Below are 71,243 nucleotides of genomic sequence, written 5' to 3'. Positions count from 1 at the left end.
AGGAAAAGTGGCTGGGGCTGTTGCTCAGTGGGAGAGCCCTTAGGGTCACAAAGCTACTGATTCAGTTTCCCAAACACACAAAACAGACAGAAAACCCAGTAAATTAAACAATTGAAATTTCGCTTCAAATTTATTCATGAAACAAAAAAAACAATGATAAAAGAATAAAATATATTTATATAGTTACTAAATGATAGGCATATTTTCTGAGAAACTTGTCAGAAGACTTTGCTATTGTATAAATATCAGAATATAAACTGGGCAGTGGAGGCGCACACCTTTAATCCCAGCACTCGGGGCGGGGGGAGGGGGTAGAGGCAGGAGGATCTCTGAGTTCAAGACTAGCCCGGTCTACAAGAGCTAGTTCCAGGACAGGAACCAAAAAGCTACGGAGAAACCCTGTTTCGAGAAACCAACAAAACAAAACAAACCAGAATATACTTGAAGAAACCTAGAGGCATAGCTTCCTAAACATGTACTGTGTAATGGCATAGCCTTGTGTTTATAACTTGTAATAGCGGGTAACTATAGAGCTTCTTATACTAAATATTGAAGGCAATTGAAACAGAGTGGTAGGTACCTGTCTATCTAAATAAAAAAGGCATAGAAAGGGTGCTGGAGAGATAGCTTGGTAACATGCTTGCTGTGTAAGCATGAAGATCTGAGTTTGGATCACCAACACCTATTTTTTTTTAATTAAAAGAGCTGTGTGTGGTGGCACGTGCTTATAATTCCAACACTAGGGCCAGGGGAGGCGGTGAGACAGGCAGGTCCCTAGGGCTTTCTGGCCATGCAGTCTGTGCTATTTAGTGAGCTGAGGTTCTCTGGTCTCCATGTGTGTGCATGGATATGTGTGTGCGCGTGCACGTGCTGCGTGCAAACGCGCACACACACACACACACACACACACACACCAGAAAAAAATCAGAATCCTGGGTTTTTTCCAGCTCAGGTATAATCAGGATTGAAATACATACCGCATGGCATTGGAATGTTATGGCACATGACAGTACACCTGTATCTTCAGGTACACATAGATAGATACACATAGAGTCGTTTTTATAGGAATAACCTATGATTTGGAATAACAATATATTTGGAACTGATTCGCGGCTATCTGTGCATAGCCTCCATACCCTGTTTACACATTTCTGTGTAGCGTAGGCTTTTTCTCTTATCTGTATTATTGAATGAAATTATTATTGGAAGAAGTTGGGGGCTGCTGTAGTCAGGTGCAATCATCCGTTTCTTACTGTCAGAAAACTTCAGAAGGCAGGAAGTGTTTTTGCTGCCACTCTATTGATTGCTGTGACCCTGGTCTGTGCCCACTCCCCTGCCACTCCTGTTTTGCCCTGTGATTGCCCTCTCTGTCTTCCTTCCTGATTTTCTCTTTATATGTCTTTCCTGTTTCCTCGTGCTATTTCTTCTGCACTGCCTCTGCTATCTCTTAAAAAATGCATTTCATGAATGTCTCCAGACTGAGTGGGCACTAAACAGGAATCGTAGCATCTTTAGGGCTGTGTTTCCGACTTTTCATTTTGGGATCCAGTAAAACTTTGAGTCTCCTTTCAAGTTTGGAGTCAGACTGGAGGTCGTAGAGTCGTGAAAGGCTGGTATTCGGAAAACCAAAACAGTATACATCCTGTCCTGCGTTACAACAGTTTTGGAACAATGAATCCATAAAACTAAAAGGATTTATAGTATTCCTGTGATGCATCCTTTAACAATGCTCTGGAGTATAGGTATTTATTGTTTTTCAGACTGTCCCAACATTAGTCAAAGCCTATAAAATGTATGGCACAAAGGATGAACCCTAGTGCAAGTTATAGTCAATAAGATAGATTTTAGTTCATAATAATGTATTAATATTGTCCCATCAGTGTGGCAAATGTAGATGCTGAAAGTTCAGTCCCAGGACCCTACCCCTTGAATGCAAGAATCTACAATACCCAATCCTTTATATAAAATGGAGAATATACATGCATATGATCTATGCATATGCTTCTGTATATTTTAAACCATCTTTATATTCTTCACAATACCTAAGGTAATAAAGTGCTCCGTGCTTATTGTACATTGTTTGGAATAATTACATGAGAAAAATCTACATACTCCACATGCATGTAATGTCTTATTCTCCATATTTTCCATGCAAATTCGGTTGAATCTGTATATGCAATCCATGGATAGGGAGGGTCAGCTTTACCCGGAAGGAATGGGGAGGACAGTGGCAGTGGCCACAGGGCAGGTATGTGACAGTATCTTCTTGTCCCCTTGATGTTTGCTCACTTGCTTCTTCTTGCCCTCTTCTGTTCCTCTTTATCCTACTGTGGTTATTTGGGGATTGTCTGTTAAAGAACAGGGAGGACGCCTGCATGAAAAGAAGCTTGGATGTACCACAACTGCCTGAACATTGCACGTTATACTTTTCTAGCACTCAGAACTTTACTGCTGTCATGGTCTCTTCCGATTAAAATGCTCGACACTCTGTAAATGTTTTCTGACATGGAATTTGAAAGCAAAATTGCGTCACATTGTGAACTTAGTTTTACCGTCCCTGCCATGTTTCAGACCCTCATACATTTTTCTTTATGTGTCTGTCATTGCTCCTATAAGAGATAATGGCAGCACCCATGTGGATGCGATTGACCTTGTGACTCGTTGATTGCAGTGGAGCTGCCTGTATGCCAGTATGCAACTCGCAAATCCCAACTTCTGACAAGTATGGGTCTGAGTACATCATAGAGCGAGATCAACAAGTGCTTATTCAGTGCTCACTCTAGAACACACGCATAGGTCGCTGTTATTATGGAGACTAGTAAAATCAATCTCTCCGAGCAAGGAATGCTCATTTTAATTGGAGATGCTGTGAGCAGTGCGGCAAAGCTGTGCCAGAAAGAGTATTGAACTGGGCAGGGCAGGGCAGGGCAGGGCAGGGAGTGCCAAGAGTCAGGAATTTGAACCCTACCCAGAGGACCATTTGATTCTCTGAGAAAATAATTCCTCCAGTTTATAAAAAGATAGTTTCGCTGGATCATCTTAAGATATTTGTGGATGTTTCAAAAGGTGTTCCATTTTCTTTTCTCTAAATGAGATATACAAGGTTAAACATCCCTAAATGTCCTGGTTTTGGGATATTTCATATTTCAAATTAAGGATTCTTGAGTGGTGAAGTCTACACAAATATTCCAAAATCTTGGCAAAATCATAACTCTTAAATACCAGTAGTTTTAAGATTTCAAGGAATGGGCTGGGTGTGGTCATGCATGCCTTTTCATCCCAGCACTCAGGCAGAGGTTGGCAAATCTGCCTATGGTCTATATAGTGAGTTCCAGGGCAGCCAAAGCTCCATTGACAAGACCCTACCTCAAAAACATAACAAAACAAAAAACTTTAAAAAAACAAAACAAAAAAACAAAACCAGATTTAAGTGAATGATGTTCAGTCTATGGATATACTTATTGTTTTATGGTACATCTATGTATATCATATAATCATCATGTGGGGTCCTTAGACCCAGAGTACAGATTCTAGAAATTCAGGTTCATGAGCTGACTGAATCAGAGAGCTGGGGATGGGGCCTTGCCACCTGTGTTAGAACAAGGGTAATTCTGCTACCCACCAAAAGTGTGACAGTCTTGAGATAAATGAAGGTGCGAGCACATCTTGGTCTGGCGAATACTGCTTGCTCTTTACAGCATGGCACCTTGATGCCGCATTTTCTGGAACGAAGGGAGTATGTATGTATCTTCACCTGAAGGAAAGTGAAAGGCCTAGAGATGACCTCTGTCAGCCATTTTGTAAAGGAACCTAATCCAACTAACGAGGGTTTCATCCTCCTTGATTAAGGCACCTCAGGACCTTGCCTCTTGATGTTGTCTTGTTACTTACACTTAAAAATGGATTTCAGAGATTATGGAAATATTCATGCTCTTGCACAGGGAAGGTCAGGAGAGCTAATAGAGGAGAGAAAGGGAAGGTCATGAGGGTGTCCTTGACTAGTGTGCAGTGTGAAGCGGTCATCAAGCCCCCTACTACTGGGAAACATAGTCTGGCACATGTGGAACACTAGGAAGGTGTGCTCAGTGGAAAAGGCACTACATATGGGGAAGGGCAGAAAGGCTAGAGGGCTTAACACTGCGGTGGAACCACTTTCCTAAGGGCCTTCATTTCTTCCAGGAGGGAGGAGCCTCTGGGCTCTAATCTAATCCCTTAAAGCAGTGGTTTTCTTTTTTCTCTTCCTTTTTTTCATTCTTTTCCCTCTCTCCCTCCCTCCCTTCTTTCTTTCTTGAGATAGGTCTTTGTGCAACAGTCCAAGATGTCTTGGAACTCGCTTTGTAGACCAGGCTGGCCTCAAACTCAGAGATCCACCTGTCTGCCTCCGGAGTGTTGGGATTAAAGGTGTGTGCCACCACACCTTGAACTCACAGATCTGTCTGTCTCTGCCTCCCAAGTGTTGGGATTAAAGGTGTGTGCCACCACACCTAACTACTCTCTTTTTTATTTTAAGGACTTTATCCTTTTTTCACTCCCAAGCCTATATATATTTTTAAACACACTCTAAACTGTTTAGAGTTTTTTTTTTTTTTGTCTGAATCTATCTTCACTGTATATCTCTCTTTTTCTGACCACATGAATCTTTAATTTGCTAAGCGATATGGCTAGGATTAAAGCTGGGACTTTGACCGCTGGATCCACCCCATTCCTTAGCTTCCTGAGAGTCTAGCCTCGTGGCAGAGGTACTGGCCAGAGCCGTGTTTATTGCCACAACTCTATGGTGTTTCAAGGTCCCTGCCACCACCAAAAAGCATGCTATCAGCTACTCATAAACACCATTTAAGTGTTTGGTGTTGGGGCCTCATAAAAGAGCAGCAAGGTCTTTGCAGCTAAAGCTCAGCCAGGCAGCCTCTCTTAAATGAGATGCACAGAGCAAACTTGAGAAATTGCTGCTATGAAGAAGCCATGCTTAACTCTGTTATTTTGTGTCTAGAATTACTTCCCAAGATCTCTCAGGTTTTCTGTGGATGCAGTTGTCCACACGTTGGGCTGATAAGCAGCTGGAGAAATGGTTCAGTGGTTAAGAACACTGAGTGAACTTAAAGAAACTGAGTTAGATTTCCAGCACCTACATGGGGGTTCACAACCACCTGTAAATCCAATGCCAGGGGCGCTGACATTTTTTGGCCTGGAATTAGGTACACAGGTGGCTCAGAGGCACACATGCAGGCAAAACACCCAGATACATAAAATATTTTGGGGGGTTTTTCAAGGCAGGATTTCTCTTTGTAGCCCTGGCTGTTCTGGAACTTGTTCTGTAGGCCAGGCTGACCTTAAACTCACAGAGATATGCTTACGTCTGCCTCCCAAGTGCTGGAATCACCACCGCCTGGCAAAAAGTAAATTTTAAAATTCTTAAAAGTGTGTTAATGCAATGAAGCTGCAGTTAACAGACAAAACTAGGACTGTGGAAATAATGAGAAAAAGGTCCAAACTTGTTTATGAAGAACAGGCAGGTTTAGTGGTGGTAGACTTTGGTGCAGGAATTGGTCTCTGAATTTGAGGAGGACCAATGCTCCAATGCAGCTGTCCAAATTGTCACTGAGCTCTATCCAGTCCTCTTGTCGTTCATGCTTTTTATTTAGCTTGAGTTTGGGGAGTGGTCTACAGAGAGTTCTATGAAAATAGAAATTATGCTTGCATGAAAAGTTACCCATACTCCTCATGTTAGAGGGGGAAAATGCTGGTTTTTTTTTTTAATATGAAAGAATGCTTGGAGTTATGGGAAAGTTGTAAACTTGGCAATAACTAATTCAAGCCTTTCGGTCAATTAAGTGAATTTTTATTTCAGCATTTGTTTTATTTGGAATCCACTGTAATCGTCATTGAAAGCACACCAATCTTCATATTTTTAAAGCACAGCACAAATATCATTGAACACCAGGGCAAAGGACAAGAACGTCAAGGGCTTACCTTTGACTGGTAGCAAATATTTGTTGCTCCATTTCCCATGCTGGGGTTCGCTGTTTGCTTGTGCTTCTGTAGGCATTTCCCCTAGTGCCTAATAGGTCTGGTCTCCAGTCTATTTTAAATGGTGCTTGGAATTTGTAAATATTATTAATATTTTAACATTTCAGTAAAAAGTGGACAAATCCATTTTCTTCTTCCTTTTGGCCAACGGTCCCTTAAACTTGTGTGGAAGCTGTGGCCGTGGCAAGAGTGCCTTGGAGTGAGGAAGGGCGAGGCGCACTTCTCATTCTTCCACCTTTGCTTTAGAGGAAAGGCACAGCTTCTTAACTGGCTTTAAAACCTACAAATGACCCATTGCTCCAACTGTGGGAAATCTGTGCACGTTTTAGTTTTTGAATGAAATGGAATCTGCTGAAAAATGTGGAATGATTGCAACTTTAAATGTGTAGCCCATACAACAGATACCTTTAAAGAAAAGAACGGATCTTTCCCAAAACCGTCTAGTGACACTTATCTCCAAATAGTGAAGAAGCCTGTGAAAAATAAGTGTAGAAGGATTGAGGAGATGGCTCAGTGGATAAAGTTCTTGCCACACTAGTATGATGGCCCAAGTTCGGATCTCCAGAGCCCATGTAAACACTCTATGTAAGGCTGCCTGCCTGTAGTCCCAGTGCTATGGAGAATGGAGGCAGGAGGATCCTTGGGTCTTGCAGGCTAGCCGCTCTAGCCAGTTGGTGAGCTCGGAGTTCAGTGAGAGACTCTGTCTCAAAGATTTAAAGCAGAGAGTGACTAAGGAAGGCACCAAGTAGTAACTTGCGTGTGCACACTAACAAGTGAGCACACCTTCTCACACCCCCAAACTAAAACACATGCTCAGTTAGATGCCATGCGCAGTAAAACTGAGACTGTACAGAGAAGATTGGCATGGCCATCCATGATGATGGTATGCAAATTTGTGACATGCTCCATATTTCTAAAAGAACTAAATAAGTGTAGAAACCTGTACGTAATTAATGATTTTTCCTGAGCATGAGTATATTATCAGATATACTTTATACCTAACCTTATTTAACAAAACTTAGACTGTGTTACATTTAAATGACTGAAAATATACTTTAAATGACTTATTTAATTAATATTTTACTGAATAGTTATGTTGCAGGTGTTATGCTGAAATTATTAAAATAAGGCATCTATTATCTGAACCATTCATTCTGAGTAAATTGTTGTCGGTTCTTCTAGAGGAAAGGAGCCAGCGGACATTTCAGCTATACTTATTATTGCATTTCATGGTAATGTTGAAAATAAGTTTTGAACGGTGCATATGCTAGTGCTTCAAACTCGCATATTAATACAAGTAGGGGAATAGTAACAAGGCGAATGGGAAGTCTGAGCCGATTGGTTACCGTCACAGATGTTTCTAATTAAGGGAATACTCAGAGTTTATTCCATCCTCGATTTTTTTTTTTAGGTGGAAGAAAGTATCCTGAAGAACATGATTAAGGGGTGGTTGCCATGACAATCACATCCAAAGCCACTGAAAGGAAACAATGAACCCATGGAGATCATCCATTTTGATTGATTCAACTGGTCATTTAAGTGCATTTAAACAGCTGTTGTCTCTGGTTTTTGGTTTTTCACTTAATTCACTCAATTGATTAGCAACTTGGGGATCCTTTCAGCTTGGCTGGAAGTAATGATAGGGTCATTGCTGTCTCTGAGCAGAATACTTTGATTAAACCTGAAGTGTCTTAAATGTCTCAAAGATGAAATGTCTGGCTTATTCCAGAATAACAAAATGGCATTTCTAGTTTGACTTACAAGTTTGTCAGAATAGGGTAAGATTGGCATGATTTATTTGAAAGTATAACTGACCCTAAAGTATTTCAGTTTTAAGGTTACTTTGCTGTCATCAGATGCTCCTAGGGCTTGACTGTCATTCAGTTTTCAGTCTTTGTTTCGCACAATATTGTTGACACGGTCTGCATTATGTCTGTTCAAAGCCATAGTTCTATTCTGCATGTTGAAAACTGCACACCGATAATGCCTACTGTATCTTTATCCTCAGGCTCCCAACTAATGTTAAGTGGAACGAGTGCAGAGAAGAAAGTGAAAATGCAAGTGAAGTTCAAGTCTCGCTGTAATCTTTCTCTTTGTTACTGATGGAGAAACTGAAATATGGAAGATAGCTCCATTGGGCTCAGTGGAACCCCAGTATATGAGCTTTTGCTTCCTCAATCTGAGTCTTTCTCTCTTCTGCCCTCTGGAGGGTGTCAGGGAACATGAGATGCAAGGACTTCTGAAATGGATAGCCAGTGTCCTGGTCTGTTTAATAGAAGGTCTTCGGCATTGTGTAACTGGTAGCCCCTCCCTACGCAGCAAGAAATTGTATAGGTAGCAAGAAGGCATTTGTAAGGCCAAGATCTTAGGAGGGAAGCTACTTGACTCTTTTAAGTGGAGAACCAGATTCTTTTTGAGTAGAACCCCATATAAATTGCATCTGTCTCCAGGAATAATCAGTTCTGGAAGGGTGAGATAAAATAGGATATTGAAACTAGAGTGTGAGGAATTCAAGTTTGAAATTAAAGTTGGGCCGAATCTAAAAGAAGAATATACTTGGTATCAAGTATTTGTGGGAGCATAATAAATTGTTCCCCCAGTTGATAGAATTTTAGCTGCTTGTCTGCTGTATGTAAGAAGTGACGGCTGTGTATCTAATGTTCTGTGAAGAAGAGCTGTGTGTGTGTAATGCTCATTTGATTGTTTGCCTTTGGGAGGCTGCTTACTATTAGGAAGTTCAGAGAGGTTGGGCAGCTAATGGAAGGAAGAGCCAGTGTTTCACCTCAGCATGTCTGAATCTGGCAGCCTGTCTGTAAACAGCTGTGACATGCTGTAGTCTTTAGCAGCTGTATGAAAGGGTGTGGTACCTTCTAGAAACAGCAAGTTTCAAGTGCGGGTGAAGGATGAGATTCTTTTTTTTTTTTTTTTGGTATATGCATGCTATACAACCTAGGTAAAAATAAGAAAGAACGGTTTTTTTGTGCCTGCCATTATGAAATATCAAAGTCCGTTAGCACAAACAAAAATGTAACATGAAATAAATAATGCAATATTTTGTGTAGGTGGGAAGAGGAGTAAAGGGCAGTCCCTGAGTTGTTTTTTGTTTTGTTTCGTTTTTGAGACAGGGTTTCTCTGTGTAACAGCTGTGATTTTCCTGGAACTCAACTTTGTAGACCAGGCTGGTCTCAAACTCACAGAATCTGCCTGCCTCTGTCTCCCGAGTGCTGGGATTAAAGGCGTGCGCCACCACCACCTGACCTGAGTTCACTTCTAAACAACTCTCTTCGAACGTTAGTTCTTTACCACTGAGACAGATTGACCTTGCTTTTGACTTGGCCAACTAAAACCCTGTTCTTTTAAGTTAACAGTGTGTCCATTTGGACTTCATAGTTGTCCTTAACTGTGCCAGTCATCATTAAGATCTCGTAAACAGATAGATCTATAAATGTCTATATTAGCATATAGGACTAAGTGCACCAGCTGTTGTCTGGCACACACAAAAAATGACATCTGTACTTACTGCTTGTTTGATAATCAGCCTGGAAGTGGTTGTGGTAGCATAGGAGGGATTTCAAGCCTGATTGCAATCCCTGCTTTATGTTTGTCCTATTGAAACTTCCTGAGAGCCTGTTCTGGGTGTGGGAACAAAACAGTTGGCAGCCGATTGTGGTGACACATACCTGTGATGCCAACAGTGGGGGAGGTGGAAGCAGGGTGATCCTGAAATTGAGGCTAGTAAGGATTACACAGTGAGGTCCTTTCTCAGATAAACAAAACCCAAACAGGATCCTGCTCAGGGAGAGTTGTCATTTATCAGGTTCCCTTTACAAGTGATAGAAGGTACCAGGGGATGCCTATGGGATGGTGGGGCAGCTGCCTGTATGCCAGGAGGACATTGTGTTGTGCATGTCTATCATGGGTAGAGCAGCCGGGGGACACCTGTTTCCTAGGATCAGGGCACCATTCTCATTGGGAAGAGCCTGCTATCTAGCCTGCATCCTAATCCTGTTGTTGGTGGGAGATAACTTCAGTGGTCACAGGGTACTTCATCTCCATGACAACACCTAAATATTCCTCTGGTGACTTGTGCTCTATACTCTGGCTGGATCAGAGCCCTCCTGTGGCAAAATATTCTAAAGATGTTAAAAGAGAAAGGAAAAAAGTCTCAACTAATAAATGTATTCTAAACGACTGAATCATTTGTTTTGATTACCCGGGTGATTGCCAAATGTTCATTTAAAACTGAAATAGGCCATGAGCTCACCCCCCTAACAATGCTGAGAGTTTGAGCTAATACAGCTTGATAATGAGGGAGCTGGATCGACTGCCAGGGCTAACGTTATATGATAAACAGACATTTGGAGAAATATGCAGACCATCTTGGCTGTTTCCCGGTGACTCTTCGGGTTAGAAATACAAAGGAGAATGTGTTGCCATGCGTCTTCTCAAAGGAAGATGATTTTTTCTTTATTTCTGACTTTTCTTCTAAAAAGTAATTTTGTTAATTTTTTTTTTCCAATTTAGGCAACCAGTAGCTGTGTCCAGCCCTTCCGGAACACATCCTGTGTGAGGTAAGAGCTACTAATTGCTACAGATTCTTATGCTGATCTCTAATTTTCCAGTTTGTGTAATTATACAAAGAGCTTTGTTTGTTTGAGAAGTTTAAGAAGGTTTATTTTAGTTGGCCCAACCAGTATCACTGCTTACCCTAAATATTAGCTCTCTGGGGAATGCCTTTTCAAGCAAAAACCTCATTTGCTTTGAATTTGAGAACTTAAAAGTGAATGCGGCAGGCACCACCGAATTTGAAAAGAAAGAGCAGCCCAAATTGCAGGGTGAACAGTAGGGAGCAGGAAAGCTGCAGAGAGCAAACCCTGGGATGAGTGGAAGAAGACTCCTGGTGGTGGCTGGAAACCTGGTGCTTTGTGCCAGCCGAGTGCTTCAGGCCCAGGAAGCTTTCTGTCCTGGGTGGAAGGAGGCAAGTCACTATAAGAACCCGGTGCTACGGGGGTTTGATCCTACGTAATGTGATGGCTTTGTGGGAGCCCAGCCAGTTTGGATGTTCACCTTCCTAGATATGGACGGAGGTGGGAGGTCCTAGGTCTTACCACAGGGCAGAAAACCCTGACTGCTCTTTGGACTGGAGAGGGAGGGGGAAAGGAGTGGGGGGAGGGGGAGAAGGGTGGGAGGAGGGGGCGTAGGGGGGGAGGAGGGGGAGGGAAATGGGAGGCTAGGAGGAGGTGGAAACTTGTTTTTTTTTTTTCTCCTTTTCTCAATAAAAAAAAAAAAAAAGAACCCGGTGCTAACACCACCGTAGAGTGTTTCTGCTGGGTCTCCATAACGTGAGCCAACATGCGTTTTCTAGTTTGCCCTCAAGTTCAGAAACAGCCATGCACCATGAACGTGGTGCATGTAGCCACACGGCCTGGACTTTTTACTGTTGGCATACATTGGCGAGATATCCTCTGCTTCCTTTAGCCGGTTGCTGATTTATGCTCTGTGGCAATTCAGGCTTCCTTATTTCTTCCCTTGAGAGAAGGGACATCCATCTTTGAAAATAATTGGAGGGACATCTGAGAGAGATCTACGCCAGGTACAAGGCAAAAATGAGTGCTTCCTCTTGTCCCCCAGTCTCTGTATTTATAGGAGAGACATGGTATTTGCAAGCCCTGTACTTGTTGAGATTTCCAGTTTTCTACATGAAAAGGTCACTGTGCTGGCGCCTTCTCTACATAGGTAAACCTGCTAAAGTCCCTTTTTCCCATATTCTTTCTGAACATTACGGAAACACGCAGGGTTATACTGCTGAATCTTGTTCTTCCTTTGATCTGCTGAGCTCCACTGTGTGCCAAGGCAGGAGTGTTATACAGAAGTCAAGCATTTTAGAGGCAATATTCTTCAGGTGTAGGGCATACCTAGATTATTTTTCCTTTACCGTAAGAAGACTGAAAATGCCTGCAATTTCTGCTACCTCCATAGGAAGCAGGTATAAGCAAAAAAGTGGGTGATACTTGCTGCAGATACAGCTGTGTCTAGGGCCCAATGGAAACTCTGCATTTTACACCCTACTTTTTTTTTTAACATTTTTTTGGTGGGGAGAAAGTTAAATCATTCAGGAAAATGGAGTTTTCAAGTTCCATAAGAGGATGGTTAAATTTTAAAATGATATGTCCCTTTTTAAGATTTATACAGCATTTATCTTCCACAAAATTTGCAATTCTAGGGCTTGACATTACTCTGGCTGCCTTCAGTTTACAGAATTATTTGGAATATAGTTGAACACAACATAATTCTTTTATGAAAAATTCTAAAGACAAAAATTTTGTGCTTTGGGTGTTTGACCTGCATATATGTCTGTGCAATCCCTGAGGAGACCAGAAGAGGTTGCTGGATTCCCTATAACTTGATTTGCAGTCCCTTGTGAGTGCTAATCAAACTTGGGTCCTTTAGAAAAGCAGCTTAGCCACCCAGCCATTTCTCTAACCCTCACAACGTACTTGTAGCAGACACAATGAGCTGGGCTAAATAAAGTACTTTAATTCGTACTGTGGAAATGATATTGTTAATGAATCGGATACATTTCACATTTAGGAAATATTTGTATAACTGCCATATGGTTATTTTCATTATTGATCTGGCAGGTTTTTTTAAAATATTCACCAAACAAAAATTTCGAAGACAGTCGTCATAGTGATTTGATGTGTGCCATTGATTTTGATGTGATTTCTCTTCTTGGAGCCCACATAGTCTGCGTACAAATCAGCACAGATGGACTCCACAGGCTTAAAGCATTGCGAACTCTTCCATCTAGAGCCCTAGCCTCACACTGGTAGGCTGGATCTGGCACAGAGAGGTGTTCTTTGAAAATGCATGTGCGTTGCCAGCCTTGAAAAATCGAGAGCTTTCACACTCTTAAACATCCACATTGCCGTCTCTTGAAATAGCAGAAGTTTTGGCACCACCAAGCGTACGTTCCCATTTGGCTACAATAGGCTGCAGCCAAATTGCTGCTGTTCCTTTGGGGAGAGCACAGGCTGCGAGACTTGCCACAGCCTTCAGCTCTCTCTACAGTCTTCGGGACACAAATGGTGGGGGCCTGTTGGCACACTAGAACACCTTGCTCACATAGGCACTTGGCTTTTCAACTTCACTTGAAGATAACATTGTGGGTGCAAAGTTTCGACTGTCCTTTCTTGCAAATCATTTGGCTTATTATTCTGGCCTGAGCCATCCATGTTCATTTTAAGGAGGTGCTTTAAACGGGTGGCAGGTGAACTCTAATCTGGTGGTACCTGATGAAGAGGAGCATCAAAACACATGAGTACTTTTGTTTTTTTTAAATCTTATTCTGGAAGATTCCTGTGGTCTCTCTCAGGGCTTCTCAAACTTGAAAGTGCACATTGTGACATAGGACTGGAGATCCTGCTTGTCACACTGCTGCTTGTCACACTGCTGCTTGTCACACTGCTGCTTGTCACACTGCTGCTTGTCCGAGCCTCCACTGCTCTCAGTCACAAAAGGGTTTTACTCTAAAGCGACCCAGAGATGAAAAGCCTCATGCAGATCCATTGTTGTTCCTTTGGCTCAAGAGAGGGCGAGCAGTATCCTCTTACAAAGGCTGGCCTCGGGTCAGTCTTTCTCAGCTACACCCGAGGTCCCTTCTGATTGCAGCAAGGTAGTTTAAAAACACAACTAGTTTCAATACAACATATCACATGTAGAGGATAAAGAAAACTTGTGTAAGTTTTTATTCTAAATTACATGCTTCTAGTAAAAATGTTACTTACGTTAGAGCAGAAGAATTATGAATTGTGGATAGGAACTTTAATTATCTGAGAACATATTTATGTGACTTTTGGAATACTTTGAACAAAGACCACAGGAAATAGGCTAATTATCAAGTCTGTAGGTGTGAAATTACCATGTAAGCTGTAATGAGGTAGAAAAGTCAGAAAGAAGATAGACCAGCAGATTCATATACCTCCGTCTCTACTGTGAAACGGTATAATTTTAACAAAATGAAATCATGCCCAGAAAATTGGCTGCACATAGGAAAAGATAATTTCAATATTACGTACAGAAGTCGTGCAGGTAGTGAGGTCTTCATAGGCCTGGCATGAGGTGCATGTTCCAGAACTACTGGCTGACCGAACTCGTCAGGAGGTAGATGGCTAAAGCCATTCATTCACATTATATCACAACGTGAGCAGATGCATGAAAACCCATCTAGCCTTAGTGAAATGTAAAGACAAACAATTGAAATGCTAACCAAGCTCAGGCCCACCCTTAAAACAAGAGAAAGAAGTGACACAAACTAACTTGTAAGTGGCAGGAGTCAAATATTAGTAGCTTTGAATCTTGTAATCCTGTTTGAGGAAGGGTGTTCTAAGTAGATTATCCCTAGAACAGGAGAAAAATGACCCATGTTTAGGTATCCATCACAGTGTTACTTGTAAGAATAAATAATTAGAACAAATTTAATTGTCCAGCATTAGAAAGGTGGCTCATTTATTCAACAGGTACATTTTTTTTCAACATTAGTCATTGAACCTGTGGCTCTGTGCATGCTAGGCAAGCACTCTACAGCCTTCTTTTTGCTTTATTTTGAGACAGTCTCAACAAATTGCTCACACTGGTCTTGGCACTCACTCTGTAGCCCAGGCAGGCCTTGAACTTGCGATCCTCCTGCCTTATTCTCAAGTAGCTGGGATTGCAGGCCTAAGGCTCAACAAAAACTTCTGGTTAAGTAAATTTTGATGGATCTGTAGTGGAATGCTATAAATTTCTTAAAAATTTAGGTTTTGATGTTTGCTTATTAATATGAAAGAATATAACAAAAGCTTGCTATGGTACAGGCTGCAAATTGTGTGTGTATGTATGTATGTTTGTATGTATGTATGTGTGCATGCACACACTCACGTATCGTGGTTATAACTACAAGGTGATATGGATGTACGGACAAGAACTGGAGGGCATGTGGATGAATGTAAGTACCATTTTATTGCTGGTTTATGATGCTTGTTTATTTTAATGTAAGCTTGTACTTCAGGGTTAAGAATCATGGAATATTCCTCTTTATCACACAGTAGGTAACTGATTGAAACAAACTCATAGGTTGGTTATTCCTACTACCATACAGTAAGTAAATGACTATGAAACATGGCCTTTTGGCCCTGGCTAGAACACGGAGTTCCAATGGTACAAGTCTTTCTTGTGTATTTTTACCCCATCAGCTCAAATTCCTGTATCTGTTTCTTCTTCTGTGTTCTTGGTGACCTCCATGACCAAGAACATTTATTGTGTTCTAGAGCTTCATGATGCAGGCCAGTACCAGGCAGGGGATGAGTCTTCATGTCTAAAGGTCCAGTATACGCTGGAGAAGAATCTTCATTTTGTTCTAACCAGAGGGCGATGGGTATGTAGCCCATCATCTCCATTCCTTGCAGAAGCCTGCAAAATTCACTTTATGGCTAATGGTCCTTGCCTTCCCTTCTGCCATGCTCTCTGTTTCACACGAACTTGTTTGCTTTTTAATTAGGTCAGTTACTTCATGTCTGTTTTTCTTTTTTGATATGGTTTCCTCTGGCTTGGCACCACATATTTTCCCCACATGTCATTGCCTCTAGAGCTTCATGTTGTAGGCATTTTTCAAGGGGAATGGAGAGCACATTGCTGGGGAGGGGAACTCTTGACTCTCTTGCTTGCCCTTTGCTTGCATGAGCAATTCCTATTTCTTTTGGGTCTAGTTCTGTTTGGTTTTGGAGTCTTCACAGTTGGTTATGTTTGGACTAAAAGATACTTCCGAACAAATAATGGTAAGTCAGATCCGTCTGGCAAAGGTGCAGCATGTTTGTTAAGGTTACTGGTTTATTTATCTCCCCTGTCTCTATGGTGACTAAATCTGAGTCTGGGATTTAATGGACTTAATTTTGACCTTCTGTAACATCTCCTAACTTTTCCCAGCCTTTTACTGAAAAGGAATTCATTTTCACTTGAAGAAAGAAATGCGCTTCACTTACAGAAGGACTTTTAACCAAACTCTCAAAGGTGGTCTCTCTAGAGTTCTCGATTTTTTTTTCAAATTAAAAATTGTGTTTTTCTTTTTAAAAGGAATGCCTTATGTGGATGAGTGTTTGCTTCCCCTCTGTAGTGTGTGTGTGTACGTGTGTTTGCTTCCCCTCTGTAGTGTGTGTGTACATGTGTTTGCTTCCCCTCTGTAGTGTGTGTGTGTGTGTATACATGTGTTTGCTTCCCCTCTAGTGTGTGTGTACATGTGTTTGCTTCCCCTCTGTAGTGTGTGTGTATGTACGTGTGTTTGCTTCCCCTCTGTAGTGTGTGTGTGTACATGTGTTTGCTTCCCCTCTGTAGTGTGTGTGTGTGTACGTGTGTTTGCTTCCCCTCTGTAGTGTGTGTGTACATGTGTTTGCTTCCCCTCTGTAGTGTGTGTGTGTACATGTGTTTGCTTCCCCTCTGTAGTGTGTGTGTACATGTGTTTGCTTCCCCTCTGTAGTGTGTGTGTGTACATGTGTTTGCTTCCCCTCTGTAGTGTGTGTGTGTACATGTGTTTGCTTCCCCTCTGTAGTGTGTGTGTGTGTGTGTGTGTGCGTGCATGTGTACGTATACATGTGTTTGCTTGGTGTCCGCAGAAACCAGAAGAGGGAATCAGAGCCTCTGGAAGTAGTTACAGTCTGAGTTGCCGTGTGAATGCTGGGAACTGAAGGCAGCAGAAGAGGGAATCAGAGCCTCTGGAAGTAGAGTTACAGTCTGAGTTGCCGTGTGAATGCTGGGAATTGGAGGCAGGTCCTCAAGAGCAGCCAGTGCTTTTAACTGCTGGCCATCTCTTCAGCCTCCAGAATCTTTGATTTTTACAGTCCTCAGTCAGAGTACACATCACACTCAACAGCACACAGATGTATTCAGTACTACTGGTGTCCAAAGAGCAATTTTCTTTTCGGTGAAATAAAGTATCTGTTAGTTATTATGAATGAACTATTCTTGTGAACATATTATTAGAGAGCTTATTGTAAGAATACTAAGTCAAAGGGAACATTGATTATAGAGAACATACTTTATTTTTAAAATTATTTCTTACTCATTATAAGATTATAAATTTACATGTTCATAAATGCTTAGACTATATCTCAGAGTTTAAATGTGTTGAACTGCACCATAGATGCCACAAGAAAAGTTTAGTTTGACCAGAATTCCCATAGAAGTCATCTTTGGGTACTGACATTCAAATCCATCATTTCTTCTGCACCTCACTCATGTGCATAAGGACATAGTGTCTGTCTGAGGAAACTAGAGTCAAAACATGTTGGACCTCAGTCGCTTTAGATATCATACAGCACTTTTCAGTCTCTTTTATATGGTTGTAGGGCACCTCAGAGGCATTCCAGTGTCGGAAAATACAATTTATCCAAAATAAAGCCAGAGTATATTACTGTATTTATGTCTAGTACATAATGTGTTGTTCTACTCATGAAAAATGTCTATTTTAGGTCATTTCACCTTCTCTAAGAACAAACTCACGTGAATTTTTCTTAAAACCCAAACACAGGAATCAGAAATGATTGATAAGGTTTGCAGCAAGGGCTGTAGCAAGGGAAGCAGCCTATGTTCTTCTGACCTTGCTCTGCAAGCATTAAATAATAGAGCTCAGATTTAACATCAAGTTTAACTCAGGTCCAGTACATGTTGGTAAAAACAAAAACTTCTTCTGAGATATCAGAAAGTCTCCAAGACGTGGAAGTTGTTTTAAGACCTTGTCTGTTTGTCATCAGCTCTTCTATTAATAGGTCAAAGCCTTGAGAAGCAGCAGCAGATGCAGGCTTGGAAAGATCCACACTTGTGAGATGAATGTTGGATACTCCCTAGTTTCTGGTTTTGAAAACTTGACTCACTTACCTTAGAAACAACTATGAACTCAGTAAATATATTAGGTCAGGTTCATAGGTGCATCTTACAAATGTCATTCTGGCCATATGAGAAGTGTATCTGAGGTAAAGCTTTTAGGGAAATCACAGATTGAGGCCAGAAACCCTCAGTAACACTAAAAATGAACAGTACTTCTGCCATCTTCATTATCATTATTCTATCACTTTATGTCACATGGTGAAAGCCCAGTGTACTTTGCTGGTAATTGTTATAACTTACGTATTTCATTACTTCTCTCATTGGTAGTATTTCAGCTCTGTTTAAAACAACACTAAGAATGAAGCCAATTTAAAGAGACATGGATGATCTTTATAGAATACATTTAGAAGGGTAGCCACATTCTCTTGTCTTGTTTGCCAGGCATAGACCATCTCTCACTGAGGATATCCAACTCTTGGCTAAATAGTTTCTTAAACTGTTCTTTACCTGAAGAGAAAAGCTATGGTACATAGGTATTTAGTGTTTATTTGTGCTCGTCATTGAGTTTTGTGGGCCTCTCTTAAATCATGAGTTTTATATGTGTGATATAACTAGTTCTATACATTATTCAAGACTTGGAAAAATAATTTGCTGAAAGTATTCCATGGGTTTCTTTCCTAGAACCAGTAGAGATTTTGTGAACTATGGTGAGCATTTACATACGCAATTACTAGTGTATATTGCCTAGGAGATTTATAACCCATTTTGCCTTTTGAAATTTTTTTTGTGTGTGATGGCTATTCTTGCTTGTGCTATTTTGCCTGCATGTATGTCTGTGTATCTTGTGCCCACAAAGGCCAGAAGAGGGCATCAGATTCCCTGGGACAGAGTTACAGATAGTTGTGAGCTACCATGTGGGTGCTGGGAATTTAACTCAGGTCTTCTGGAAGACCAGCCAGCATTCCTAACTGCTGAGCCATCTCTCCAGCCACCTGTACAATGGTATCCTTAGCTCCTTTTAATGTTTCAACTGCAGACTAAGTGGAGATGATGTATTCCACCCTTTGCACTGGCTCACATGACAGGTAGAACTGGGAGGCAGTACAACATGCTCCAGTATTTTTGAACCCAAAGTGTGTTCTCAGCCCTATCTTCTGTACTGCGTCAATCTTTATAAAATTATACAGGTTCTTGACCTATTGGCCCCTCTCTGTTTCCCCTTTCTCCCTCTGAAACTGTTCAAATCATAAAGAGTAAAGGATTTTATTGATATTTACCGTCTTAGATTGCATTCCCCTTTCCACAGGAAACTGGAAATTCCCAGGGAACAACACCCCTGGTAATACTTTAGTTTCTCTACATCGTTTATTCTCTAGTGCCAGGGCTTTGGTAAACATTGTCTAGTGACAAACTGAACCAAAGGCTTTATATCACTTACTGATGATGGCGTTACCTGGTACCACACAGAAAAGTCTAAGGATCTTTGTTTCACTCCCTTTTCCTCCAGTAGCCACATTATTGACGCCATGGTAGCTTTCTGTTGCATGAAACAGTCTTTTCTTTCTCATTACAAATGACTGCCCCATTGATTTTATTAGGTTCTTCAGAGAGGAAACGAGAATTCCAACAGCGAAAGCTGGTTCATATCACCTGGATCCTATAATTAAACCTTTTACTACATATGGCTTATCATATCATCTGACTTAAATTTTTGGATGATTTAACCCTAAACAAACTGTTGTAGATTTTATTCCATGGCTTCAATTTTGACATTTTAATGATGCTATCACACTTGGCTCAAATCTTGGTGTTTATTTTGGTGGTGTCTAAGAAGAGGTACTAACTGGAGTGGAAATATGCACAATTTTCAGATTCTAGGGATTTTATTTCTCCAGCAAGTATACAGACACAGATACTGTTCTCTTTCCCACCATGTTTCATGATTTCGTGTTTTTGTTTTTTGTTTTTTGTTTTTTTTTTTTTGCTATTGAGTCTTGGAAGGCCGACCTAGGAAATACAGTTAGGGTTCTTTTCATGTGAGTGATTTTATTTGAAATCAGACAGTTGGTATTGAGGAGAGTAACACACAATGTTAGTCTTAGGTACCATAATGTATGTGTGTGTGGGGGGAAGCTAGAGTTAGATATTGAGGCAGGAAGTCACATGAGAAAGTTGGGTTTTTTTGTTTTTTGTTTTTTTTTTTTTTGCTAGTGTGGTATTACTTTTTGTATGAAGTCTGCAATGTGGTTGGGTTTATGGTACCTACACTCCATGGATTTAATAAGTACTAAGAGTACAGAAAGTCATTCTAGTTTGATGATGTTTACATTATAGTTCATAGAACTTTGAAATTTACAGAAGTGTTTTAGAGGTTGGACCAATAGTTGACTTACATTTTGAACATTGTATTATTTTAAAAACCTTAAAACAACAGACACATCCGACTGTGTTTTGTACTGTTTTAGCATTCTGAAGGAACACTTACTGATTGACTTTAAAATAAAGTAAGTAAAGGTTATTAATGTCAGCCTAAAAAAATTTTGCCTGGCACTTACTGGTCATCCATCAATGTCAGTGTAGCATTTCTGTTGGGAGAGGAAAGACAAAGGTCTTCAGAAAGGCCATTACACTAAAGCCATTGGTGTTAAGGTATTGGCCTGTGAGATCTGATGTTACATTTGGGTTTCCAGTTACAGTGAGCACTTACCCATCTGTTATATTTAGTCTTGTCTAGCGCCGTCAGGAATCTAGGAAAGGATGAGTATACACTTTAAATTTGAAACAGCCATAAAGAGGGATATACAGTTAAGAGGTTGGAGGCTGGCTCCAGCATCATCCCTCAGATGGGGCTATGAATGGATTGGGAGACTTTATTAAAAGTTTGAGTATGCATATGTGCAGCATTGCTGTTCAGTATGAGGTTTTTAGGGATTCCCCATTTGTGCCAGCAGAAGCTTCAGGTGGGCTTGGCAGAGTCCTTTCCTTTAGAAGCAGTGGCACTCACTCCGCTTCCTTCCATTCCACACGGTATTACTCGCCCATGGTCTTAAATACCGTTTGGAAGCCACCGTCTGCTTGTGCCGACTTGCATTCAAGTTTTCCCCTTTCTCCCATATCCAGGTCTCATAGCTCAGTCTTGCTTTCACCTTACTATGCAGTTAAGAGTTAAGGATGACCTTGAACTTCTGGTCTTCCTGCCTTTCCCTGCCCAGTGCTGGGTTTACAGGTGTGTGCCAACACATGCACTTTTAGGCTGTGCTGGGCATTGGATCTTATGCCTGGGAGGCAAGTACTCTGCTAACTGCATCCCGAGAACCATATAACCATAAACCTCTCCCAACATTTGATTGCGAACATTTTGTATATTTTTCATCCGTAGTCTGCCAGTGACAACAGTGTGTTCTGCTTGTTTATACTGTGTATGTCTATAGGCCAGTCTGTTTTACTTGGGGCTATAGTTTAATGTAAAGCTAGTGGATTTCTTCAGCAGTTAACTTCAGATATTTTATACACGCAAAGTCTAGCTTTTTGAACACTGCACTAAGGTGCCTAAACTGGCATAGCATGCCATGAAATAAAATATATTCTTCAACTTTACTTTTAAAAGTAATAGTTTTTCTGGAATTCTGGCATAGAGTTGATAAAAACCCCACTGGCTCATTTTAAAACTGAAACTCATTCTGTGCCCGAGACTCTGCTGACTTCTCACTGAGGCAGGATGTGCTTACAAGTTTCATTTTCTCCAGTTAGAAGCTAGAAAACTTCTTATAGAGAGGTAGGATCATCCTTAAAAGAGCTGTTGTCATCAGATGTTGCTCCTTCCCACCTCCCACCGTCCCTGTTGCATTTGGAAGGCAGGAGAGCAGCTAGATTGGTGTGTGCTGGATTCAATCCCAAGCCCTGCTCTTAAAGTCAGAGTGTTAAGTGCAGATGATTAAAACAACACTTGCTACAGTTTGAGCAGAGAGTGCGGGATGGACATGAAAGGTTCCGATGCATGGCGTTTTGTACCTGTTTATGCAGAGAGCTCTTCCTCTATTCTTCCAAAGCTGTGTGGGTCCCTCATTCCATCCCCCAATTGGCCCATAGGGCTAACTGGGCATGCTTCCTTCTGGAAGTCTTCACTAGCGCTTTTGAGGGAACTGGCAGGAAGACCCTTAAAAGCATTTCTAAGTACTTTCCCCCCACCTCCTGTATGGGTTAATCTTCTGCTTTCCTCTTTGGTTTCGACTGCTGTTGCTTGGGTTGAAAAATAGGCTTGCTTCTGTTGTGTCGGGAGAGCATGAATTTAAAAGAATTATACATAAAGATCTATATAAACTTGACCAACTACTTCAAACAGACACATGACTCTTTCCTGCCTGTAAAAACTCATTGGCATGGTGGGATTATGTGTACTCAGGTCTGGAGAGAGACTATTAGGTTGCAGCATGTTTGATTCATCTACCACTGACTTGCCCTTTGATCTCAGAATGTGACTGACTTGTCCTGTGATGGCTTCATAATCACCCATAATAAAACTGATTTACTATATATAGTGTAAGAGTTGAGTTTTAACCTATATCTAGTTTCTGTAATAGGTCAAATGTATGAAAGATTTCATTAGAATTTATGTATGTACATTAAGCTTTCAAGTCAGATTTATTTTTACCAATAAAAGTTTGCATAGAAATATTTCGTATTCTGTAGTTCATATGTACAGTACCATATTTCTATAAATGAGTTGAAAAGATTAATGATATGATCTATAAGACATATGTTTAAAGTATTTAAAACTTGATTACACTATGTGATTTGGGCTTGTAGGAAGATGGTAAGGGTTCTGGATTTATGCTTACAACAGGTGACAATACTTGGGCTTCTATTCTTAGTTTGACCTCACCCACTTCTCTAAAGGCGAGGTACTTAATCTAATGTCTTGGTTCATCCATCTGTAACACCTGTAATGCTGTTCCATTAAAAGAGAACCTGGTTTACATTCGCTAGCATCTGAGGATTTAACGTAGAAGGTGGCGCAGAAGTTCAAATGGCTGGGTAGTGAGTGTCTGTTTGTGTGCCTAATGGCAATCTTGACAAATTACTAATTACTACATTTAGAAAGTTACATCTCTGGAGGGCATTGATATTTGATATTGTTGTTCTGTGTGTTCTAAGTTACCATCATAACAGTAGGAAAATAAACCCCGTCCTGGCTGTGTTACAGAGGGATTAATCACTTCTTCAAGTCGTTGCTAAAGCTCTAGTCCTTTTAAACAACTGAGAACTTATTGCCTCTTCCCCCAAATAAAAGTCTTACAACTAACTGTAGTTACACTTCTTCACTTGTTGAAGTCTTTCCAAGTTATAGTCTTTGTAAAGAATGAAGGATGGAGCATGTCAATTACTTAGAGCAGCTAAAAATACCCTATACAAGTATGTAGAGGAGAGTGCTTTGATTTGTACATCAAAGCGAAGAATCAAAATTGTGTGAGCTTGCCTCGATACACTTGTTCCCAGCTACTTGAGTCTTTGCAAAGACTCAGATGCTATCTAAGTACAAGAGGATTGGAGTAGTTCAACTCTGTCTGAAACTAAAAAAAACTAGATTACTATTTTCTAAATCCAATGGACTTGAAAGTTCGGGCCAGCATGAGGGAGAGGATTCTTACCACAGAGATTCTTGGTCCCCCCCCCCCTTTTTTTTAAATTCATAAGCACAAAGTTTGTTCCAAATTAGTCATTCTATAATTACTGAAAGATACTTGTTATTTGGCTTGGCCATGTATTTAATAAATCATATAAACAACGAAAAAACTTAAATGTTCAAAGCTATACAAAATAACTTAGTATTTCAAACTGGACTGATGTAGTCTGTAAGGTCTCTTTCAGAGCACTCTAGATACTATGTGTGTTTTTTTAAGGGGGTAAAAGAAAGGGCACTTTAAGGCTTCCCTGAGGGTAATCCTCTTGGCTGGATCATACTCCAACATTTCCCCAATGAGGTCAAAGAGAAGCTTGTGTTCAGCATCCTGAGATAGCATAAACTCCTTCAGATCTTGGTCTTTTCATAATGATCTACCTCAAGGGTTTGTGCCATGTGATACACGTGAGTCATGTGCAAAATGAGAATATCTACTTAGAACAAAGCTTAATTAATTTATGAGTTGATATTAGATACACAATATTGAGCACATACCATTCACTCAAATAATTATACAGGGAAAGCAGGACAGCCATCAATATCACCATTTCATCTATGAAAGAAAATTAGTTTTCTGGTAAATAACTTGGTAGTTTGACCATCACATTTGTGGAGAAATTGATTTCAAGACTGGAGTCTCTCCTCTAGGTACAACACACTAAAGCCAGAAAAAAAATGCTCATTACTCTTATTTTGTTAAATAAAAACTTAAAATGAATTTAAGTTCAATCTTGTTATCTAAATCTAATTGTACTAAAATTTAAACTGATTTTTTTGTTTGGTTTTTGAGACAGTCTTGGGAGGTTGTCTGAGCTTGCCTGTTACTTGCTCTATATACTAAGCTATCCTTGAAATTGTGGTAACAGTCCTGCCCCTGGCTCCCAAGTGCTCGATTTATAGGTGTGTGCCCTCAGCCCTTGCTTTTATGATTTGTGAACTTGTTCAGAGAGATTGGAAATTAAATACCTTATTTTACATTCCTGAATTCATGTCTTCCCTGTACAGTTCCTGATCCAAAATGGTAATTTATATAAGTTGTAAGTATGTATTTATATAAGCTTTTTTTTAATTTATTTATTTATTAAGGATTTCTGCCTCCTCCCCGCAACCCCTTCCCATTTCCCTCCCCCGATCAAGTCCCCCTCCCTCATCTGCTCGAAGAGCAATCAGGGTTCCCTGACCTGTGGGAAGCCCAAGGACCGCCCACCTCTATCCAGGTCTAGTAAGGTGAGCATCCAAACTGCCTAGGCTCCCCCAAAGCCAGTATGTGCAGTAGGATCAGAAACCCACTGCGATTGTTCTTGAGTTCTCAGTAGTCCTCATTGTCCGCTATGTTCAGTTAGTCCAGTTTTATCCCATGCTTTTTCAGACCTAGGCCAGCACGAGCAAGGAACTCAGGACCATGAGGGGTGCACCCACACACTGAGACAATGGGGATGTTCTATATAAGCTTAAATATGTATTTGTGGCATTAAATGGGGAGCTACTTTGAAGGGAAATAAGAGTAATTAGGTTTTCCTGTATTTTCATAGTCCTGGTTTGCTACAACACTCCACATCAGCGTCTAGCAAAAAATAGTGTGTGTGCTTTTAAAAGAGTTCCCTCAGAGTCTCCCACTGTCTCGGACTCCCACAACCTTTCTACCTCCTCTTATAGATCCTTGAGCCTTGAGGAGGAGGTGTTTGATCAAAAACACCCCAATTTTGGTTCCGCTGATTTATAAACATCAATCCTTCTCTTGCACCCACAGTTAATTTTTTGTAATGTTTGCTGTGAAATTGGAGTGAAGGGGCTGGTGGCATTTCCTTGCCTTGCGCATCTGTAGAAACGGGTTAATCAGTCACAGATAATGGGGATGTTCTATCGGGAACTCACCAAGGCCAGCTGGCCTAGGTCTGAAAAAGCATGGGATAAATCCGGACTAGCTGAACATAGCGGACAATGAGGACTACTGAGAACTCAAGAACAATGGCAATGGGTCTTTGATCCTACTGCACGTACTGGCTTTGGGGGAGCCTAGGTAGTTTGGATGCTCACCTTATGAGACCTGGATAGAGGTGGGCAGTCCTTGGGCTTCCCACAGGTTAGGGAACCCTGATTGCTCTTCGAGCAGATGAGGGAGGGGGACTTGATCGGGGGAGGGGGAGGGAAATGGGAAGCAGTTGCGGGGAGGAGGCAGAAATCCTTAATAAATAAATAAATTTAAAAAAAAATCAGTCACAGATAGTCATGGACCTTCCATCCTTCTTTCAGTTCTTCTGTGACCTTTTAAAAAGCCAGTGCCTGTTTCAGAAAGGATTGAACGTTGAGGCTCTAGAAGTCAAGGTACTTTTGGGCTTTGAAGCAGAAACAATTGCAGGCTGAACTGAAAAGTTTCTGAGGTAGATGTAGTTGAAGATTCCATGACAGACTTACATAATGAACAGGGCTGCTACTCTGTTTTGCCAGCATGCAGGTTAAAGTCAGACCTGTGACTCAGAGTTGTGCACTTTCTTGGTAGTATGCATCAGTGACATGTCTCCAGTCTCATCCCAGAAGGGCTTGTGCCCAGCTCAGGTTGCTCACATTTTAATCCCCAGCTGGGAGGCCTCCTTTTTTTTTAATAGATAAAGAAAACAACATGAACATTTGGAAGCCAAGTGCTTTAGAGGTTCTCAGCCTAAAGACTTAATGAACACCAAGGCACCTTCTTAATTGAGAAGTAGCTCTTAGTTGCCACTAATGCCTCCTGGTGTGGCTCTGCATGAATATGTGGTGTGTACATGCTTAGTGATGTGTTTTACTAAGTTGGATATTTTAAATTCATTGCCTTTGATTTACTGTAAAGAATGCAGACTTGGGATCAAAAGCTACTTACTCTCTGGATAGCTTACTAGCTAAAGGTGATCTTAGCATAGTTGGCATAAGATTTCTAGATGGCGTCTTCTCTGTATGTACAGAAAAAATCTGCCACATCACTAGGTTTTGGGAGCTACTTGATCCATTTGAAATTTCAATTTGCTTATCTTATTTTTTTTCTATTACTTTTTTTTCTTTTGGTTTTTTGAAACAGGGTTTTTCTATGAAGTCCTAGCTGTCCTGGAACTTTGTAGACCAGGCTGGCCTCAAACTCACGAGATCCACCTGCCTCTGCCTCCTGAGTGCTGGGTTTAGAAGCGTGCGCCACCACCGCCTGGCTCATCTCTTCCTTCCTGTGATCAAAACTGCCATCCATTTGGTGCAGCCAGCTCTTCTTGATTCACTACATTTTTAGTTGGTACACCCCAGCTTTCTTACAGCACTGTTTGTCATAACAAAACACCAGCGGAGCCCATTCCCTATGGAGAGATACCTTGCTCAGCCTAGGCACTGTGGGGGGGGTGTCTTGGTCCTGTCTCAAAGAGGTGATGGGACAGACTCTCCAGAGGAGGCCTTACCCTCTTTGAGGAGCACACAGGGAATGGGGTAGGTGGAAGGTAGGAGGAGTGGGAGGAGAGGAGGGAGGGGCAACTGGGATTGATATAAATAAATAAATGAATAAATAAATAAAATGAAAAGAAAACCCTAGAAATCCATAACTATAAACAATGAACTTGTCTATATCTATATCCATATCCATATCTATATCTATCTCCACATGGCTACATACTATATACATATGAAAAATGGGAAAGCTCATTATGTATTGACATGGACATTTCTCCAAATATAAATTCCAACAGAATAAGTAGAAACAGCAAGGTAAAGAGTAGAATATATAATAATCTACCTTTTGTCTTTTAAAAACGAATTAAAATATGTAATATCTCCCTCTCTTCACTGCAGCCCCTCCCATGTTGATACCCCAAACTCCTTCTCAAATTCATAGCCTCTTTTTGTTTAATTAGATTTTTTGGTTTTTGTTGTGTTTTGTATCAAGACAGGGTTTCTCTGTAGCTTTGGAGCTTGTCCTAGAACTCACTCTGTAGACTAGGCTGGCCTTAAACAAACACATATATATATATAATGGGCTCTTGAAACGGCTTAGCAGGTAAAGGTGCTTGCTGCCTGGCCTGACCACCTGACTTCAATTCCTGGAACTCATGGAGAGAACCAGTTCCCTCAAGTTGTCCTCCGATCTCTGCATGTGCACACACCAGCCAATAAAGAAATGAAAGTATGAAAACTTAAAAGCTCATATTAAAAAACCCTCACACAAAAAGATGCTCATAGTAGCATTACTTATACTGGCCAAAAAGTAGAGATGACTCGCATGTGCCCTCCAACACCTGGATGAACAGTGCATTGTGCATCTGGACACTGGGGTAGCGTTCAGCTGGGAAACAAAGTAGTAATTGATGTTTAACATCCTTGAAAATACCTAACGGAAGAAAGACAGTGACCAATACCAGACACAGGATAGCACTTGTCTTAGAGTCCATATGGTTGTGATGAAACACCATGACCAAAAGCACATTGTGGAGGAAAGGGTTTATTTAGCTCATGGTTCATCATCAAAGGTAGTGAGAACAGGAACTCCAGCAGGACTGGATCTTTGAGGCAGAAACTGATGCAGAGGCCTTAGAGGGGTGCTGCTTACTGGCTTGCTTAGCCTGCTCTCTTACAGAACCCAGGACCACCAGCCCGCAGTGGGCTGGGCCCTTCCCCATCAAACGTTATTTAAGAAAATGCCCTAGTCAGATATTGTGGAGGCATTTTCTCAATTGAGGTTTCCTCCTCTCAGATGTCTTTAGCTTGTGTCAAGTTGACATAAAACTAGCCAGGACACTACATATTATATGATTCCATTTATATAAAATGTCTGAAATAGGCAACTCCATAGAGGCAGGAAGTAGGCTTGTCGTTGTGAGGGGCTGGCCTAGGGTGGGGAGGGTGCTGGTGGTGGGGAGAAAGAAGAGGGACTGCTTAGAAGGCCAGACCGTTTTGGGAGTGGTGAACATGCTCCGAAGTTAGAGAGTGGGGATGGCTGTATAACTGTGTAAATATGCTGTAGACCTGTTGAATTGAGTACACTAACAGGGTGGGTTCTTAGCTTGTGTTCTTTTTATAGTGTATTTGAGTAGATAAAGACCAACTTGATGAAGTCTGGAACTTGGAAGCTTCAGCAATTACTGTGACCTGTAAAATCATGCACAGCTTCTTGAGTTCCCACCCAAGAAATAGTATCATTCTGAAATATTTTTATGTACTATTACTGATAACTCCAGAGGACTTGATATCTTTTAACTACCTTTACTACCATTCACCAGTCATTTTTTTATTTTATAGAGGAATACTATTAACTCAAATGAATCCCTGATTGGTGGAAGTATAGGGAAAATAGGTAAGGCATTCTTAATGGGAATTAAGGGTTGAGACATTATGACTGTGGGTCTTCCCTAGCTCTGCCTCTAGAGCGGCGATGGGAGTTTGGAGAGGAGCCTAGGGAAGACACTGAGAGCAGTCTGCCCTCTCCTCCAAGCTGACCCCACAGCTGTCCCCTGCTCCATCATACTACCTCTCAGGGGCTGTGCATTGTTCCTGTCCCTTTCCTCATGTTCTCTTGGGATGAGCTGAGTCATCAGGTTTAAGGAAGGGAAGGGGTAGCTTTAGGAGTCTTGGGTGATCTCTGGAGGCCTGAGAATATAGCTTTTTTCCCCATAGTCACCTTCTTTTCTAAGTACTGGCTCATTGTGGATTGCTGTCTAGAAGGCCAATTGCTACCATTTCATCTGTCCTGTCCACAGATTGGTTAGAAAATTCTTCTTGCCTTTGAACCAAAAATTCATCTTGGCATAGATACGCGGGATTGACTTCAGTGAATATTTGGTCATGTATAGGGCAAATATTTATAACACTTGAGACCTTAGGCCTTGCCCAAGCTGTGATCCAAGGCAACTCTTTCACCTGATCTTCAGAGCCTGTCCTATACTTGGTTTAATAAAATAGGTCTTTCATATCTATATCCCTGGCATGCACTGAAAATCAGCTTACAGAATGCAATTGTAGTTTTGCAGACTGGAGATGGTTCCTGGCTATGGAGTAGCCTCTTTTTGTTATTGGTCCTGAGAAACGAACATAAGTTCTGAGATGCGTGTGACCCAAAGTTAACCTGCCTTATTCGTTCATAATCAGAAGTTGTGTTTGGAAAGGCTCCCTCACCCACTTTGTTAACTGGGTTCTTTTTTTGTAGGAAGGATACAGGAAAAACCCTTACTCACTCCTAGATCAGGCAGGTGCCCTTAATCTACCTAGCCATTCCCTTGAGAATTCAAGGACCTTTGTTCTCCCGTGTTCTCTCATTTGTTCAGAAACCCTTCTTACTCATGTTTGGGCATGGAGCCCTCTCCTTTGGGCTGTTCTGTTCCAGCCTCCATTCCTCTCAGTCCTGAGGACTTTCAACTTTGCTCCAAGTTCTCCAGTTATTCGCAGGCCCATGGTCTTTCAAACTGGGCTCTTGGCCAAGATCCCGAGCTCTTATCTCCTTTCCACATACCTCCTGTGAACTGGTGAACTTAATAAATTCTACTGCAGGAAGCTGATGTTTGGGGACAGCTACATTTTTGCAGTGTCATTAAATAAATAATATATCGTGATTGCTGTGTGTCAGTCACTCTCCTGAGTTACAAACATGCTCTATTTTTCATAATCATATCACATAGATCTTCATCAGAATGGTATCACATAGACAGTATTATTATTTCCATTTTGTAGACAAGCAAGTTGAATTACAGAGAAATTATATAAAAATTTTCCCATGTCACACAACCAGAAAGTGATAAAGGTAGAACTCTTCTCCAGACATTGTAGCTCCAGAGTCCATTCTGTGAGCCACTGTGCTATGCTCACCTGAACTTCATAAAATCAGTATACACATACTAAATTTGGAGACAACCACAATTATTTATCTTCAAGATAATGTTAATTGTTGAACCAATCTCATGTAAAACTAAGCCCTGAATGGAGAGATTTGAGAAGTTCTGTGCAGTCCACACAACTATTTGAAGTTCATGGATGTGGTAGACTAATTACTGTTAATTACTGTCTCATTTTTCATACGTTAAGCAACACAGGTTTTTGAACATTAGGTACACATTTCACATATTTGTTCTTTTTCATTGTTACACTGCTTGAAAGTAAAGATGAAATGGGCCTGGAGAGGTAATCCTTGAGTGGAGAGAGTTCTGTTTTTGCAGAAGACCTGGGGCTCATTCCAAGCATCCGCATGGTGGTTCTCAACTGTCTGTAACATCAGAACATAGTTCTGATGGCATGTTCTGATCTCCACAGGTACCAGACTAGCACATGATAGACATAACATCCATACAGAAAAAGTATTCACATATGTAAAACAAAAGTTTAGGAAACCAAATGGGCTGAAATTGAGGTTAATGTGGCAGTCTTCCCAAGTGTATGTCCTTTACTAGCTTCTGCTACTGTAGACCTAGTTAAGATTCTTTTTGGGATGTCCTAATGGACTGTACCCAGGGCCTTGCCTGTGTTCTACTGAGTTCTATCTTCAGCTCTGCTGCCCTCCTTTCTGTGAGGCCCATGTGCTGACTCTTGTGTTCTCTTCCTTCTCTTCAATGTACTTGCTAACTGCCATAGAGAACACAGTGCTTGACTCTGGGAGATTTGAAACTACTCTTGTCCTTAAGTGTCTGCTTCCTCTTGTTCCCCCTTCAGCCTAGTCTTTCTATCTTGTAACTTAGTGTCGACTACCAATTTGGAGTTAACTAGAGTTTATGGTCTTGTCAACTAGACTCTTGCTGTTGCGTGAGAGAATCCATCATGTTTCATTCCCCGCTCAGGATTAGTGACCCAAATTAGTCTCTATTGATAATTAGGAAAGATAAGGGACCATGATCATCACTTGCTACAAACTTAATTCGTAGGCTTTGTGTTGTAATGAGTAAGACCTCTAGTTGGAATCATCTTGACTGGGTACGAGGAACAATCCTTCCAAAATTTCTGTTCTCATCATATATAGACTGGCTGTCAGGGAAGACAAGCTACCCATTGGGGCAATAATCTGTTGGTAGACCACACACCAAGACCAGTAGATCAGTTGTCACAAATAGTATCTGGCACTGAAGCTCTTCTCATAGAGAGTTGTTCTTGTTTGCTCTCAACACGAGTCACTGTGGGCTGCCACCTCTCTTGGGTGGAGTCTAGATTGAGACACTTGTAGGGCAAACAAGACAGATAGAAGAAGCCAAGTGAGCTTTAGCCCTCTGCAATTCTTCAGTTTGCCACAAACCCAGAGTGGCTCCATTATCAAAGTAGTTAACTCTAGCACTTAACAAAAGAGGGTCTTCCCGAGTGACTTCTTGGTCTTTCTTCCTGTCATCCTCACACTCCACCGCATTAAGTTCAGATTCTCTTTTGAGCAAACCTACTTAACCACGCATGAGTTTCTTCAATGTCAACATCCAGTTTAACAGCTATGCTCTGCTTACAGTTTGAACAGAGGAATGCAGATTATTGTAAAATACTCACCATAGTCTTTTAATAAACGGAAGATGGATTATATGTCACTAGGCTAAATACTTTGCACTCACGAAGAATTGTGGGCTCTTTGTAATCAAAGTAGTCAGTCATAGTTGTCAGCACTAAGGATAAAGGTATGAGGGCTAGGGTTGTAACTCAGTGGCAGAGTGCATCCCCAGCATGTTCAAGGCCCTGATGCCAGCCCCACTACCAGTGAAAGGCTAAAGGCATGGGTGCTTTATTTGGCCTGTTCTTCTTGCCGTTTAGGATATTCGTCAGCTGGGTGAACGGTAGACTAAGGCCACAGGACGCTTAGCCCTCTCATATCTCAGGGGCGTGGAAGGCCTGTAGCAGGTGGACTCAGTGATTGCCAGGGCTTGGGATGATTGAAAGGGTGTTTTGAATCATGGCACATGGCAACATGGAAATAAAACAGATACATCACAAGTGGCTGGTAGAAATAGACTAGGAGAGAATTTTAACACCTAAAATATGACAAAGCTTTATCCCTACCAGTAGCGTCTCAGATTCATAAAGACATTTATTTCCCTTGATCTATATTTATATATTTTCTTCTAAAACTTTTATGGATTCTTATTTCTTTGTTCCATTTTTCTCTTTATTTCTCATCTAAATTCTTAGCTAATTTTTGTTTGTTGTCAAGTCTGATATCATTATCATAGGGTCTTCCTTTGATAGTCATATGTTCAATGTTATTCTAATGGTGACTTCTGGTGAGAGTCACAAAAAAATAGCCGTTGGACGTGGTTCTGATGTTTCTGTATCTTGGTGAGGGTCTTTAAAAACATGGAAAAGGACAGACTTTGGGGACAAGAAACTTTACAAACTATTACTAATAATGATAAGACATTTCTAAAAGTCAGATAACAGAGAGCATGGCATACACTTTCATTTGTAATCCCTGAGTGAGTATTATAAAGAAACCCTAGGCCATGGTGAATTGCAAGATAAATTATCTTCAATAGACTTACTTGGCATTTTCAAGTTGCCTTGGTATTTATAGTCTTTTTGTGTATCTTATGGCATTTGTCATGGGTCTTCCCCTTCCCATAGACACTCTTGTCTTTTCTCTGAGACTCAGGGGCCCTATGGGCAAGCAGAATTCTGGGTTTTCATTTGGCTCTTATGTTATGAAGCAGCACTTGTGTGATCCCGGAGTGTTCCTTCATTTTGCTCTTTCATGGGTATGCTGGGAATTGTGACATTTAAGAAGTGGCATTGCAAAATTGGACATGTCATTTGGCAAAAGGTTCCTTCAGCCTTAAAGATTGCCAGGAACCCGAGATGGCTGAAGCTGCTGGACTTATTTCTGGCATGAGTACACAGGGCAAAAAATACTCTGGACAGTTCATCATTGAATCCCATCATATCATAGTACATGACGAGATGCTTTAATCTTGTGTTTAGACTCACTCAGGAAAAATGGTGGAGGGACTTGTAGCCTGACAAAATTATTCTGGGAGAAACTTACAATGGATTAATTTATTGGTAGTAGGAAAGAATAAAATAATATATGAAAGTTCAAGATGAAACCACCAAGCCTCCATTCCAGGTTGTAATCATGTTCTTGCTTTTGGCCATGACTAGTGGTTTTAATTGTTTTAATGAGTTTTCAGTAATTTGGAAAATTTCTTGAGTAAAAAGAAAATGGAGTAAGATAGAAGACCGGCCGACCACAAGTCATGCTGTGAAAGAGGAGCTCTTGAGATGCATGGGCCAAGTGGGTCACTGAATTTGCTGTGTGACTCTTGGGTTTCACCCATTTGAACTTTGAAGTGTGATCCTCCCAGTGGTAGTTCAGAGGTAGAGTCTAGGATTATATTGCAGTATGAGAATTCTTACATTTGGTCTTTCTTGACTTGAAATGCTAGGTACCATTAAAGTCTGTTTGCTCATGCCATCTCAGAAGAACCTCAACTGTAAAGGGCTGCATGAAGTGCCACTCTTTCACACTGGCTCCACCTCACACAGTCTCCCCTATTTTCCTGCTCACCCAGAATTTCAGTGGCAGTCAGCTTTTGACTCCATCCCTTCCTCTGCAGCTAATACCTCCTCTCTCCTGCCCTCTAACATCCCTTCTACCTAATCTTGTCTTTCTGTCCCCATTGTTAGTATTCATATTCATTTAGCCCTGCCATGTATATTACCTGGTCAAATGCAGTGCCCTTCAAGGCCACTTCCCAGCCTTTAGATTCTTCCTTTGAGATCTCCTCTTAGGACTGCTCACATCACTCAAATCTTACCCTTCCTTTGCACCAATTGTGTTCTGATTTTCCTGCTTCTCGCTTTGGTTGCATCACTTCTTTGCCACTCTGCTCCGAACAGCCTTCTCCCAGCCAGACTTTATCCTGCTTCTGGAGCATGCCTCATTCCTCTCACGACTTGACCAACATTCTGCCTTTGTCTTGACTGACCCCTTCCCATTCTTTGAACAGGACAGTCCTCACTATTCAGGAATCAGTCATGGTATAGATGCCATGATGTTTATACCAAGTGCTTTCTGGCCCCATCTTGATAAGATTCCTGTCAATGATAAGTAGTGTTAACACTATATCTTTCCTGTAACACCATGCTCTGCCTTGCATATAAATAATTTGTATATTGATCCAGGTAACAGTTTTTCTGCCTAGCAAATCACTTTGTAGTACATAGCAGTAGGACAGCGATCCAGCTGTTGGTCATGTAAGAGAAATGGGGCAGCAGAATGATGAACAGATCCCAGTGAGGAGATAGAATGCACCCGTGGATTGTTGGAAGACAAGGATGAGTAATAAACTGTAGGGTTAAGCCCAGCCTTAGGGGTCGTGTCCGCCTCAGGCGAATGTTTACCTATAAATCTGCTGGGCATGCGCAGCTGCCCCTTCTGCTTCCTGTTCTCCGCGGGAACCGTGGTACTGTAAGTCTAATTTCCCCATTAAAGCTGTGTATATATTTTACAATCTGTTTGCATTCATTTACGCCGTTACAATAAACTCTGATGTCAGTGGTCTTGAGAGGATTACCCACTAGGGGGGACTGAAGGGATTTGATGCCAAGCACTAAACTAAAAAGTCATCCTAATCTGACTAGCCCTGGATAGGTTCTGAAGAGAATTGTTCACTCTCTGCCAGCCAGCTTCCCCAACAGTGCAAACAATACAGCTTTGAAAACAGTACAGTGATTATTGATGAGATTGTTAAATATTATGCAGTTAATGTATAACAAGATCAGCACAAATACCAGTGAAGTTAGTGACTGTTTGGGTGTCAGCTAAGTAACCACTGAAGTGTCTGAACAGTTGAGCCAAGATGGGACAATTTATTAACTGTTCTTACTGAGAAATTCTTTTTTTTTCTCAGTAAAAAATGTTTTTATTTCTTTTTTATCTTCATTTTTAATTCTTTGAGAATTTTATATAATGTGTCTTGATTATATTCACCTCTCTCTCTCTGAACTCCTCCCAAATCCAACCCCCTTTACTCTTGGTTGTCTGTTTTTTAAACCCATTAAATACAGTTTGTGCTGCTTAGTTGCGTGACCTTCCACTGAAGCATGGTCAACCTTCCAGGGGCCACATCCTCAAGGAAAACTGACTCTTCCTCTCCCAGCAGCTATCAGTTGCCAATAGCTCTTAAGTCAGTGGTTGGATTTGGTGTCCACCCTTCCCTCTCCATGCTGGGATTTGTCTGGCTAGAGCCTGCGAAGGGTTTGTGCATACTGTCTTGACTGCTGTGAATTCATGTGTGAAAATGCCCTACTGCGCAGAGAAAACACTGTTTCCTGGTGGCCATCCATGGCCCCTGCCTCTTAGAATCTGCTCCATCTTCCACAATGATCTATGAACCTTGGGAAACAGGGATGCGGTGTGAGATGTCTCGTTTAGGGCTGATCATTGTTCAGTTTTAGTTTCCACACTTTGACCAGTTGCAGGGTTTCTATGATAATCATCATCTACTGCAAAAAGAAGTTTCTCTGATGAGGGTGCAAAAGTGGACTCATTCACAGGTGTAATAATAAGCCATCAGAGGTCAGTTTAATACTATACCGTATAGCAGAGTAATAGAGTATGCTCTCTCCTATCGTCTATGACCTGTCTAACCACAGGTTCTTAGCCCCAGTAATGGTGCCAAATGTGGGTTTCATCGTGTGCAGTGGGACTTAAATACAATCCTAAAGTAGTTGGGTTCTCCTATAGCATCATACCACTGTTGCCCCAGTGGGGCTAATTACCAGGCCAGTTGTCACTGTAGCATGCAGAGTTCATAGCTGGGTAAGCCTGATGACTGCTTTCCTCTTCTGGTGGTGTTTATGGTACTCTCCCAGCACTGTGAAAGCTAGCCAGTAGGGACGGAACTTCCGGGTGAGTACTAGTTTGATTTCTCCATATCCTGACTCAGGTATGCGGCATCTTCTACAGTAGGGTCTTAACCATCAAGTTCTGTAAGTTAACCAGGAGCATTGACAATAAATAGCCCATCATGCTTTTAGTTTGGTAAAACGTCTAATTTTGTGAGATTTGACATTAACACTGGAGGCTGGTTTCCAAACAGACCCTAGTCATGTCTTACAAAGTGCCTTATGAAAGCTGAGTTACATGCTTGATGTGTGTTGCAAGTAGAGTAAGTACAGTAGTAGGTTGAGCACCCAGATCACACAGACTTGTCATTATTGACTAACTAGTGATCACAAAGTAGCTTTCTTGTCTTTGTGTATTCTCTTATATTTGAGGCAAAATAGACCCAAGTATATTTGCCAACTTCATGAAGCCATATGTCCCTAATTTCTATTTGCCTTTCAAAATGAACCAACACCTAAATGAGCTGCCAAGTCACTATAAAATCTATGTCCCAGTGTCAAGCTTGAAACTAGAAGTGGTGTCTTCTGAGGCAGCATTAGATAGATACACAAAGTTTGTTGTTCATAGCACTGTTAAGAGGGTCATTTAAAAATACACTGACCCTACTGAAAGGAATGCCTCATTAAAATATAAGTTTAGGACTTGTAAAGGTTAGTCATCTAATAAAGTAAGAGCATTTCCTCTAAGTGGAAAATGTACGTTGATTTTAGGGGTGTGGTATTGTTGTAACTGGTCAGTCTGTTATAATTTAATGATCCTGAACAAGGAAATGTCTAGGAGGGTGTGGAAGAGAGCACAGTGCCTTGTACCTATTCTCTTAGGCTTATTTTTTTAAATAAACATCCTGAATTTTTTATTCTTATGCCAGTCTCTAAATAACAAAGAGTAGGCAGAAATTTTAGTTATCTTTGAGAGTAACTTTTACCTGAAAGCTTAAAGTTCAAAAAACTGGGAAACTCATTTACCCATCTGTCCACATCACATTTGCATGCCCTATGCTGCAGGAATGTGAGGACAAGCAAAGCAAGCAATGCCCTAGCCCCCAGCCTGGAGCATGCGTGGTCAGACACACTAGTGGTTGTTGAGTTTAGTTTGCCCAGGGTCAGTCCCAGAGTGAAATTCTGCTACCTCTCTTACAGTTCATAGTAAAGCCAAAGCCACTCTTTTTGAAACAGGGATTCTCTGTGGAGCCCTGGCTGCCCTGGAACTCATTGTGTAGACCAGGCTGGTCTCAAACTCAGAGATCTGCCTGCTTCTGCCTCCCAAGTGAGTGCTGGGATTAAAGGCGTGCGCCGCCACCACCCAGCAACAAAGCCACCTTTTAGATTCCAGTTGGGACTGTGTTTTGGAGGAATAATTGACACGGGTGGCTTGTCATAGTTTTTTTTTTTTTTTTTTTTTGGTTTTTCGAGACAGGGTTTCTCTGTGGCTTTGGTTCCTGTCCTGGAACTAGCTCTTGTAGACCAGGCTGGTCTCGAACTCACAGAGATCCGCCTGCCTCTGCATCCCAAGTGCTGGGATTAAAGGCATGCGCCACCATCGCCCGGCTCAAGGCATAGCTTTTGAACACTTCCCAGGAGCTGGGTTGTATTCTAGATCACGTCACCAACATAGAACAGAGGGAAGAGTGAGAAACAAAAGCAGACAAGTTACTTTGATGGCTGCTGTTAGCAGGACTTTAGAACTGAAGGAGCATCAGATTGGGGAAACTGGGGAAAAGTAGCAGGAGAGGATGGGAGCAAGATGGGCCAGGTTGGAACTGTGCTGGTGGTGGTCAGTGACTTCAGTCTCTGAGTGGCTTGAGTGAAGACTTGAGATGGGAAAAGAAACATCTGGGAGAGACTTTGTGCTGAGAGAGTGCAGGGGACGGCAAGGAAGCCAGTAAAGTGGGAGCCAGGGCAAAGGAAAGGTCCTAGACAGACTTTGAGGCTTTTCTTAGAACCAGTTCACAATCGCCAAGTATCCAGCCAATGATGGTCCGTGGAGCTGCTACTATAATGCATGACAGTTGATGTCTATTCATGTGTTATCATTGTCCCTGGAAGCAAAAAGAGTAAGAGAGACCATCTTACACTGTAGATGTTGCAAGGCTCTGCACGTGTGGGACCTATACCATTCTCTCTGGTGCTGTGGTTAGAGTAGCCACAATCGCTCCCCATTTCAGTGATCCGCTGTTTGCTGGTACATAGCCAGGAAGACATTAAATGTCCTTAAAGCTCTAAATCTCTCTCATTGTAGTGTCTAACTTCCTTTAAATTACACCAGTAGCCTAAGTCCATCTCCTATAGTTACTTTTATCATTAGCAGGACAGAAATGCATGATTTATAGGACCAAAGGCAAGCTCCTGTGGCATGTAAAGTGAATTAATAAGGTTGGCTCAGCATTAAGCTATGTCAGAGCTGAGTCCAAATTTTATTCCGGTACAGGGATGACTTTCTATGTGGCCTCTCTGGCGCTGAAGCTAATTTGGATGCTGAGTAGCCCCACAGGTATTTATATGTAGCGTGTGGTATTTTTACTGGGTCCTATTCTTCTCCCTTGGATCACCTAAAATGGTTAAGAATTTTCTAGTGGGATTAAGGTTGTGATCTCAGGGGAGGGGTGGGACATCTGTTCTTGGTTATTTTTGTGAGCTGCTTCCCCTTAAATGTGTGTTCACAAATGAGGCACAGCGTTATCATCTGGGGTTGAGAGAAGACTGGTCTAGGTGCTGCTCCTGAACTTGGCCTCTGAGCCATGGCTTCTCAAAGACACTCAGGTAAAAACTCCCTGTTCTTTCTCTTAGCTTAAGGACAGTTGTTTATGGCAATGAATCTGTCATTTGTCTAAAGATAATTTTGGACTGAATGATTTTAGCGTTGTGTAAATGGTAAGTAAATCCCAGCTGATACCTATTTTGTTCTCATGCTGTTTCAAAGATGAAAGTTTTCTTTCTCAAGTAAGTTTAGACATTTGACTTTTTTAAACTTTATTGTACATTTTCAGGTTATCTTATGAAACTAAGAGATGGTGTGAGGAAGGAAGTTTGATTTTCTTTGTTTTGTGGGGGCAGTATTAGGAATTTTGGGTCATTTATAAGGGCGCTCTTCAGCTCTACAATGCTTGAAGTCTAACTTCAGGTGTTTGTGAAAGGCGAATTGAATAGGGCGAGGGAAGAAGGGTTATGTATAACTTAAAGTATCCATGAAGGACCTGACACGTCTTTCTTTCTTCTGAACAATATTCTTAATTTTTCTAAAGAAACAGTTATAGGTCTCTTTGTTATGAAAAATATGGTATTCATTTTTCTTAACTGGAAAAGTTTCCTATCCCCTAGATAAGGACCAAGAGTGAGTGAGGATTTTCTTCATGTTTTATGGTCTGCCATTAGGGAGCCTTTTGGCTCTAAACAAGATGCCTGTGAAATAGGTGCTGGAGGATGAAAGGTCAGTTCTGTGAAGTTAGCCTGCTGTCTGGATCACTCCCAAAGCCAAGAATGTGGCTCTTGCGCTCTTTCCCTCTGCCCAAATAACAGTTCCCTTTCTTGGAGCTGATGAAGTAAGATAGATGGGCAGAAACCAAAAACTTGGTCCGGTCTCCCAACTTGGAGGTTAAGGGACAAAGTTACTACTAATGGTAGTCTTTTACTTTTTTTTTTTATTTTTTGGAGTTTTATTTTTTGAAACATGGGATTGCCTGTTGATATTTTGACAACAGAAACACTTTTTGAAGAAATGGCCTTTTCAGTGTTTTAAAGCACGTATACAGCAGTGGAGTTGACTTTAATTCATTGATGTGCAGTTCCTGCTTTGTTTCTAAGTGTTTAAAAGCTCTTTGATGATTTCTCTGTAACCCTCAGCGACAGTTTTACAAATATGGTTGCCACATGCCTGAGATTGTGATTATCTGCCAGTCAGCTGTACCAGTTGTCCTAACGGACTTGACTCCGCATCAGCTGGGAGACATAATCACTAATTAACGCTCAGAACAGTCGGATTAATAGCTGGTATTTATGGCATACCTAAAAACGATACCTAAGTTGTTAGTTAATAATAGTAATAATGTAATAAAATAAGAAATAATACAAATAAATAATGCCTCAATTGTTAGAACAATTGTTTGCACTTGTTACATGATTTTTCAAATCAAGAAATAACAGTGTGCATTGTGTTAAGTTCATTGGTCTATAGAAGCAGAGAATAAGTAGTTCCATAGAAAAGAAAGAAGCTCTCACAGAAGGAAAATCAATGTTGCTCTTAAATGGGCTTCCTTTGAGCAAAATGAAGGTTTGGCTGTTTGGATTTGGGCTCATTTTTAGTGTCCATGCACACATCAGAAGACATTTTAAGGACAATGTGCACATTCAGCATTGAACATTCTTATCTGTTAAAACAGCAGTTCAATTCCTTTTACCCTTTTGCTTTCAAGTCAAGGGCCCATCTTTTGTGGGGTTCCCCTGGCTTCGTAGCACCAAGTATGACTGGCAAAAAAAGTCAATGAAATGATTCCTAATGATATTCTGCTATACTCATAGATTCGTGCTTAGCCCAGTTGTCAGAGAGGCTTCATCCAGCAGCTGATGGGAGCAGATGCAGAGACCCACAGCCAAACACTGGGCGAAGCCAGGGGAACATTTTGTATTCTTAATGACCACTAAATGACTGCCTACCACTTTTCCCCAGCTGGAAAAATTAAAAAGACACGTCCCATGGCCACTGGTCACGAACTTTCTTCCCATGACATGCTGCGTGCGACGTGCGCAACATTAAGAGTGGTCGTAGGATGACTTTGCTGAAAGAATAGCAGAGACGTTTTCATTTAATGATACCATAGCCAACCCTCCCGACAGCAGACGTAAACTAAAATGGTGTTAGTTGCACATCAGTTACCCAAAAGAGCTTCTAATTTTTTTACCAAATGTGGCATTCTAGAGAAATTGCTAGGAACATTGAATCATTGTGTTCATGTTCTATTTTTAAGCCAAAAATAAATAACCCTTGCTGATTTTTCTATGATATTTGATAGACTGCTTTTTAGCTATGACTCATAAACTCCGTCTCCCTGAGGGTATTTAGGTGTGTGTTCTCAAATGTCTGATGACACTTCCGGGTGTATTAGCATGTCTGTGACACAAGTGTCCTGTTCATCAGCTGAGGCGTCCTTCCATATTTGTTGAATGTCCTCAGGAGTGCAGTATGTCCTTTTCTTTGGAAGCCAGCCTTTATTGCTATGGCACCGATGTGCTGCACTGAGCCGTAAACAGTAGGGAAAAGCTGGGCTTTTTTTTCCAACTGGGTGGTGTTCAGTGTTTGTGCTGTTAGAGCAGTCCAGCAAAGCGCACAGAAGAAAGTCACCTCCATATGACACCCACTTTCTCCTGAAATGTTAACTTGAACTACTTGGTTTGAGGGACAAATGCAAGTTCCTACCTTGTTTCTTGGTTAGTTGGATGGGTATATGATTAAATTTGAAGCTAGTTCATTTTTCTTCTGTATGTTTATACCTCTGTGTGAGAGTGCTTAGATGTGTGTGTGTGTGCGTGCGCGTGTGCACTCATGCACATGCATGGTCAGTGTTGGGGTTTCAGTCACTCTCCATCCTATATTTGGAGACAGGATCTGTCACTGACCCTGGAGCTGACAAGTTGAGCTAGACTGGCTGGTCATTATAGCTTTAGGGATTTCCTGTCACTTCTTCCTCAGGCACACACCACTGTGCCTGTCTTCTTAGTTGGGCGTTGGCTATCCAAAGTCAGCTCCTTATGCTTTCACAATGGCGTTTTACTGATTGAGCCCCGCCCCCAGCCCCTTTCAATCCTTTGTTGTTGAGACATTGAGGTTTCTGTAGTCACCTCTTGGCACACTGGAAATAAATTTTTTTTTCCTGATAGGAAGCTTCCTTATTAAGTGAAGAATGATGTGTCTTTTGAAGCAGGCATAGAAAGAAAATCAGCCTGCCAACCTAGGATAGATAGGTAGCATTTGATCACCCAGCCACATTTCCCACTGGATTAAGCTAAGCATCCAGAGTTACTTACCTTAAATACATTTATATGAAAGATATCTTAGAAAAATCAGATCACAGTTCACATGACTGGGAGGTATAATTTAGATTTGGAGACCCTAGGATAATGGGAGGTGAGGTTTGAAATCAGGACATAGTATTTTGCATTGTATTAGGTTCCTTCATCTGTGAAAGCAGAAGAGAATTTGGTTCATAAAAGAAAAAAAAATTCTCAGAAGGAAAATCAATATTGCTTAGAAATAGAGACTGAGTTCATTGGATCTGAGTCCATTGTGAATGCCTGTCCACACAGTGAAGTTTAGAAGCTTAACAGTGGCAACCTTTCTCTACCTGTCTACCAGCAAGGCACACTGAAAGATTTCTATACAGAAGGTCCACACTAGGTCCTTGGGCTTCTATTACAGTGGTAGAAGTTTCTGTGACAGAAACCGCACTACCATGTACAAATGAAGGCCACATGAGATTAAAATTCATCAGAGGAGCTACCCTGGAACACAGTGTCCTTCATAGAAGAGGCAATAAGGGAGGCAGCATTGTAATCACATGCAGCAAAATTTTCATTTAATGTGTTAAAACCACCCTAGGTCAAGGCAGATGTGTCTGGGAGCTTGTAGAGTATAAAAGGTTGAACATTGCGTGTACTTGAAAATTGCTAAAGAGGTAAAATGATATCTTAAGAGATAAACACTGAAGAGTATGAGGTCAGCAAGAGTAGAGAGAGCCCCCCTCCCCGCAGAGAGGTTCATTTTTTTCTTTCTCATCTGCTGATTTCTAATGGAGGCTGGGGCAGGGCTGGAAGATTTTCTCCTCCCATGAATTCTGGTGTAACTCCATCTTTCATGGTCCCCACCACTAAGGACATGTATTCTCCTTTAAGGACCTCTGTGCAGGCATTGCCTTTTTTTCAGATAGATTCTTGACATCCTTAATTCCTGTGAATGTTCCAGTCTTGAGCATACTACCCATATTTTATATGAGGTTTTGGTGTGGTGAATATAGGAATATATTTCTCCAGCTTTGTAGTAAAGCACATGCTATGAGGCTTTGGAATAGTTTTGTGTCAAGTAATTATAATTACATAGTTAGACAAATGAGGTTGGATAATCCAGGTTTCCCAAAGTTTCCATTAGATTTATCACAAAAAATTATTAAGGACTAGAGAGATGGCTCAGTGGTTAAGAGTTCTAGCTGCTCTTCCACAGGACCTGAGTTCAAGCCCCAGCAATCACATAGTAGCTCACAACTCTCTATAATGGGATCTGATCTCTCTTCTGGCATACAGACATAACTGTAGACAGAGCTCTCATACGTAAAAAATCTGTCTATTCTAGGGCCAGAGAGATGGCTCAGTGGTTAAAAGCACTGATTGCTCTTCCAGAGGACCAGGGTTCAATTCCCAGCATCCACATGGCAGCTCACAACTGTTTGTAACTCCAGTTCCAGGGGATCCGACACCCGTGGCAAAACACCAATGCACATAAAATAAAAAAATTATTAAAGTTCACAAATTTGACATTACTAACATACTTTTAAGTATTTCAGCTTGTTTGTGCATTAGGCAATAAAACCAACATTCCTAGACATGCTATTTTATCTTGATTAATAGGTGTTTCCACCCATAGAAATGACTTAAGTCAACTGTTAAAAATCAGTCCTAAAATAGTCCCTTTGAAACCTGTTTTCTCCAGCTGTATGCAGAGTCTGGCCTGAAGCATACTGTGTTGGGGAATCTGAGGTGATCCTGATTCCTCCTGGTTTTAAAGAACAAAAAAGTCGTACTCTGCCGAAAGCAAAAACATGAAAGCACTGAGACCCAAAACCTTCCTTGTTGGTACCATTAACTTAGAGTTGGCTCATCTATTGTCTCCATGGTATGCTTTAGACCTCGTGTTAAAGGAATGATATGGGTGTGTGTGTATTCAATACACTTTGGTACAGGTGTGTCCAGCCTGCTACCCACAGACTACCCACAGCATCCCAGGATAGCTACAAATGGGGCCCAACACATTTGTAGATGACAACATCATATCACAGTGTCAAAAGGTTGGAACCCTGCCCCTGAATACTTCTGTGTTCATTGGTGAGCTGTGGATTCTTTGGTCGTTTGCTCGCCTAGAAGCTGAGCAGGTCATGTTCTGTAGCTATGGGACTGAGCAGTGACAAAAGGTGGGACTGGCTCAGAATAAATGCTTGTAAAGTAAGCAGGCTCGGTGGGTACATCTCTGGCACTATAAACCATAGTTTTTGTAGGCTTTCTCTTGAAAACCTCTAGGCACCAGCTAGCTGTGGTGGCTCGTGCCTATAAAAATTTCACCATTTAGGAGATCAAACTAGAAGGTTCACCACAAGTTCAAGACCAGCCCTGGACTACAGAATTAGACTTTGTCTCAAAGAAAAGCCAAAACAAAACTCCTAGAGATAGCTAGAAAGGGAATTTTCTGTCTTTTCTAGTATATTTTCCTTTTGTGTGACATCAGCACGTATTTTTTGTAAAAGATTAATTTATTATGTATACAGTGTTATGTGTGTTTGTATGCCTACTCTCCAGAAGAGGGCATCAGATGGTTATTAGTCACCATGTGGCTACTGGGGATTGAACTCCTAGGCCTCTGGAAGAGCAGCCAGCAGTCAGTGCTCTTAACCTCTGAGCCATCTCTCCAGCCCCAGCACCTATATTTTAACCATAAAATTAGAGCTCAGCAATATCAAAAGGTAGGGCAGCTCCTTTTAGGCATGGTCAGTATAGTTCTTGGATATAGAAATATTTAGAATTCACTACTGCTTTTCTAGACATTAAAAGAGCGATAGTAAAAAGAAAAAGGCAACTCAGTAAGAGAGAATGATCGCTTTTCAAATGTGGCCCTAGGTGATAGGATCTGAAAGGCTAATTGCATCAGGGCGCTTGTGCTGTACAAATTCTATTTCCTTGCCATTGGTACTAAGGAGCCACTGATCATTTGAGGTCCTTGGAGTTAACTCTTGCATTTTATTTATTTTGTGGTACCAAGGATTAAAAGCCGGGACTTGTGTGTGTTAGACAAGGATCCTGCCACTAAGCTGTATCCTCAGCCTTTTAAAACTTTTTAAAATAAAAATCATGAGATGACAGTTCCGCTAAATTGCATAGGCTAGCTTTGAACTCACTCTATTGTGCAAACAAGCCTTGAGCCTGTGGTCCTGTATCAGTCTTCTGAGGTTATAACAGGGGTTGCAGGTTTGTACCACCAGGCTGATGTGGCATATACCCTTACTAAAGAATCACTTGGTTCCTCAAATCAGCCCTTAGCAAGAAAACTTTGTTATACAATTGCCACATGGAGAAGAAAACAAGAGTCTCTATGAGATGGGAGAGACCAGCTAGAACAAACGGAGAGTGATTTTCCCACAGGCTCTAATGGCCATGGGTACTGGTACCTGTAGGCTATAGGAAGTTGAACAGATGGCGCAAAGTAGCTGAGTAACTCCAGGAGATGGGCCCGGCTTCCTTGTTGGACGCACTTTGTATCTAACATAGGCACACAAGGGACTCTCCCTGGTACTCTTCCCTATTGATTTGACAGTGACAGAACTGTGCCAGGCAACTGTTGTGGTACAGAAATATCACTCATTTACTTCCCGAGTCAGCTCTCTGAGATGAGGGGCCTGGGAGGTGGCAGTGGAAAGCAGCAGGCATTGTGTGTGTTCCATGGCCGGCTTTCCCTTGTTGAGTGACAGACTACAGAGATTGACAGGTCTGAGTGAGAGTTCATCAGCCTCTGCCCAAGCCGCCCAAGCGGGTTCCCAGACAAAGGGTGTGGTTTCCTTAGCTCACTCTCTGCTATTTGGTTGCGTATGGCAACAGGATCCAAACAACTTAGACATGTGGTTGTATTTAAAAAAAAAAAAAAAAACTGGGAATGGAACCCAAAGCAGGAGTGTGGGCCATTCAGTTGGTGGAAGAGCAGCGGTGAGTAGCAGAACTGCTCGTTTCTTTCCTCCATTCTTTCTCGAAATTACATGGTGGATGAATAGTTTGGGTTCAGATAGTTTCAGTTCCTGTACTTCTAACACAAATAATTGCTGTCTGTTTACTCCTGTAAATTCCCTTTTTTAAGTGTGATAGGAAAAATTAGCACATGTGTATAGAAATTGGAAACTAATAGAAACCCAAATTTGGTGCCTTCCTGGTGGCAGGATTCTCTACTAAATGACTTGGCAGAGGGGCTACGGAAGACCTTAGCAGGGCTCTGGTACTTGGCAGACCTCTTATATATGGTTATCTAGGGCCATAGCTGAGGGAGTTTGTTCATGGGAAGGGGATGGAGGGAGGAGGTCCTTGGAATTATTTTGAATCTTTGCAGAAGTCAGTTTTCCAGATTCAACTTGAAACTTTTGCTGTTTAGAGCAGCAAACATACCAGAAGGTAATACGTCAGTGAACAGCCCAGTCCTTACTGGCTTGACCTGAGAAAAGATTTGATTTTGCTGCGTCACAAAGCGTCACCTCACTGTGACAGATACTTCATGGTTGCCTTGCCCAGGAGTCTTCCTTCTTTACTGTCCCACCTCACCTTTCCATTCCAGGTTCAACAACAGATGGGTCTCCCAGGATCCTACCTTAGAATAAGTACTGGTCCTCTTGCCATCCTTAGTGTCCTCTGTGAGTCAGCAGAGTGATTTCTGACATGTCCGCAGGGAGTCGCTGGTCCTTGACATGTGGCATTTAGTGTTCAAATCAGAGGTATTTTCTTCCTGGGAGCCGTAGTGAAGTATCAGTTGTCGTGGCACTTGGTAACTAGCCAAGCTCAAGTGGAAGCTAGGCCCTGAGGACTAGAGGGTTTTCCTAGCTCCATGGCAGCAGTGCGCAGGAACCTCCGGAGCCTTCTGTGACAGGGCACCCTTGTATTTCCCTTTGCCCATTTGTTCTCCCTGCTTGCCTTTCCAGGTCCCTCCAGCTATAAGGTGGGCACCATGTCTGAGAAGTTCGACTGTCACTACTGTAGGGACCCCTTGCAGGGGAAGAAGTATGTGCAGAAGGATGGCCACCACTGCTGCCTGAAGTGCTTCGACAAGTTCTGTGCCAACACCTGCGTGGAATGCCGCAAGCCCATAAGCGCAGATGCCAAGGTAACTATTGTCCCCGAGGGGGAACAGGGCGGGCTGGGCTTCATGTACTTTCTTGCAGCCGCGCACCGTTTTGAGTTTTCGTCACAGCAGCCTTAAGTACTTGAGACAGGTTCTATGCTGCCTAGGGTACTTTTCATGCCCCCTAGCTTAAAATAGAGTAATATGGGCCTTGGACTAGATGGCCCACTAAGGCCTTTGCAGCTCTTGAGTTGGACAGGTTGAATGGCTTTTATCGAAATGCTCGGCAAGAGAAGTGTTTGAGTTTGGATTTTCTTATTTTATAATTCTTGGACATTTTTAATGAAAGATTTTGATAACAATACCCAAGTATAAACACAAAATTTGTTCGCATTCTATTTATCTTCTGTGTGCATAATTTGAAGGTGATTTTATACAATGTTTTTTTATTTTTTTTTTAATTAAACATAATCCTATCATTTCCCCCTTTCCCTTTTCTCCTTCTAGCCCTTTTGGGCATTCCCTAGCCCCTGCACCCTTTCTCTCAAATTCATGGCCTCTGGTCTCCTTTTCTTTTATCGTTGTTACTTTTTGAAAGTAATTGTGTGTGGAATGACGTTTATGTGCTATAGCTAAACGTACCGGAAAGGTCTTGTTTTCCCCAGAGATGCAGGATAAACTGTGTTGCGCTTTGACATTGTGACTGTGACCCAGCACGAGACCAGATGTGCTTTTCTTCTTCTTCTTGTGGGATCTATTAACCCTCTAAAAGCTTCAGATTTTGAAGCGTTTGAATTTCAGATTTGTGCTGAGGGCTCTCCTACCTCTCCTCTTATGTCCTTTGGGAGCTCTGAGGCTTTCATCTACACTTCAGTATTCTGTTACTCCTAAAAGCACAGGGCATCCCCACATGGAAGGGGCTGACATCTGAGTGAGTAGTTCCCCGGCCCTGGAGAACCTGGTGTCTGATGGTAAGGCTACTGCCACTGCCCCCAGTACCCCTCACTGTGGCCACCCTGCTCTGCTTGATGTCCAGGAGGTGCACTATAAGAATCGCTACTGGCATGACACCTGCTTCCGTTGTGCCAAGTGCCTTCACCCCTTGGCCAGCGAGACCTTTGTGTCCAAGGATGGCAAGATCCTGTGCAACAAGTGCGCCACTCGGGAGGACTCCCCCAGGTGCAAAGGGTGCTTCAAGGCCATTGTGGCAGGTACTGGCCCCCTGCTACCCTGAGGGCAGACATGGTGTGTGCTTGCTTGTCCTGGTGGGGCTAACATTGCTGTGAGCTGCTTTTGAGATTTTGGCATATATATGTACACATATACATACACGTATATATGCGTACACATATATGCTCGCACACACGCACACACTCGGAGACTAAAGAACACTGGCAAGAACAGTCTGGCAAGAGAATGAAGTGAAAAGTATGTAGCTTTTTCTCCTTTGGGTGTACTAAGTGACTGGTGCATGCTTCTCCCTCAGGTATTTGGGGTTAGGTGAAGCTCTTCAGTTATTGCAAGGGTGGAGGTGGGGGAGTGGGGGTTCAGGTGCCTCATCCCCACCTGTAACAGAACCCTCCGTTGGCATGACTGCAAGTAACACATGGGGATAGGTTGAGGGAGGCCACTGACTGCAGGGCCTGCATCCCCTCGCCTCTGGGGAAGGGCTGGGGAGCTGAGCGGATGCAGCACCCTGCAGAGCCTGTCAGTGTGGCTATTGGATTGCTTCCCTCTGCAGGAGACCAGAACGTGGAGTACAAGGGCACCATCTGGCATAAAGACTGCTTCACCTGCAGCAACTGCAAGCAAGTCATTGGGACCGGAAGCTTCTTCCCTAAAGGGGAGGACTTCTACTGTGTGACTTGCCATGAGACCAAGTTTGCCAAGCACTGCGTGAAGTGCAACAAGGTATGTTGTGGTAATTGTGCACCGAGCATCGTTCCCTGGTGTTGGACAATTTGCAGCGCACTGCACACACACTATCTCATTCCATCCTCATGATAGCCCTGTGACGTTGGAATTATTGTGCCCATTTTACAGATGAGGAGCCTGGGGTTAGAAAGCAGTGCTACAGCTGATTCTAGTCATCAGCATGTGCCCCTCCATTCTGAGTCAGGCATCCCTGGCTCTGGAGGCCCTGCCTCCTCTACTTCATTGGCTTCTGAAGAGGCTGACCTTCTCTAAGCCTTGGTGTCTTCATCTGTAAATTGGGGATAATAATAGCACCTGCCTCCCATGGCTGTAATGGTGATTAAATGAGATACTGTATACCAAAGCACCCAGCTCAGTGCCTGGTTGTTGAATCTGAATCCCGGTGCCCCACTCCCTGGTCTAGGCCATCACATCTGGAGGAATCACTTACCAGGATCAGCCCTGGCATGCCGAGTGCTTTGTGTGTGTTACCTGCTCTAAGAAGCTGGCTGGGCAGCGTTTCACCGCTGTGGAGGACCAGTATTACTGCGTGGATTGCTACAAGAACTTTGTGGCCAAGAAGTGTGCTGGATGCAAGAACCCCATCACTGGTAGGCTAAAGAGTCCTTGCTAAGTCTGCCAGGCTAGTTTTTTTGTGCATGGTAACCATCTCTCATTTCCTGGCGTCGGTTTCATCCACAAAGGCCCCTAGACAATGCCCCTACAATGGTGGCCCCAAAGGCCTCCCCCAAATAGTTTGGATTTTCTCCCAGGCCAGATTAACCCTTGCAATGCAGAACACTTCCTGACTACTATTGACCAACTAGCCATGCCAGTTCAAGCGCTGCCCAGGGGTGAAATTGGGTGGGGGTGGGGCAGGCACAAGGGGTGGGGGGTTAGTGGTGGGAGAGCCAGGAGAGGGAGGGGGTGAAAAGAGGGGATGGGGAGGGCTAGGGAGGCTGGAAAACTAAAAGCTGGCATTATACCACTCCATAGTGGAAGGCTAGTGCAGAGGGACCTGCTAGCGGGGTCATTTTTATGTATTTTTAATCTTTTTGTGATCAGAAGCAAAGCTAATCACTTCATTCCTCATCTTGCGGCCGCGATCCACGTGCCCTGAGCCCTTTCCCTTGCCTCCAATTTTCCCATCTCCCCGGGGAGCCTTGAAATGTACATTTGAGAAGACTTTTGCCATCCTCAGGGAAAAGGACTGTGTCAAGAGTGAGCCACCCAGTCTCTAAAGCTAGGAAGCCCCCAGTGTGCCACGGGAAACGCTTGCCTCTCACCCTGTTTCCCAGCGCCAACCTCCGGGGCAGGCATCCGGGTGGAGAGAGGACTTGTCCCTCGTGGGTGGTGGTTCTTTATAGAAAAAATCGAAGCTTAGCAGCTCCTCCTCGAGGCCCGGTAAGTGCACACCCCACAAACAGCCCAAGTTTGCCTCCTGGTGGCCACTTTGATGCCATGGCCCTGACTTTAAAAGACACTGGTTATGCTGGGAGGTCGGTGCGCGTCACAGAGCTATAGTGGTGGTGGCATGGGAACAGGGGTTCTTTAAATCAGGGAAGCCATTGGCTGAGCTCTGGCATCTTTTCAGGTCCTTGACAGCCATAGAAGGGTTGCGGCGGCGCGGGGGACAGTGGCGGCACGGGGGACAATGCGCGGTGGGAGACAATGCGCGGTCGAGTAGAGGGGAGCAGAGAGCCCGGCAGACACTGACTGTGTGCCTGTCGACTCTATGATCGGGCAAGTTGTCATTTTATCTCTGACTCCTGGGTTCCTCATCTGTCTTCATTCAGCTGTTCTCTCTGTTTTCTTGTGTTTTCCCACAGGGTTTGGTAAAGGCTCCAGTGTGGTGGCCTATGAAGGACAATCCTGGCACGACTACTGCTTCCACTGCAAAAAATGCTCCGTGAATCTGGCCAACAAGCGCTTTGTGTTTCATAATGAGCAGGTGTATTGCCCCGACTGTGCCAAAAAGCTGTAACTTGACAGGGGCTCCTGTCCTGTAAAATGGTATTTGAACCATGCTTTGTGTCCTTTGCTCACTCGCTCTGTTACCATCCATAGAGGAGGAGTGGGTTTCCACCTTCAAAGTTGCTCCTTCTGTCCTTTCTCCCATTTTACAGTATTACTCAACTAAGGGCACATTGTGATCATATTAGGATTTAGCAAAGAGCAACCTTGCAGCAAAAATAATTTCTCTTTTGCTGCAATGGAAAAAACAGAAACTTAGATAGACTCTTCTGCATGTTTCTCATAGAGCAGAAAAGTGCTAACCATGTAGCCACTTCATGATGTAAGCAAGAAGCATAGGCGATAAAGGCTCCCACTGAGATGCCTTCCAGGGCTCATCTGGGACCCTCTATGCTGTCACATGACTGATGCGCAAGAGTTGGAGCGGCTGCTCCAACTCCCTGCTCACCTTCTTCTGTGAGCAGTAGAACTTGCCAGAATGCGTGGTTTAACTTCATCAAAACTCTGACCTTCCTTCTGTTCTTTTGTGCTGTCACAATGCTAACACGAATTTGCAGAGAATTAACATTTTGAACCTAGCTGTAACTCTCAACTGACTTTCCCCCTACTAACGTTTGACTCCCCACGTGGCGTGTTTTCTGATCATTCCTGCTTTGAAGCATGGAGCACACAGGTGATTTGGAGAGTGTAAGTAGATCTGAGGAAACGAGCCTGTTTCAGGACATCGTCACAGTGACTTCTGGAAGCTTAACAAAACTAACCCTCCTGTCCTTGTTCATTTTTTAAAATTTTGTTTTAATTAATAGTAAAAATAGTTTATGGGTTTGGAAACTTGCATGACAATATTTGAGCCTCCTCAGACATCCCTGCAGTTTTGGGATCCATCCTATAGAAGAGACAAAAACTCTAGAGGGGCAGCTGAGCAGGCACAGACAGCTGTCTGTCATCAACAAGAATATGACATGTCAAAACCGTGACAAGTTGATTCCCTTGTGACATAGTTGTCTGCTCTTTGTCTGTGTTCAAGAAAACCACAAAGTCTTGTGATTCTTAGAACGTTCCCTCAAGAGTTTAGCTGGGTCTCGGGGGCTGTTGGGGGTGGTCATCATCCTCCCCAGGCAGGACTGGTTTTCCACCTCCTGCATCTCTGAAACACAGAATACCTACTTAACTGTATTTTCCATTATATTACATATATAAAGAGACAATATCAAGGTAAACATGTAATGAAAATACATATTCGTATATTACTGTAGCAGTGGTCGTAGATGCCGCCAGCTCACTTCCACACTGTCATTAGCTGTTTCCATCTAACGTTTCAGTGTATCCTTACAAAAATAAAAGCAGCATAGAAAGAATACGTCTCCTGTTTTTTTATTATTATGCCCAAGACAAGCACGGGTGTGTAATAATGCTGCAGCCTCAGAAACTTGGGGACCTTGTTCCTGGCGTCAAGGATATACTTAGTTCAGTGCAGTGTACAAACATGTAGCACCACCGCGGTCCAGTTTTTTTCTTTTTTCTTTTGTTTTGTATTTAAAAAAAAAAAGCCTCAAAGTATTTCCCAGATTTCTGCATTTCACAAGAGCCAATGATGCTTGCATGGGCAGGATAGCATAGGCAGGAAGGGACTCCCAGATGAGGCCATTTCAGAAGGAATCTTGCTTTCCCCTCATTCCTTCATTCCTTTCCCTTCGGCCCTCTAGAGCCTGGGATCCATGCGCCATTGTGTCTTTCCCATCTGCCCTTCCTACCTGCACCCCCCTAGTGCTTTGGGCCATTGTCTCCTTTTGAGAGATGGGAGAGCAGAGGGAGAGGCTGGCCTGGTATACTGAGCCTCTGTGGAGTTGGAACTCCTGAAGCTCATATTCTTACCCATCCACCCTTCGCCTACCCTAGAGGTTATTTTAAGAGGCCCCAAGTGGGGGCTGGAGAGATGGCTCAGTGGTTAAGAGCATCGCCTGCTCTTCCAAAGGTCCTGAGTTCAATTCCCAGCAACCACATGGTGGCTCACAACCATCTGTAATAAGGTCTGGTGCCCTCTTCTGGCCTTCGGCATACACACAGACAGACTATTGTATACATAATAAATATTTTTAAAAAAAGAGGGCCCAAGTGGCCACCAGCAATGGCAGTGGCAATGGGTGCCAGCTGTGCTCACTTCTTGTTCTAACGCTACGTGTCTGCTAACCGCAGATTGGAGGGGTAGCAGTTAGGCCTTCACAAGCCCCCTGGCAGAATAAAAAATGGTTCTATTTTGTGGGTATCAGAATTTTGAGAGATACTAGGGTCAGAGTGGTCTTCATCAGCTGAAGCATTTGCCATCTGAGAAGGGTTGAGGCCTGTCAGAATTGACCTCAAGCCTTTTTTCCATTTTGCTGTAGATTGAACCCAGGCCTCTTATGATCATCAAGAATGTGAACGTCCCCTTTGGGTATGCTCCTTTTTAGAGAGATTGCCTGTGGCCACACCCTGAAACCACTGAAGAGAACTTATCTAGGTTTCTAAGGTCCTGCCTTTGCTCCATGCCGGCACCATCCGCCTCTGCAAGCTTTTTGTCTTGCTGTTCTGCCCAGCATTCCTTCCCTTCCCAGAATTCCAGAGTCTCTCCCCAGAATGAGTTATGTGGCCTCCAGTCCAAGGCCTCTCAAATTGTTCTCAGTCCCTTCCTACCTTTACTTCCCATTCTGCACTGAACTTGGCTTCTGTCACTTGAGCTCCTCTCCCATGGCCTCGGCTCCACCAAGCCTTGACTGGGAAAACCTTAGCTGCTCCCGAGTTACGCTAACAAAAAGCTGCGTTGCCTAAAATGCCCGGAACCATTTCTCCCACTCACTCCATAGTCTGTAACAATAGTCACCTCCCCCAAAAACCTGCCTTCCTTACCCAAGGAACAGGCCTACTGGGCATCTGCCTCTGTGCTGTTTGCCCTTAACACTGATCTTCAGAAGCAAACGTCCTTCATTCACACCAGGCCTAATTGCCTCAACCAGTGCTGGGCCCATTTTCCAGGTGAGAAAAATACAAGTTCAGAGAGATGAAGGTTTCCTAAAGCTACACAGCTCATGGGAGAGGCCGGTCTGGGCATACTACTAGTGTGTCGGGACAGTGCACGGCACAGAAGTGGCATATCAATGAGGAAATTGATCAGGATATCCACGACTTTAGAAGACACTTGTTTATTGCATGATAGGGCTCAGGAGAAATGGGGTTACATATCTAGTTACTACACTGTCTGCAGACAGGCCCCATCTGGATCAGAACACAGTAACCTATTGCTAACAGGGTGATAACCTGAAGCCAGGTTGTCTGGGTTCAAATCTTGGGCAATCAACAACTCACTAAGCTTGTTTCTTAAAATGAGATAGAATGGCTCATTTCAAAATTGTATGCATGTGATAGGATCACAGGAGAGCTTAGGGCGGTAACGGGTACCACGTAAATACACAATCAGTGTTAGCAAGGGTTCTGTCCTGAACACTGATAGTGCTCGACCCTACCTACAAGTCACCCTATAGCACTCATGAACCGTGGTAGGGGGTGGATCCAAGTCAGCCGGACTTGGATTTGGACACTGGCGCCACTGCTTTCTAGGTGGGCGACTGAACTGAACGTCAGCGTCTACGTATTACCATGTCTTTGTAGGTAGAAACATCCACACGTGCCTCAGATGCTGTGAGGACTGCAGGGGCTGCCTCCCTAGAGCCTGGCACTTCCTATGCAGATCCCAGACTTCAGTGGCTGCACTGCAGCTGCGGGAGTTGGAAGGCCAGGAGTGGCTAGGACCCATGAGGAAACAAGAATGCTGGGAAAGGGAACCTGGCCACTGCTTTGGCTAATTAAGGAAGTCACTGAAAGTGACACACACAGAGCAGTTGACCTTTGCTACTAGCTAAGCTTATGTCTCAATCCCCTAGCTTTGGCCACAGAGTCCATAGAGTATGTGGCTTTTTGGGAATGAAAACGCCCATGGATTGCAGTAACAATCCCTTCACCTGATTGATAGGAAAAAGGTTCAGAGGGGAGGCAACTTGGGGCCACACATTGCAAACTGGCAGCCGCCTCAGCTAGGGGTTCAGTCTTTGGAGTCCTTTGTAGGATTCCTTACAGTACTCATGTGTTCAGAGAATCATTCTGCATGATGTGGCCATGGTAACAAGGGCACAGGAAGTGTGCTGCCCTGAAGAATCTGTTGGATGTGGCCGAGAATCTGTGTCCCTTAGGGGACAAGACATAATAGTAGGAAGGACTGTGAAGAGGCTAACCCAGAAAGTGATCTTTGGAAGTCTGTCACCTTGGAGCTGTGAACGGAACACTGGTTTGATCAGATGGATTGATATGACCTGGTGCCGACAGGAATGAAATATGTCTAGATTATGCTGATTCAAATATACATAGAAAATGCTAGAATGTTGCCAAAAGATAGCTCAGGTGGCTAAAGGCTTTTCCTACCAAACCAGATGGCCTGACTTGGATTCTCAGACCCCACAGGGTGGAAGCACTCAATCCTGCGATTTGTCCTCTGATCTACCTCCACATGCCTGCTGTGAGACCCCCCACCCCAGCCACAGGAAAGAAAGAAATGTAAAAAAAGCTCTAGAATGATAAGCAAGGAATGGCTGCCGCTACTTTATCAACACCAGATGACAAACACTAGGGAATAAATACGGGCCTAGCTTCATTAAAAGCAAAACTTAGTGAGGTTAAAGCATGATGGACAGATTGAATTAACTGATTGATTTGTTCAGTGGAAATTGCCATCTTCCAGCTTGAGTGTCCTGGAGTGCTAGAATTACAGGCATTGTGCTACAACACCTGCACAAACCAGATTTTAGCATTGGGACCTTGGAGCCAGTTGGTGGCGGTGCACGCCTTTAATCCTCCCACTTGGGGGGTAGATGTAGGTGGATCTCTGTGAATCTGAGGCCAGCCTGGTCTCCAGAGGGCTACACAGAGAAACCATGTCTCAAAACAAAACAAAAAGGTAGAACCTTGATCCAGTAAGATGTTCCGTTGGCTAAAGTGCTTGGTATGAGAACCTGATAATCTGAGTTTGGTTCTTGGATCGCATGTAAAGGTGAAAGGAGAGAACTGACTCCCAAAAGTTGTTCTCTGACCTCGATGAACACACTATAGCATGCCTGTTCCCACACTCACGATGATGGTGATGACAGTGGAAGCCAAAAAATTACGCAGGCATATCGGGACATAGGCAGTCACAATAATGCCATGAAGAAATGTGTACATGAGCATAAAAACTGCCTCGGATCTATAAAGAAGATAAGGGGGAGGGAGTTACAAGATGGGGAGATATCTCACTTGGTAAAGTGTTTGTCTCTTTAAGTGTAAGACCTGAATTTGATCCCCGGCTCCCACCTAAAACCTTGGGATGTGACTAGACTCATCCTTGTAATTTCTGTGCCAGGGAGGTGGAGACAGCACATCCCTGGAGCTTGGTGCACTAGCCTAATGAGTAAGCCTGTCGGGTCTCAATGAGAGACCCTATCTCAAAACCTAAAGGGAAGGGCTCCTGAGGAATGGCCTGGGAAACTGACCATCGGCTTCCACATGTAGATATACATATGTGTGCAAACCCCCACACTCACATGTCCACACACATGGCCATACATATGTTCCCCATAACTGTTGTAAAAATGTTTTCATCAGAGGAAAATACTAAATCTAAGGGTTAAAAGGGCCAGGGGTGTAGGGAATGGGTTTCTTTCTAGAGAATGCTTAGAAAGAAGACAATGGGGGATGGTTGCACGACCTTGTGAATACATACTTGGGTTAAGTGGTGCTCTCTAACTCTGTGAAGTGACTCGTAGCTGCAGCTACATGGGAGGCTAAGCCAGAAGGCAGCTTGAATTCATAAGCTCATGACCAGACTGGGCAACACAGCAAGATCCAGACTCTAAATAAATAAATAAATAAAATATAATTGATACATGTTTATTACATTATTTACTGCAGTAAAAAAAATAATAGCAAAAAACCCACTTTACCGGTGTGCCTCAGCTATAACAGCTCACATAGGAAGAAAAAAGACCAGCGCTTTGCTGGGCGGTGGTGGCGCACACCTTTAATCCCAGCACTCAGGAGGCAGAGGCAGGTAGATCTCTGTGAGTTCAAGACCAGCCTAGGCTACAGAGCGAGTTCCAGGACAATTTGAGTCTACACAGAGAAACCCTGTCTCAAAAACACCAAAACAAACAAAAAGATCAGTTTGAAGTTTCATTTTCCTGTTCCAAACCTGGAACTCTGCTAAATCACCAAGCAGATGACTAGGAAAGATGAAGATTGGATTGTTGGTTAGACTTGCCAGTGGCCTGTATTCATAGCTTGCTTGACATTTGGTATCACCTCTATACCACCACCAGTGTGGTTTTATTACTATAACGAAAACAAAGCTGGTTTTATCCAGGACATTTATTTCATATGGCACCTACTTACAAAATGTATTGCAGCAGACGACATTTGTATAGAAAGATATCAAAAGCTCATCTTTCAGGATGATTGCCTTTTGCTGTCTACATTTAAGAACAAGTATCTAAAACTAGATTTGAAACCTAAGGCACCCTGCCCTAACACAGAACAAATGGAGCAAAGGCCCAAGCATCAGATAATATAATTATTTCCTTTTGAGAATTCAAGATTGGTGGCCAAAGGAACCTGTTTTAAACAATTTGTGATTAAACACCCAAACTCGGTGTTAGGACAAGGAATGTGAAATTACATCACCTTTGTGTGTACATATACATGAAGCACGATTAATAAAAACCGGGGTTCAACCTTAAGATCCAAAAAGCAAAACAGCCAGCCACTGGCTCTTACCTCGACCTCAGTCTGAAATGGTGATCCTGCAACCTGGAATCTCAGAAGGAGACTATGTCTGAGAGCTGTCTCCCCCTGTCTTATAATCCTCTCTAGTTCTGGGATTAAAGGCATGCACCCCCCAATTTCTATGACAACTAGTGTGGCTACTGGGACTAAAGGTGTGTGTCATTGCTGGCTGGTCTGTAAGGCTGACCAGTGGGGCTGTTTTATTCTCAGATATCCAGGCAGTCTTTATTTATTAAAATACAATTGAAATGCCTCTGCTTACATGTGTGAATACACACGTGTGTATGTCCATGTGCCTGTCACCAGAACTGAATAGCCCTGCTCTTGTCTTCACTTGTTGAAAGTGCCTAGAAGAGACAAACACATATTGTTGATAGGTCCCAGGCCCCAGTGTATACTGAAGGACAGGCCTGGGAAGCAAGGCGGAAAAAGCTGTAAACACACAGTATTTAAAGGAATTAATTGGACTCGGTGAGTCAACAGCCAAGTACCGTTGCGACCAAACAATGCGCATTTGGTGTATGAACCCTGCTAGGTACTTGGAGACGAATCACTGATGAGAGCATGAAAGATATCGATGGTTTCAAGCTTACATCTTCTGGTTCGGACATTTAGAAGTCTCAGCACTGGCCAGGGATGAGAGCTGAATTTTATGTACGTACGTACATATGTACAGGCAGGGCTGTGTCTATCAGGAAGACTCTGACCCAACTCTAGTGAGCACTCTGAATTCCTCTTCTGCTCTCTGTGAGATCAGATTGTTTCTAGTTGGCGACGTAGTGTCACCATTAACCAGAATCACTATTTTAGGGTTTCAAATAGATCCTGGAATAGAGATATTCCTTTAATAGAATTTTTTGGAGGACTGAAAATGATCATTTAATGAAAAAAAAATCAACGAAGAGACAATATAGATGTTTTCTAAGGAAAACAATAACCTCTTTACTCAAAATTCTTTCTAGAGAACAAGGTGATATTAACATTCTCTTAAGTAGGTCTTGAGGTGACTATTGGATGGGATTCTTTGTTTTCCTTTCTTTTTGATTGTAAATTCCGTTGCCAGTTTCAAGTATGAAGGAGACACTTTTTGAGTCTTGCCTTAGGAGTTTTAATATGGGGTGGAAGATGACAACCGCCCAGGCTCCACGGGGGTTTATGTATCTAGTCAGGGGAGAAAAGAAAAGAAAGATTAATAGAGCAGGTGCTCACAGTGTCATGGCAACTCAGCTCAGCCTCCCTTTCAGGTGACTCCTTGACCAAGCCCCCAAACATTCTGGTGCTCTTCTCTAAATGCTCTCCCCAACAACACCTGAAGAACTCATACTGCTTTTGGCAAGGAGAGTTGGTTTTGGTGCATGCACGCAGATGCGTGTGCGGCACATGTGCCCATATGCATGCTTATGTCCCAGTGAGTGTAGAGGCCACGGTTAGCTGTCCAGTAGCTGCTGCTGCTTCTTCTTCTTCTTCTTCTTCTTCTTCTTCTTCTTCTTCTTCTTCTTCTTCTTCTTCTTCTTCTTCTTCTTCTTCTTCTTCTTCTTCTTTTTTAAATACAGGGCCTCACTGAATCTGGAAGTGCCTCAGCTTACACCGGCTGGCCAGCAAACCTCAGGGACTACCTTGTCTCTGCCTCCCCAGCGCTGAGATTACACCTGACTTTTTACATGGGTGCCGGGAATCAAAGTCAAGTCCTAAAGCTTGCCCCACAACCATCTTCCCAGCCTCGATAACTTCTTAAAGAGAAAAACAATACCCTCTGGTTTGGGAAACACAGGATGAAAGACAAACTGTAAAGGTCTGCTCTCTGCCCTGCCCTGTACTTGTCCAGCAGCTAGGGGAGCAAGGGAGTCGATGAAGCCAGAGTTTGAAAAGAACTAATATTTTTTTTATGTGGCAGGAGATGTAGGGCATGGAAATCATTTTCAAGTTATATATTCTCTCAAATATAACTTAATGAAAAATTCTTCTAGATCATTCCTACAGACTTACCACTGTCTTCTTCGCTTCCTCCAAATGCCATCCAGGAACCGGAGGCAAAGGGGTTTTCAAGCTCGGTTGAACTTCCAGCTAAGTGGAGGCTTGAGAACACTTTCTTCAGAGGAACAGGTTTGTTCCGTTTCTTAGGGTCCAGCGGTACCTGAGGACCTTGGCGAGCTGTCACCGAATCCTTTGAATCTTGTTTGTTGCTCTCAGTGGTGGTCTTTGGGACAGGTGATTCGATGGTGTGACTAAGGTCTATAACTTTGTCACAGACCCACTCCTGATTGGTAGTGACACTCACTGAAGATCGCATGGTGGGGTTGGCGTCTCTTATTTTTCTTCTCCTCACTGTTCTGGTAGGTTGCTTTTTGGTAAGTGTCCTGGAATGAAATCTTGTAGTTAGAATCCTGGCTCTTCCAAAACCATGAAAGGAGCTTTTGATCATTTAACTTCTGAGAAGTGCCTTGGATATAATAAACTAACTTTCCACATCCTAGAATGAGAAGGCTAGGACTGTGTAGATCACAGACCACATTGGCTTTCAAATTGTATCCTACCTGAACCTGGAGCAAACTGGCAGCCTGCAAGCCCTAGAGATCCTCCTGTCTCTAACCCCCAATACCATCTCAGGGGTTATAGGTGAGTGCATGGCCACACCTGGCTTTTTTGTTTGTTTTGTTTTATTTTTTGTTTCTCCAAGCAAAGTTTTCCTTTGTGGCTTTGGAGCCTGTCCTAGAACTTGCTCTGTAGACCAGGCTGGCCTTGAACTCATAAAGATCCACCTACTTCTGCCTCCCAGAGTGCTGGGATTAAAGGTGTGCACCACCACTACCCAGGCACACCTGGCTTTTTTGGTATGATGCTGGGATTTGAACTCAGTTCCTAATGCTTGCACAAGTGCCCTTACCCAAATGAACCATCTCTGCAGATCCCTGTTGCCCTTCTTTTAAAAAAAAATTTTATTTATTTATTATGTATACAATATTCTGTCTGTGTGTATGCCTGCAGGCCAGAAGAGGGCACCAGACCCCATTACAGATGATTGTGAGCCACCATGTGGTTGGTGGGAATTGAACTCAGGACCTTTGGAAGAGCAGTCAGTGCTCTTAAGCCATGTCTCCAGCCCCCCTGTTGCCCTTCTTAAAGTCAGTTAAGGACACAGACGGTAAGGAGCAACTAAAGAACAGGCACAAGAGTTGAACCAACTTAGTCTCTTAGCAGACCATGACTCCAGTGGGCATCAGAGGTTCAGACTGTTTTAGGTTATCATCTGGGCAGTGTTCCTTTTCAACAAACAGTTCCTACTCTCTCAACTTAACCTCGGAGCCTACTTACTCATATGTGAAATGAGAAGAGGATTATCAATCTCTGCATAACAGTGAAAGCGAGGAGATCATATTCTCATTGTTTCGAATATTGAGTATTCCCTCAATAAATGAAACCACATTCATTCACCATGCAAACACAAGCAATTTTGTGTCATGAATCTGGGTTGGAATTTGGTGAATAAAGCCGAAAGCCTCTGTGTGCTTTGCTTGGCTTGTCTGTAGAAGATGGTGGTGCTTGTTGGTGGTGGCATACCCCAGCACTCAGAAGGCAGAGGCAGGTGGAGCTCTTTGAGTTCGAGACCAGCCTGGTCTACAGAGTAAGTTCCCAGACAGCCAGGGCCACACAGAGACACCCTGACTTGAAAAGCAAACCAACAAAAGATGGGGGTGAAGATCCTGACCCAGCAAGACTGCTGTGGGCTCTATTTTGTTTCCATTAGGATTAAGTAGGGTACTGGACATAATGTTTGGTATATGCAAACTAAGCACTGAAGCAGTAATTAATATTGCTCAGGATTCTAAGGATGGCATTCATATGTCTCCCACATTCATCTGGATAAATAAGGTGCTAAGTCACTCACTTAGTGCCCTTTCCTTGACTTGTAGATTCTTTTGGGTCATTTTGTTTGAAAGCTTTCCTGTTCCCATTGAAATAGACTTTTTTCTCCGAGTCAAGCTCATCAGATCCTGCTTGCATAAACACTAGCTTTTGAGGCTTCCTCTTGGTGTTTTTGTGAACCTTTTTCAGTTTGCTAAGTGCCGTATTCATTCCTGGAGTGGGGAGAAGAGAATTCAAGTTGGAACTTCATCAACAAAGACAAGAGAAATCAAACCCTCTAATCCTGGTGTGATAGTGTGTGTGTCTCCCTGCCTAAGGCAAGAAGGGCCAAGCAGGCAATGCTCTGGGGAACCAGGACCAGTCAAGCCTGATTGAGCAAGCCAGCTGAGGGGCTGTCCAGCATGCGCATTAATTTGCCTAACTCTTAATTCAGTGGCGGCCATAGGGAATATTCTTCAAAGAATATTCCTCTTTTCTTTGCTAGTAAAGGTTGATGGGTCAAAGGTCAGGATTATGCCTTGCTTCCTGCCCTTGGTTGCCTCTGAATCTGCTTTTACTTCAAATATCCTTACTGTCCGCAGCCTCCCCTCCCCCCATGACTCAGAAGCAGCCTGGGGGCTCTAGTCATTGTGTCTGACCCGGTTCTCACGAGACTGCTTAAACCCAGTCCTCATTTTGATAGTACCAGTGTTTGCGCCTATGTGTCACCATGAGGAACAAGCGAACCTGATGGAAGCATCTCCAGGGAGTCCCCATCACTTTCTGTTTCTCCTTCATCATCTGCTTCATCCTCTTCTGATGGGCAATTATCAGATATTTCTGAAGTCTATGGTTAGCACAGAAAATCATGATTATATGCATTTAACCATCCTATTTTAGTATTTCAAAGAAGAAAAGACTAGACTGATGGCTAATTTTTGGCATTTTGAATAAAGGGTAGAAAAAAAATTAGTTTCTTTAACTGGCCTCATGATGGGCTGCTGGCCTTAGTTCCGTCTTTCAGCTAGGGCGACACTCAAGAATGAACTCTTTCCTGGACCAAGAGTGCAGAGCCTATAGCCCTCAGCTCCCACTCATCCTCTGCTCGGAATACTAGTGCAGCCAGAGTGGCAAGAGTCAGCAATGAGCAAGATGAACTCAGGAGCAGCGGCTGACGCCAAAGGCCCTGGGCCAGTGAGTTGAATGAGCTCTGTGCCTGTGACTCTACAGAGTTTTCAGAAGGGGCATTGCTATCAGACATTGTGGGGATAACTAAGACCAGGGAAAAGAGCAGTTTGTAACCAAATGTCAGTGGCTCCGAATGGAGAGAACAGCAAGCCTTGAGTGCATGTGCCATACTCAAAAGACATGTTGGGAGAAGCAATGGGAACACAGATGCGGAAAGCAGTCACGGAAAGGGGGGGTGGCCTGAATTCATTGGCTGAAATGAAGAGCACTGGTTTACAAAAAGCTTTATATTAAAAGATTGGAACACATACCTCCAAAGGACTCCTGCTCAGAGTAGGTAAAAACTCCTGTAAATCAGTAAGAAAAGGCAGGTGACACAAGAGACAGATAGGCATGTCACCAAAGTAGATGTCCAAGTGTTCAGGAAGGGTGTAAAAAACGCTTAAGCTAGCAGAAGATGCTGATAAATTCCACATTAGCACCGGGAGCTTCTCCCCAGCAGCAAATGAGAATAAGACGATTGGGGGAGGAGAGTGGTACGAATTCAACAACACAAGCAGGGTCTAGAACATTCCAAGAACTGGCTAAAAAAATTAGAAGACAAACCAGCCGTGCTGTTTTAGGCAAGAAGACCCAAGCAAGCATTTCACATTGAGAACATGAAAGCAAACTAGAGCTAGAAAGACAAGCTCTGGGCTTTTAAGGACCAGGGAACTGCAAAGGTGCCACCAGACTTCATTATCACCAGACTGGTCAAAATGAAGAGATGCCAAGAGCAGGAAGCGAGAGGAAGTCATATGCACGCTGGTGGGTAGAGACTACCTTTGAGGTATTCACATCTGTCTTCCTCGTCCGCTTCATTATTTCCTCAACCCTCTAGTCAAAGGGAAATGAAAACGTAAAAGAGATTTCAAAAAATAGTGATTACCCCCACTGTATCGCAGGCAATGCCTGGAATTGTCCCCAAACCCCAGACTTAATGAAAGTCTTGGGGCAGCAGCTGGGGTTCTCTTCTGTCTCTGGTCTCAGCTATAATATACTGTGAACGGCAGCAATTGTCCTTCCTATCATAACAGAGACTCAAATGGTAATTCCGTGTTCCCTTTTTTACGCAGACTACTTTCAGTGAGACTCAACACTTATCACTGCAAACTAATTAGAACTCCTAGACCATGGCCGCAGCAAACATTAATGAAAATAATGCACTTCAACGATGCTATGTTCCTAAGGCAACAGAAGGCTGAGGAAGGAAGGATGTACTCTAGGGTGGGATAAGAATTCTCTCCACGACATAAGGTGAGGAGAGCTGTGGCTTGTTGACTGCCTCAGAGTGACAGAGACCTGGCAGTAGTCCAGGGCAGGCAGGGACTCCTAGATAAACCACGTGGGGTTGCATCAAATCAGGTCCTATCTTATAAATAATTCAAACACTGGCCTTTCTAAGAGGCCTCCCCTTCTTCCCACCACATGGAGTGCCAGCTACAGCCCAGTTTAGAAGAAACTTCTACTAACCTGTCAGTCTGGAGTCATCCTGCTAAAAGAAATGTTGATTCTCCAGGTTTGATTATATTGAGGCATTGCTACAATGCCAACCGTGAGGTACAAAACACCGCCAGTAAGAGGATAGCTTCCTGTATAGAAGTCAGCACCTTAGGATAAACAGCCACAGTGGGCAGACAGCTAGGGACTACCACATACCTGGTTGAGGATTTTCAGAGAAATGTTGCTAGCTTGCAGCCACCATTAACACAAAACACATGAAACAGAGAATTACCTTTTTCCTCTCTAATCTTTCTTGCAAATTTTGTAACGTAATTCTTTCCTGTTCCTTCTGTCTACTTTGAGCACTGTCCTGAGATTTCATCATGGTGGTGTCCCCACTTTGAGCACTGTCCTGAGATTTCATCTTGGTGGTGTCCCCTTTCTAGAAAATTGGTACAAAAATATCATTAATTTCAAAATATCTGGATGACAAGAAATTTTTTAGCTTAAAAAAAATCAAACAGTTGCAAGGCTGGTGGTCATTTCTCACATGTATTATCCATTTTCAAAGCCTGTTCAAAAACACAGATTGAGGCTGATGTTGTCTGAAATGTTTCAGACATCTGAACACGTGCCTGCCTTACCTTAACTCAGGGGTTCTCAACCTTCCTACTGCTGCGACCCTTTAACACAGTCCTCATGTCGCAGTGACCCCAACCATAACATTACTTTCACTGCTACTTAACTGTAACTCTGCTACTGTTGTGCATTGCAATGTAAACATCTGTGTTTTCTGATGAAAGCCCGGTGAGAAGCACTGCTTTCAAAGCGTGTGGTTTTGAGGTATTAACACAGCAAGGAGTCAACTTTCTTACATTCCTCAAAAGCTATGGGAAAATTTGTGAGGGTTCCCTGCCAAGCAATACAAACATACACAATGATTTAAGGAGATTTAGATGTAACCAGTTCTGAGGAATGATCTACTAAACCTGGGAACAGAAATTGGCTATGGCCATGTAGGTTTTGGAGACTGCAAAGAGGTGCAGCCAGACAAAGCTGGGTCTGCTCAGTGGCCCCGATGGCGGCTTTGCATTGCAACTGCTCTTTCTTCCTTCCTTCCTTTTTTTTTTTTGTTCTGTTTTGTTTTTCGAGACAGGGTTTCTCTGTGGCTTTGGAGCCTGTCCTGGAACTAGCTCTGTAGACCAGGCTGGCCCCGAACTCACAGAGATCTGCCTGCCTCTGCCTCCCGAGTGCTGGGATTAAAGGCGTGCACCACCACCTCCCGCTGGCAACTGCACTTTCTAAGCAGGTTCTCTGAGCAGAAGTGGCAATGGTAAGGCTACAAACCTGTAGCCGTTCTTTCTGGTCTTCCAGTGGCTCAAAATGTCTCCTTGTCAGATGTTTTTCTTGCTGCTCGTCTTTGTAGGGTGAGGATTCATCTATTGGGATTTTATCCACTCTCTCTACCATACCGTCTGATTTTCTAGAAATGCTGAGAGTATTTAAAGAACGTTAGTATTTTTCTTAGCTGCTAGCATATATAGTTTGCAAGACTATGGAAGCATTATGGTGAAATTGCTTGGATATAATAATACAATTGCATTTATGGAAGATAGCTTTCTTGCTATTCAAGAGTCACCTTTTACAAATGAGACCTTTGGGCGTACTAATTGATTTCTAAGAAGTACCTGACTACTTCACATATGTGCACATATGCAAGAGAGAAATAGCCTTTAGTCATGGAGAGACAGATTCTTTAAGGTCTTATATGTGAACATACCCAATCTCACCTAGGGATGATGACAGGTAATCTGGAGGAGGGTCTAATGGTGTGCCAGGACTCAGTGCTTTCAAATGCTAAATCGGCTCTGTTTGCAGAGACAAGGAGCAATAATGCCCAAGTTTCAAACTGTTTCCTGTCCAAACTATCTCCTTCCCCTTTTTCCCAAGCAACTGTGCTTGAAACACTTGGTACTTGGAAATAGAGTCAGCCCTACAGTATCCTTTGTCCACAGTGGACAGGGGTTTACAAGATACAACACAAAATGGGTCTCAAGATGACCAAGCAAGAACATTTCAAGTTCAAATGTTCTTTGTGTGTTGTCCGGGACAACCTTCTAGAACTAATTCATTTGGCTATATGAGACCTTGGCGACATAGAGATGAATCTCACAGTATATCTGTCTCCTCACCAACCCCTGCCCCTGTCATTCCAGTGAAGGCAAACAGAAATATCTAGGAGCTGAGATGTTACCACTCCGCTGAGCCAGTTAGAACAGCTTTCTAAGTGTTTTCTATTTTCTTCCTTTTTTCTTTCTTTCTCTCTTTTTTTAAAAGGGGAGAGGTTTGAGACAGGGTTTCTCTATGTAGCCCTGGCTGTCCTAGAATTAACTCTTGTAGACCAGGCTGGCCTCGAACTCAGAGATCCGCCTGCCTCTGCCTCCTGAGTGCTGGGATTAAAGGCATGCACCACCACCACCTGGCTTTTCTTCCTTTCTTTATCTAACTAGAAAGCAATGATTGACTTCTCACCATAGAAAACAGTTAATTGCCATTTTGAAACCTAGAATTTGAGAGCAAAAAAAGTTTGGACTCCCACCAAGGATTAGGGAGAGAATGGTTATTCTGTAATTACCTTTGCTTTGTCTCTTCTTGCTGGTCTCTTTCTTTCTCCTTTTTGCCTTTTTGTTCATAATCCGCATGGCGTATCTCTATTGAAACTTTCATAGCTGCTTCACTGCTTGGCACACTTTTATTACCAGATTCTAGTTTAAAGAAACATGTGAAACAGTTGATTAGGGAACCCATTTCCTCTCAAGCCCACAAATAAATGAGACCCTCCCAAACATTAAAAACATACGAGCACAGACCAAAATTTAATCACAAGCTAATTAGGGGAGTTGTTCACAATGCCAGCTCATCCCTAACAAAATATTAGCATGTTGTCTCTCAAACAAATGCATATTGAAATATTCAAAATGCAATGATGTACTTCTACTTTGATTTAACTGGTTAGAGACAGGTAAATCCAGGACTCTATGATGAAAGACTAAAATATGCTGAAGCCAAGTTTATGCCTGATCCAAATGAAGAGTAAAAACTTTTTAAAATACTCAACAAATCAAATAATATTTGGTATATGTGTGGGATTTGTACATCATTTCTATTGATGTTTACCTAAACTTTGACAACCCCATATACATGTGGTTACCATACAATGGTAGCTGTAGGTAACAAAAGAAGCCAACACTATCATTAAAATAAGGTATATTTTACATGGATCTATCTATCCCTCCTCACCATTTGCTGTCCTGGAACTCACTCTGTAGACCAGACTGGCCTTGAACTCACAATGATCCACTTGCTTCTGCCTCCTGAGTTCTGGGATTAAAGGATGCACTACCATGCTGGCTCCACATGGAGGAATATTATAATATTAAGTTTATATAACTAATTTTGTTGTTTAGATAAACTATATAGAAATGAAAATTTGTCGACACTAAGAATGACTAATTCATCGTCAAAAGATCATTTGATATAGATAATTCACTGGAATTTCTTTTCAAAACAGAATTCTCAGGACATCTGAGGCCAATAGCACTGACGTGTGTAAAAATGCATGTTACCGGCAAAGTAACAGTGTGAACATGGGTACAGCACGAATCAGGACATGTCACAAGTCATGAATGTATATGGAAACTGGCCTACATTTGATGAAAAGTTATTCAAGCACATGTCGCTGGATAAACTCTCTAAGAACTGGTGGAGGAGGTCTTTCAGTATTTGTGTTGCTTTCATTGGTTAATCAATAACAAAACTGCTTGGCCTGATAGGGCAGAACTTAGGCGGAGAAGACAGAACTGTATTCTGGGAGGAAGAAAGCAGCAGATAGAGCCGGGCCACCATGAAGCTGCCAGGCCAGACATGCTGAATCTTTCCTGGTAAGCCACAACCTCATGGTGACATACAGATTATTAGAAATGGGTTGAATCAAGATGTGAGAGTCAGCCAATAAGAGGCTAGAGCTTATGGGCCAGGCAGCAATTTAATTAATACAATTTCCGTGTGGTTATTTTGGGGGGGTTAAGCTAGCCAGGCAGCGGGACACTGCCCACTCCCCCTCATACTACAAAGAACAAGCCAATATCTGAGCTGGAAGGGCCCACAAAGATCATAGCCCAACCCTCTCATCCAACTTAAGCTTCTAGCAATGGCTCCAAAAACGAAGTTTCTGAACAGAGGGGTGGGTAAACAAGCAGAGAAGCAGCATTCCAGTGAACCAGTGCTTGGTTAATTCTCTTTATCTAAAAGAAAGACAACTCTCAAAGCCCCATCAATTAGGGAATAAAATTATGATTCTCAAGTACTTCAAGATTTTTGTGTCGCTAAAATACTTAGGGAAAGAATTTACCTCTGTTGATCATACGCTTTTGAACGGGTTCTTTTGTCTTTGTTATTGTACCTAATGCATTCGGCACATACAGGATATTCTGAACTGGGGTTATTTTATATGAAAGAGAAGTCTTCGATGATATTCTTGAGACTGGTAGAGGCGATGGTGGTCGAATCTTTTGATTCTGCCTGCTGAGAAAAAGTAACACATGTGTCCCGATTACTTTTCAGTATTTAATTATGAGTGATGCAATGCACTGATACTATAAGTAATTACAAACTGGACATTTTTATAATGGAGAGAGTAAACCTACTTCACTTTTCCCATTTGCAATTGCTTACCTTGCATGTTATATTATTTCCTTTAGGAAACACTGATATGACACTTGTTCCAATAAAATGCCTATCAGAAGGAACTGCAAATAAGTTACTTACACAGCCTTCATGGGAGAAGGTGGGCGCCACCCGACTGCAGGCGATGACGGCCATCTGTAACACGGTATGTGTGATGGCTGCTGTTTCTTGGTGGTAAGGTTTACACTTCGTGTGTTGTCCAGTTCTGAGTTCTGAACATACCAAGTCAATAAGATAAGAAGAAACTTACTAGCAATTATTATACTATACTATAGAGTCACAGTCCCCGAAACCTCTAATTTTCTTTTAATTCATGAAACATTAGATATTTCTTTTTCTAGGCTAAGAAGTTACGCAATGCAAGTATATCACAGAAATGCATTTAAAAATCTTCTATTTCAAAATCTAATTCCATTTCTCGACCTCATTGAACAGTCCAGAACATTCCTCAGAAGCCTTTTTCCTCAATGTATTTCACATTAACTGCTAAACAAATCTCTGAAGTCTGCCCCTTTAGCCTTGGGAGCTGTTCTCACGTCATGAGAGGCATTCCTCCACTTGTCCGAGAAACTCCCACTATCACCTCAAGGAGTGCTTACACTCACCTTGTCTATGCTGTGCTTACACACTCACCTGTGCTCACACTCACCTTGTCTGTGCTGTGTTCACACTCACCTTGTCTAGCCTGTGCTCACACTCACCTTGTCTATGCTGTGCTTACACACTCACCTGTGCTCACACTCACCTTGTCTATGCTGTGCTTACACACTCACCTGTGCTCACACTCACCTTGTCTATGCTGTGCTCACACTCGCCTTGTCTATGCTGTGCTCACACTCGCCTTGTCTAGCCTGTGCTCACACTCACCTTGTCTATGCTGTGCTCACACTCACCTTGTCTATGCTGTGCTCACACTCACCTTGTCTAGGCTGTGCTCAAACTCACCTTGTCTATGCTGTGCTCACACTCACCTTGTCTAGGCTGTGCTCACACTCACCTGTGCTCACACCCGCCTTGTCTAGCCTGTGCTCACACTCGCTTTGTCTATGCTGTGCTCACACTCGCCTTGTCTATGCTGTGCTCACACTCACCTTGTCTAGGCTGTGCTCACACTCACCTGTGCTCACACTCGCCTTGTCTAGGCTGTGCTCACACTCGCCTTGTCTAGGCTGTGCTCACACTCACCTTGTCTATGCTGTGCTCACACTCGCCTTGTCTATGCTGTGCTTACACACTCACCTGTGCTCACACTCACCTTGTCTATGCTGTGCTCACACTCGCCTTGTCTAGGCTGTGCTCACACTCACCTTGTCTAGCCTGTGCCCACACTCACCTTGTCTAGGCTGTATGTCTATAAGCACCTTACCTAGTCCATGCTCCTACTCTCTCTTTAGCTAGGCCATGCTTGCACACTCACCTTGTCTAGGCTGTGCTCACACACTCACCTGGGGTGGTTCTTCAACATTTGTCTCAGGCTGTGCTTTCATACTGGCCTCAAGGTTTAATTCCCCGCTGGTCTTAAGAGAAGTCTGAGATGTTTCTATGAGTGTTTCCAAGGGCACAGCACTTGCAGAGCCCAAACTTAATTCTGGTGAGCTATCTATGCTGACAACAGGCGATATTTCTACACTCACAACAGACGATGATCCGATACTCAGAACGGGGGATGAATCCTCGCTCACAATGGGGGATGGTTCAACACTTGAAGAAGCATCCACATTCATTTGGGGGAATTCTTCAGCATTTGATTCGGGGTGCTTCATCGAGCTCCTATCAGCGAGGCCTTCAATATTCACCTTGGGGGAAATGTCCACCTTA

At 42.7% G+C, this 71,243-nt stretch overlaps 2 protein-coding genes and 1 non-coding gene across 9 annotated transcripts in view; 2 read left to right on the top strand and 1 right to left on the bottom strand.

The window, feature by feature from the left end:
• Positions 1 to 6,836: 6,836 nt before the first annotated feature.
• LOC121437379 lies at positions 6,837 to 6,942 on the top strand. Its single transcript, XR_005972962.1, has one exon. It is a non-coding gene; the product is annotated as a U6 spliceosomal RNA (small nuclear RNA).
• A 3,609-nt stretch (positions 6,943 to 10,551) lies between these two features.
• Fhl1 (four and a half LIM domains 1) lies at positions 10,552 to 51,376 on the top strand. Of its 7 annotated transcripts, none has more exons than XM_041637251.1 (7): positions 10,552 to 10,598; positions 47,296 to 47,477; positions 48,472 to 48,646; positions 49,177 to 49,346; positions 49,774 to 49,960; positions 50,551 to 50,753; positions 51,179 to 51,376. In XM_041637251.1, exons 2-7 carry the CDS (start codon positions 47,322 to 47,324, stop codon positions 51,260 to 51,262), a joined length of 975 nt encoding a protein of 324 aa, XP_041493185.1. In that variant the 5' UTR covers positions 10,552 to 10,598; positions 47,296 to 47,321; the 3' UTR covers positions 51,263 to 51,376. The 7 variants fall into 7 exon arrangements, with proteins under 7 accessions (XP_041493185.1, XP_041493182.1, XP_041493186.1 ...); XM_041637248.1 differs by lacking the exon at positions 10,552 to 10,598 and adding an exon at positions 38,796 to 38,858; XM_041637249.1 differs by lacking the exon at positions 10,552 to 10,598 and adding an exon at positions 39,029 to 39,127.
• A 7,527-nt stretch (positions 51,377 to 58,903) lies between these two features.
• The window catches only part of LOC121437370 (MAP7 domain-containing protein 3-like), a 23,190-nt gene continuing 10,850 nt past the window's right edge, over positions 58,904 to 71,243 (bottom strand). The window contains exons 7-18 of the mRNA XM_041637255.1: positions 70,871 to 71,243; positions 69,507 to 69,637; positions 69,091 to 69,263; positions 67,315 to 67,444; positions 66,027 to 66,171; positions 64,972 to 65,121; positions 64,020 to 64,073; positions 63,509 to 63,544; positions 62,757 to 62,856; positions 62,053 to 62,242; positions 60,153 to 60,523; positions 58,904 to 59,327 (exon numbers count right to left, since the gene is read on the bottom strand). The exon at positions 70,871 to 71,243 is cut by the window's right edge and continues 298 nt beyond it. Coding sequence (XP_041493189.1) covers positions 59,320 to 59,327; positions 60,153 to 60,523; positions 62,053 to 62,242; positions 62,757 to 62,856; positions 63,509 to 63,544; positions 64,020 to 64,073; positions 64,972 to 65,121; positions 66,027 to 66,171; positions 67,315 to 67,444; positions 69,091 to 69,263; positions 69,507 to 69,637; positions 70,871 to 71,243 — 1,861 coding nt within the window. The 3' untranslated portion in view covers positions 58,904 to 59,319. The remainder of the gene's footprint in view (positions 59,328 to 60,152; positions 60,524 to 62,052; positions 62,243 to 62,756; positions 62,857 to 63,508; positions 63,545 to 64,019; positions 64,074 to 64,971; positions 65,122 to 66,026; positions 66,172 to 67,314; positions 67,445 to 69,090; positions 69,264 to 69,506; positions 69,638 to 70,870) is intronic.

This window comes from Microtus oregoni, unplaced genomic scaffold (assembly GCF_018167655.1).
Source record: "Microtus oregoni isolate MIOR12 unplaced genomic scaffold, Mior012 000052F_002, whole genome shotgun sequence".
Lineage (NCBI taxonomy): Eukaryota > Metazoa > Chordata > Mammalia > Rodentia > Cricetidae > Microtus > Microtus oregoni.
Note: the sequence above shows the minus strand (reverse complement) of the source record. Positions and strands in the feature narration are given on the sequence as shown.

Coding starts and splice junctions, on each gene's coding strand:
- Fhl1 (XM_041637248.1), top strand. CDS start 38,798: ATGACTTTCTATGTGGCCTCTCTGGCGCTGAAGCTAATTTGGATGCTG. Junction 47,478..48,471: donor CCATAAGCGCAGATGCCAAG/GTAACTATTGTC, acceptor CTTGATGTCCAG/GAGGTGCACTATAAGAATCG. Junction 49,961..50,550: donor ATGCAAGAACCCCATCACTG/GTAGGCTAAAGA, acceptor TGCCATCCTCAG/GGAAAAGGACTGTGTCAAGA.